Genomic DNA, 70007 nt, shown 5'->3' with positions numbered 1-70007 from the left:
TTGCAGCACTCCAGTCATGAGAAGCATCCCACCATGTTTCTGTGATGGCAACTACATCATAGCTGTCGCGCTGCACAATGGCTTCCAGCTCCTCCTGTTTGGTGCCCATGCTGCGTGCGTTGGTGTAGATGCACCTGAGCTGGGCTATCGATTTCAACTCTGGCACGTTGAGCCTACCCCTAGGTTCAACTCTAGTGAGCCCGGTTTTATCCCCTCCCCCCTCCAAATCTAGTTTAAAGCCCTCTCAATGAGGCCTGCGAGCCTGTCCAGCTGGTCAAAGGAACGCGCCTGTTCCGCTCTGCTTGGCATTTGCGAGGCCACCTATGGAGGAAGCTGTTCCATTTTGGGATCCCTCTATACAAGAAAGAGATTGATAAATAGAAGAGGACCACTAAGATGATCAGAGGGTACACAGGACAAGGCGGTAACATACTGAAAGAGGTTGTGGTTTATAACAATGCGGACTCGTAACTTTACTGCAAAGGAACATAGGAAGGTCAACCAGTGCTGATAATCAAACTGCAGGTTGAACGGTGCCTCAACTGCAAACTGTTGAGGAGGACCTTTCGCAGCTTATACTCCTTTCCGCAATGCATGTAGCTGCTCCTCTCCGTGCTAACAAATGGCACTCCCAGACAGTGACACCAATAAAGATAACTGGATTAAGTGAGAAATACAGTCAAGGTTTCTGACTTACCTTTGTAGTTGGTGTAAAGATGTATAAACTGAGAATGTAATTCAAATGTTTACCTCAGATACGGTTATCTACATCACAAATATCTAAATATAGACAGGCAGATCGCAAATGGTCTACAAGAAGAAAGTTTCTCACAATACTGAATTCATAAGCAATTGTCCAGTGGCACTGAATAAAGAACAACGATAGTTAAAAAAATCAGGTCATTATTTTGTATTTTAGTAGTGATGAGCCCAAGTAGTAAAATATACATTCTGTCCATCCATCAAGCTCCAAGCATATGGCTACAGCTATCAACAGTTTTATTCTCCTTTATTCGGTTGAAATACATATATACATATATGTGCATGTGTGCGAAAACAGGGGAAAACATTTTTCTCCTAAAAATAGAGCAGAGAATGTAATTAGATTTCAGTTCTGCAGGAAATTAATTCATATTTTGCACACAGAAAATAAAATAGGTGAATTGTTGATGAAAACATATTTCAGAAAATGCCGATTGAACTGAAATAGGAAGTAGGCACGGCAGCATTCTAGCTTAAAGGAAAACAGACAAACTAAAAGGAAAATCTTAGCTCTTCCACGCTGAAGCTCATTGTTTTTTCTTATTACCTCATTTTTATCATGTGCTGCTTTTTTTTTTAGTGCGTCTCTTGAAATGTTATTTGCCTGTCTATATTTGACTGTCCCACTTACTAAATAATGGAACCAGTTTCAGAGCAGCTCGCTATTTTTTCTTCATCCCTATAAAGACTTTTCTTCTCATGTCTTCCTTGTTGGCTTATACAGGCTGTGTTGTTTCTCTTTCACATGGAAGCTGCTAAAGCACCGGGGCTCAGAAACCAGACCTACTTCACCTTGCAAGGTTTCTCCCACCTCGCCGCTCTTCAGGTCTTCCTCTTTGAGGGAATTCTTCTGATGTTCCTAGTCATGATGACATCATCATAGTTGCAGCCACTGACCCTACCTTGCACACCCCCATGTACTATTTTCTCAAAAACCTGGCTTTGATTGAAATTTGCTTTATGCTAAACATAGTGCCCAAGATGCTTGTGGATTTGTTGTTGGAGAGAAAGGTCATCTCCTTTTCTGCCTGTGCCCTACAACTTTACTTTGTCATATTCTTCATCACTTCTGAGTGTTTCCTCTTGGGTGCCATGGCATATGACCGATATGTGGCTATATGCCATCCCTTGCACTACGCCATAACAATGAACAGGAGAGCGTGTCTTCACATGGTCATAGCATGTTGGATTGCTGGCATTCCGCTTTCTGTAGGACTCACCGGTTGGCTATTTAGCTACCCCTTTTGTGGCTCGAAGGAGATTGAGCACTTCTTTTGCGATATCGCTCCTGTTCTGGATCTGGTCTGTTCGGACACATACTTATTTGAGCTTCTTGTGTTCGTTGCTACTGTTGTAATTGTTTTCATCCCATTTATCTTGATAGCAGCCTCTTACATCCAGATAATCCATACCATCTTCCAAATGCTGTCTGCCAAAGGAAGACCCAAAGCTTTTTACACCTGTGTTGCTCACTTGGTGGTGGTGACACTGTTCTACTGCACAACTGGCTTGGTACATTTAAAGCCAAGGTCCAGCCTCTTGGCAAACAGAGGAAACTGGTGGCTCTTTCTTACACAGTAGTAACTCCTATGCTGAACCCAATCATCTACAGCATACGAAACAAAGAAGTAAAGCATGCTCTGAGGAAGACATTTGGGAGGAGACAATTCTTCATCAAGGTGCCTCTGCCTAGATAGTCTCACTGATTTTCTGAAAATTGTTCATGCTTGAAAGGTTAGAAATCACAGAATTAATGCATTCCACCTCTGTAAAGGGTGTGGACATTTTAGCTTTTCTTGGAAAATAATGAGAAATGTACATAATCTGTATTATGCATATATTTAATGTAACTGTCCAAAATACTACAGATACTGCAAAAATAAGCTATAAAATCTGTACATTAACTACAAAATGTTTAAGCCTTTTTCCCTTGTTCTACACAAGGGTTAACTTCCAAACATATCTAAAATAAATCACTGTCGTAAGAACACATGACTCCAGCATACATAAACCTAGCTTGTAGCAAAATGGTGGCAAAGTCAGAAAAAACAGTTGTGCATATTTTCAGGAAAAATACACCAACAGATTTCTGTCATTTTTATTGATATAGTTCATCCCACGGTGATCAGTTCCTCCCTCCAGAAAGTAAAGAGCAAGGAAAGAGATTTGGTTGACTGGATGTAAGAATGGGAGTCAGTTCAAGATTATGACATCCAACTGTAGGTATCTATACGTGTCAGCACCTACACATGCCCATCAAAGTAAGTGACAATCTAGGCAACACAATCAGCAGCATTTAAGGAGTGAACAACTGAGAGGAGCTTGATTTGGCTGCTTGAACACAGATACCTACTGCTGCTTGAAATATCCTACATCATCTTATATTGGTTCCAGTGCAAAAAGGTTTGAGTTTCCCATAAAGCTGTGTTATATCAGCCAACCCAAATGTAACAGATAACCCTGGGGACTGCAGGCAGCTAAGGATATTCCGAATCACATCTATATTGCGGCTTAGTCAAGGCACATGTACTGTGGTGTGCCCAAAAGGACTCCAGCTGCCATACCAGAAGAGTGTCAGGAAACTGAATCCAGGGTCCATGGCCTTGTATCCATTATTTTTCTGGAGAGATGAGCGTGCTACACCTCCAGCTGTGTGGGGGTGGTTAGGGATCCCTCCACATGGTGTCATAGAATCACAGAATGATTGAGGTTGGAAGGGACCTCTGGAGGTCATCTTGTCCAACCCCGTTGCTCAGGCAGGCCCACCTACAGCCAGTTGCCCAGGACGATGTCCGGATGGCTTTCAGATATCTCCAGGGTGATCCCACAGGCTGTCAGAAGTGACTATTGCTATTTGAAACTCTTTGCAAATCAGTACCATGAAGAATTACTGAAGAACAGCTCAAAACCATATCACAGAGGTACAACTCCAGACCGATTCATGCAGCATGGGAACACGGGAATGAAAGAAAACAGTATTTTGGGATGCAGCAGTGGAGTGATAAAACATGAAGCACCTCCAGGAAGGCTGGCCTTAAAAAGGACTCCTTGAGAAGGAGGATTTCCCTGAGCTGTCAGGCTGTGCCAAGGGAAAAAGCCACCCACTGCCAGTGGGAAGGCACTGCATGGGGGGCAAAGGACTGCTGCTCAGTGGACACTTGGGCTGGAAATGTGAGTACTGCGTCCTTGTCTCCATGTTGCTCTTTCTAATAAGCGTGACACTCAAACGTGTGAGGGAAAGGAGGGGAGGGAGTGCTAGGAAAAGCCCAAGACTGGGCAGAAGAAGAAAGCTTAGAAGAACAGAAATCATCTTTTGAAGTGGCTACATAGGTAAGTAGGTGTCAGGATGTGCTCAGTGGCCAAAACATTGAGCAGGGACATTTGGGGAGAAGGAGGTTGTAGGTGTGGAACTGTTAGGGGCTTTTGGGGAGAGAATGGGTTGGAGAAGGGAAAATTTACATGGAAAGGGTGGAAATTTGGGATATTTCACACATTTTAAACAGGAAATACAGGTCCTTTCACTTCACCAAATGCTTTTGCATGTTGTGTATCCATTTTCTGTCAGTCTTGAAAAGCAAAAAATGCAAATATCTGTTATATGATATGCCACCTAAGTTGGGGGCTGCCACTCCAACAAGTGGGAGAAGTGTAGAGCAATGGGGAATGCGGGGAGTTTCCCATGGGGAAGAGGCAGGAGAAGCACTGCACCTCCAAAGGAAAGGCATGGGCAAGGGCTGCAGGAGCAGGCAGGTTCTCCCAGGTAACACAGGTGAGCAGAGTGAACATACATATGAAGATACCTCTTGAGACAGAACAACCCTGAGATGAGTGAGGGGACCCCAGAGGATCTCTAGTCCCACCTCATCCTCAAAGCAGGGATAGCTGTTGGGATCAGACTACACTATTCTGGGCTTCACACAGCGGGGTCTTGAAAAGTTCCAAGGACAGAGGCTGCACAGCTTCCCTGCATGACCTGCTCCACTGCTTGACTGTCTTCAAGGTCAAAAAGTTTTCCCTTATATGCCACCTGCACCTTCTGCAGCAGCCCAGCTCTTGAACTCAGACGTCGCTCAAACGTGAGAGGTCCCTTTCTCTGAGCGTGGTCCCGGTACACACCTCAGTAGCCCCATGGGGCAAGGTACAGACCCTCACCACACAGGCGGCACATGCTCCATGAGCTAGGCTAGCTAGTACCTCTATGAAGCCCTTGGGTGACACCCCTAAGATATCAAGGCAAAGAGATGTGAGATGGTGTGTCATTGTTGTTGCTTGTCCCAATGTCCTAGCAGGTCCTGCACACCCAGGTGGCTGAAGCAGGCAGGACCAGGGGACAGAGCTGTGGTTTGTGACAGGCCTGACTTTGGCACCAGCACAAGGTCTGGCTGTTACCCCACTGACTGGATGCTAGCAGCCAAGTCTGTCAATAAAATTCAGCAAGAAGCCTGAAGCAGAGATGTTCGGGAACATCTTGATAAGGGTCGGCAACTTTCGGGGACTGTCATCCCAGGACACAAGAAGAGGAAAGGGCTTAGCCAAAAGATCTCTGTACCACTGATGTGGCGTAACACCAACCCCCAGGAGGTCCACCCCACTTCCTTGCACCCACTGGAAATTGGCTGTGGGATTGAGGAGGGGGAAGACAGGAAGTCATTGCCAGAAACCCATCACAAGGCCAAACAGGCTCTGTCCCAGGGAAGCACATGGGTGACAGCCTCAGCTTCTCCTCCAAAACAAGGTGCCAAATTGCAATGCTGACAGGGTGTCCTCCTTTTCTGCCTGAGCTCCCATGGAGCTGGTGTGAATACACTGATGCAGTTTGAGATGGGTATGAGGTGTGTGATATACTGAGTAGCTCAGGTCCCAGATTCCATGTTCTTTTTTTGGCTTTTGTTTTGTTTTGTTTTAAATATTTAAATGTCCCAATTGCCAGCAGTTTTGCAAACCAGGACCCCAGATTTGTGAGAAACTTGTGTAAAAATACACCCACCTTCATTCTTTTATGTTCCCCGCAGGATACTTGCCTGTTTTGCTAAAATCTTATGCGTAGGCGGTTGTATCCAACAGGTGAATGGCAGCTCCTACTAGGCTAGCCAAAAAATAGCAACCCAGGTGGACTTTTTGTCTGTTCAGCTTTCAGCAAGGGGGGGGGGGGGGACGACTGAGTCTCCAGCCCCGAGAGAAGGCCAAAACTCTTTCAGCAGATGGGACATTGGAACAGGCTGCCCAGGGCGGTGGTGGAGTCACCATCACTGCAGGTGTTCAAAAAACGCGTAGACGTGGCACTTTGGGACGTGGTTTAGTGGGCTTGGCGGTGTTGGGTTGACGGTTGTGCTTGATGATCTTAGAGGTCCTTTCCAACCTTAATGATTCTGTGATCCTGTGACAGCCACGCACCACAGCCCATTCCTTCACCATCACCCAGGCTGGAGGGACAGCAGGGCTGTCAATGTCACTGCGCACGCGATGTGCATGCTGCTGGGATGCGGGTACCGCCACTGCTCCCGCAGCCCTGCGGGACGCCTCCGCTGCGGCATCCCCCCCAGGGCTGGGGTGCGGGCAGAGCCCCCCACGGGAGCGTCCCCAGGGCTGCGGCGGGGAGGACGGATGGGGACGTGTACATAAAGGCGCCTCGCGGCGGTAGCAGAGTGGCGCAGCGGAAGCGTGCTGGGCCCATGACGCAGAGGTCGATGTATCGAAACCTCCCTCTGCTATTTGCGCCTTTCTTGTTTTGCCCGTCCCGCACCTTTTCCCCGGGCGGCGCGTGCGGCCTCCCCGCTCCTGCGCGGAGCCGGCGGGCGAGTTGGGGGCAGTGCGGGGGAAACGGGCGCAGTGCGGCCGGTTAGCTCAGTCGGTTAGAGCGTGGTGCTAATAACGCCAAGGTCGCGGGTTCGATCCCCGTACGGGCCAAGCGCACCCTTTTCTATTTTTTTCTTTTTTCCTCTCCCCCGCCACCCGTCATCCCGGCCTTCCGTTTTATCTCGCCCAGCGCCGCGCAGCGATGGCGCAGGGACCCGTAAGGGCCCTTGCCGCGGTCGCGCCACCTGGGCCGTGCGGAGAGCCAGAGCCAAAAAATAAAAAAAAAATTAAACGAAACCTGGGGGAGGCGCAAGAAAAGAATTTGCGGTTAGCAGAGGATGGTTTCGATCCATCGACCTCTGGGTTATGGGCCCAGCACGCTTCCGCTGCGCCACTCTGCTGCCTTAGAAAGGCTTTTCGTGCTGCCTATATACAGGGACTCGTAGGTGCCCTCCCCGCCTCTGTCCGGGGTGTCCTACCGGGGCCCTGCCTGCACCCCCCAGACCTAGGGGATGATCCCCTGAGACAGCTTCGCCCCTCAGCCTCCCCCCGCTCTCTCCATACCCCTTCTTTCGCAGGTTTTCGTTCGTATCCGCGGACAAACCTCGCTGCACGCTACAGCCAACGGCACCCATTTAAACAGTGAAGAATTGATGAAAAACAGCTTGTGCGCGGAAAGTCAGCGACCGGTCAGCGTGCAACGCTAATAGCGTTACAAATGGGGATGAAGCAGAATGCACAAAACATCATCCCTGTCGCAGCTTGCTGCGCTGGACGCGAGACCAAGGTTGCTGCTCATCCGGGAGCTCAGCGCTTCTCGTGCCGGCCGGGCTCTGGGGAGAGGTTTCCCTTACCCCGTCTTGTCTCTCTCAATCTCTCCCCCCCGCCTTTTTCCTATTTTTGCCCATAATAAACGTTCATCATTAGAGCAAATCTATGCCATCAGCTACAGACGCTGCCAAATCCAGCAGCCCGACGTGGCCAAGGCTGCTGTGGCTCCATGTCCCCACCTTCAGCCAGCAGCGAGGCTGAGCGCGCATCCGCAGGAGGCACATACACCCCAAATTGGTAGGTAGGTAGATAGATGATCACAGAATCACAGAATAGTTTGGGTGGGAAGGGACCTTCAAAGGCCATCTAGCCCAACCCCCTGCAGTGAGCAGGGACATCCCCAGCTCAGAGCCCCGTCCAGCCGGACCTGGGGTGTTCCCAGGGATGGGGCATTGATCACTTCTCTGGGCAACCTGGGCCAGGGTTTCACCACCCACATTGTCAAAAATTTCTTCCTTAGACCTAGTCTGAATCTGCCCTCTTTTAGTTTAAAACAGTTACCCCTTGTCCTGTTGCTACAGGCCCTGCTAAAAACCCCGTCCCCATCTTTCTCCTCAGCCCCTCTCAGCCCCGGCAGCTGCAGGAAGGTCTCCCCGGAGCCTTCTCTGCTCCAGGCTGAGCCCCCCCAGCTCTCCCAGCCTGTCCTCCCAGCAGAGCTGTTCCAGCCCTCGGAGCGTCGCTGGGGCCTCCTCTGGCCCCGCTCCAGCAGGTCCGTGTCTCTCCTGTGCCAAGGGCTCCAGAGCTGGACGCAGCACTGCAGGGGGGTCTCCCCAGAGCGGGGCAGAGGGGCAGAATCCCCTCCCTCGCCCTGCTGGCCACGCAGCTTTGGGGGCAGCCCAGGACACAGGTGGCTTCTGGGCTGTGAGCGCACATTGCCGGCTCCTGTCCAGCTTTTCACCCACCAGGACCCCCAAGTCCTTCTCCATGGGGCTGCTCTCCATCCCTTCATCCCCCAGCCTGTGCTGATCCCAGGGATTGCCCCGATCCAGGTGTAGGACCCTGCACTTGGCCTTGTAAGGTTCACATGGGCCCATGATACACAGCCCCTTCTATATCCTTCTATTTTTCCACATCTGTGGCTCCTCAAACCACCTGGATCTTTTCCCCAGCTTTGATTCCCCCAAACATCCCATAATAAGTCTTGTACAATCCCAAAATGCTCTTCCTCTGCACCCCATGTGTCCCCCACTCCTAGGCAGTCACCCCCCGCTCAGTCCAAGAGGTGATCTGGAGAGCTACCCCCGCTGACCATCGTGATGGGTGCTATCTCCTGGCCCACGGACAGCCCTGGAAGGAGCCAGCTCAGGGGCTCGCTGGCACTGTGGAGGTTCCTGGGGTTCCTCCATCTCTTGCTGTTCCTCTGCTCCTCTTTGTTGACGGAGAAGAGCCTTTAATCACATAACCTAATGTTGTCCCATGACGTGGTTGGGGGTCATGCCTGCATTCCAGCCCCGGGAGATGCTCCTGGGGAGAACTGTCTGCAGCCACCAGCCCTAGGGGATGTGCCCATGGAGGATATCCTGCGAGAGCCACCCCACAGAGGCCCACCGACAGGTCTCCAAAAGTGTGCCTTCCCCAACACACCCTTTCTTTCTGCAACAAAGCTAGCCTCTCCCCTGACTGCAGCAGTTTTGGGAAGGAACTAGGCAGGACAGACCAGTGTTAGCCCCCACCCCTACCAGCCCTGGCCTCTTTTGCTCCTCTTCACGCCCACCATACCAGCCCTGACCCACCCTGCCACCTCCTGTCCCATCCCACACCCTGTCCTGTCCCTTGGGTGCTGGCCCTCGCACCAGCCTCAGGGGACCCACAGCCCCCAGCACTGCCCAGGCTGGCACTGCCTCTGCCCCTGGTACCCCAGGATGCTGAGACTGAGGTGCCGTGGGGGACTGCCCCTGCCCCAAGGTGTCGCACACCAGCTGGGCCCCAGCTGCTGCACATCGCTGCAACCCCACGGGAGCACTTGCAGCTCCAGGAGGAAACAAGAATGGGGTTGTGAAAGGGGTTGGACATGGGCTTTGGTGTCAGGATGCAGCTTGAGGGGGAGAGGGTCAGACGTGAAGTTGGGGGTCAGGCACAAGGATGTGACTGTAAGAGGGACGTGTCAGGGATGCAGTTGGAGCTCAGGTGTGGGATACAGCTCTGGGTCGTCGGCATGGACCACTCCTGAGCTTGGAGGTGATCCTTGAATATCAAGCTCCTTTCTTGGACTTCTCTTCCCTTCAGGGCCTTATCCCATTGGACTGCTTCAAACAGACCCCTAAGGAGGCCAGAGTCCACCCTCCTGAAGTCCAGTGTTGTGATCTTGACTTTCACCCAGCTACCTCCCCTCAGGACCCTGAACTCCACCACCTCATGGTCACTGCAGCAAAGGCTCTCTTTGACCTTCACACCCCTAACAAGCCCTTCCTTGATGGCAAGTATGAAGTCCAGCAGATCACTTCTGCTCATTGGCTCCCCTGTCACTTGGGTCAGGAAGTTGTCATTGATGCTCTCCAGGAACCTCTTGGATTGCTTACGCCCTGCTGTGTTGTCCCACCAGCACATTATCGGGGTGGTTGTAGTCCCCCATGAGGACCAGGGTCTGTGAATGAGAGGGTGCTTCCAGCTGTCCGTAGGCAGCCTCATCCACTTGTTCTTCCTGGTCAGGTGGCCTACAGAAGACAGCCACTACAATGTCATCCATACTGGTCTGCTCTTTAATCCTGACCCATAAGCTCTCAGTTGGCTGCTCACCCATCCCCAGGCAGAGCTCCAAGCACTTGCCTCACAAAAAGGACAACTTCCCCTCCTTGTCATCCCAGCCCATCCTTCCCAAAGAGCCTGCATCCCTCCATCACAACAATCCAGTCACACAAGCTGTCCCACCACATCTCTACGATCCCAACCAGGCTGCGCACAAATCTCCAGTTCCTTGTCTTTATTCCCGCACTGCGTGTGTTAGCATACCGCCATGTCAGAGAGGCAGCCCAGCATGCCGATTGCCCAGGAAGGGTTTGGGGAACTTCTCCATAGCAGTGCCTTGTAGGTACTTCCTCACTTGCATGTAAGCACTCAAGGTGATGACCCCGCTTAAGCCCCATTTTGCTGATTTTGTGTTACCTTCACATCACTCCAGACCCTTTGCTTGTCAGCCCTGTCCACCACTCCCATACCCCCGACCACTGTCCCCCCAGCTCTGTAGTCATGTTTGATACTCTCCAGGTCGCCCTTGGGAGTATCACTGGTGCCCACATGGAAGAACAGCAGGGGATGATAGTTAGAGCGTCAGACAAGCTTTGGCAGTCTCTCCACAACACCGCACATCTGGACCCCCAAGCAAGCAGCAGACTTCTCTAGACAAGTCACGTCGTACCCTGCAGCAGGGAGTCACCCCACTACTATCACTTGCTGCATCCTCCTGGTGGTCTTGCATGGTTCGGGTCAGTTAGCCCAGACGGTTCAGTTGAAAGCACACCCACCTCCTCCTCAGTTTTGAGGACAGTGAACCTGTTCTGTTGTTGCAAGCCTTCAGCTGGAGCAGGAGCCTTCCTCTCAGTGCCAGAAGTCAGTAGCTTCCAGCACATGCCTTCCTGGCAGTTTCCACTTATGATCTGCTACAGACTCTGCCTGTCACCCCGCTGCAGCTGAGGTCCAGGGATCTTGAAGTGTAGGATCTGAGAAGATCCTGTCTCTCTTCCTCATGCTCTCTGATGCTGATTAGCCTGCTGAATTCCACCTATAATTCCTCTACTTATTAACACAGGTCTTCAACAACACATCTCCAGCAGGAAAGACCATCTCTGCCAACCTCAGGGAGAGACCCCAGGCACTCCCAGCAGCCTGGGACTTGCAGGGCTTCATCCACCATCCAAAGCTCTGTCTGGGCTGAAGCCTCTGCCCTGGCAGGGACAGCTGCTCCAACACCCGCTGGAGAACGTGCCCTGTGCTGGTGCCACCATCACACCTGAGAAGATTTAGGCTGGTCTGAACCAAGATGAGGTCCTCTTCTTTACAGCCTTCTGCGTCTGTTAGCTACACTCTCTGCTCAGCGGCAGCTCAGCCGATTTTCCACCCTGTACTCCACCCATCCAGGCCTACCTTCTCACTGTGGCTACAAGGTCACTACAAGAGACCACGCTGGAAATCTTCCTGAATTGAAGTGAAGGAAAACGACTTCAAGCGTTCTCACATCATCCCCCAAGCCAGTTAACGCACCGCAGAGAGCGTCCAGGTTGGGCAGAAGAGCACAGCAGAGAACCCTTTAGACCAAGATGCTCCAACAGGTCAAAAGCCATGCCAGCTCCAGGGGTACCTCACCTGCTGCAGAGTTTTTGAAGGAACAGGATACAAAAACATGCACGGAGCACGTTCATCCAGCTAGGTAGTAGGGAAAGGAGACCAGGACAGTCTTCTCAGGACAACTGGACACCAGGAAAAGAGCGCTGATCTTCAGGTCGAGGAGCGTGCAGTGTCGTGCAGGAGGATGCAGTGGGGGCTTGGAGACAGGTGGGTAGGTATAACATAGGAAGTATCCCAAGCTGCAGAGGGATAAATAGAACAAATGCAGGTACAGAACAGATTAAGAGAGAGAAGGCAGTGAGCGTGCAGGCAAAAACCCACATTTGTTAGGTATTTCTATTCCCTCCCGCATAGAGAGGTTCCAGTTGCATCTCAAGTCTGCTCATCCCTGTTCTAGGGACAAAGAGCACCAATAACGACTCTTCTAAGCCCTTCAGCTGCTCTTTTTCACCAAGAAATTCAACCTACAGCTTCCCAGTTGGTGTGGTAGGGTTTGAGCTTTGGGGGTTTTTTTGGAGGGTGAGAGGAGGGCAGTAGTTGCACTTTCTTACAAGACCAGAGCAGGAAATATCCAGACGTTGCAAATGCAAAGAAAAAGAAGCTTGTAAGCTTCTTTTCTGAATGCCTTTCCTACGGCAGAGCTTCAAGGTGTGTTACTGCAAGCCATGAGCTACTTTATTCCCATTTCTAAATCACACCCTTGAAAAATTCCGATCTCCATAGAAGGGTGTATTGGGTTTAGGTGGCAAGGTTTGGGGGGGTGCAGGGAGGGCTGCAGGGGTGGCCTCAGCTGAGCAATCAGCAAAGGTGGTGGCACCTCTGTAAGAGCATATTTAAGAATGTGCAAAACACTGCCCAGAGTGAGGGGGAAAATATATGCAGGAAACAATTCTGCTAACATCAACAGTGGAGAAGATCAAGCGGCAGGAGGTACTCCCAGTGCTGGAGCAGATTCCCCTGCAGCCCACGGAGGACACCATGATGGAGCAGGTTGTCCCCTCCAACCTGTGGAGAGGACCACACTGTAGCAGATACCCACAGTGGCCCCTGCCAGAGCAAGTGGGTATTCCCTGAAGGAACTGCAGTCCATGGAAAGCCCATGCTGGAGTAATCTCTCTTGGCTGCCACGTGCTGCGAACACACCATCTTCCTTAAGTAACGACAGTCTTAGACCTGGTCAGAGGATTAAAAAAAAAAAAAAAAAAAAGGAAAATAAGCTAATCTGTAGTATTGTTCAAGAGGAACCTATAAGGTAGGATCACCTAAGCATCATTAATGTCCTGCACAAAAGCTGTGCAAGAGAGTGTTGTACTCTCCAGCATTCTTTCCTCTTGATCAGGAAGAGATCTTAGCACCTGTTGAACCAGGTTCATGAGATCTCCTTAAGCCTAGGAAACACCATCTATCCCCCACAAAGAATGGAGACCCTTTCACCTAATTAGGGAAATGGATTTCACCAACAACTCCTGAGCTACCAAGGCTATAGCAGGCACACCCACTGCCTGGGTACACTCCGGAAGGATGAATGGCGACACTTAAGCTCTAACAAATCCACTTACCTGTTTTAGTGTAAAATAAATGCAAGTAGCTAAGTGATGAAGCCATTCTCTCCCGTATCATCTGGCATAATCTCCCCATTTAACCTGGCTCATGAGGCAAAGGGTTCTGTAACACCTTATAAATGAATAATCACATTAGCGTTGTTGGAAGGACTACAAGTTGTTTTGCTACGTGATAGGTAAAGCTGGTTTTCAGATTAAGGTGCTGAAACCCACGTGAGCATGCACATGAAGGGAAGAGGGCAACTACCAGCTAAAGTACAAGAACATACCCTCACCAGACGGTCAGGTTTCCAGTGCAAGCTACCAGCACTGCAGGGCTCAGTGATACCAGCATATGACCCAGCTCAGCACTATTCACCTCGGAATTCAGCCAGCCAGACTTTCTGCAGTTCCAACTAGCGTGAACATACCAAAATGGATTTTAGGGAAGGAGGCAGCAAGCAGCATTAGCTTGTAAGATGAGTCATGACCTCTTGTGGTGGTGCATTTCTTACCACCCCTCCCTGCTCAGAAAGCCTTGGCGCAGAGTTTGGCAGTTAAGAGCTCCTTGACCGTACCAAGCACTCTTGCATAGCTCAGGTAGGGAATGTTACTGACCATTCCAGGAATTCAGCTGTGGGAGTAACTCATCATCCCCAGACAGCCTTAGAACATATCTTATCTAACTGAGATTTGGGTGGATCAGCCCTGGGATTTCAAGAATTCTAGCAACTACCAACAAATGACTTGTGGCAAGGATGGAAATTTACTAAAGCCTAAAGTCAATCATCTCCCAGTCCTATAAAGAGTGGTCCCACGTGAGACCATTTGAGCCCTCCTGGACAGCAGCGGGCTGCGACCAGCACCTCTCTCTGAGCTGGACGCCTCTCAGAGTCCGTGAACCCTCAAGTTCATGGTAACTCAGAGGCTCGGCTGTGCACCCGCTGAGCAACGCAAAGCATTCGATGTGAGTATTCGACTGACTTTGAGGGGGATATTTAAAGGTACCTTTGTACATATCTCTTTCTCTATATCTCTTTATGTGTCTAATCTTAGTAAATTTTAGGTTGATTATGCTGCTAAGTTTTAGATGATTCGATACTGTGATTTATCTCAATAGTTTAATTGCTGATGTTTTGCATTAGATTGTTACACATCAAAAAATATATCACCACAGAGAATCCCCAATAACCTATCCCTTTACTCATAAACTGTTGACCAAGTCTGGGACTAGGAGCAGATTCAGCCGCACCCAGACTCCTCTCCGAGATGGAATTTAGAAAGCAAGGGGGTCCACTCTGAACCCCGTGACTCAATGGGAGGGTCTCCCCTACTTTCTCTCCTCAATATACATATAAGCCCCACTAACCCGATTCAATCCACGAGTAAATCATTCCAATTTAACGGTAATTTGGTTTCTCCTTGTATACTTTTTTCATGTTGAATAAGTAATAGAGTAGACCTTGCCATCAAATTCTGTTAAGTTGCACTTTTTACAAGTTTATATTAAAATCATTTGCTTTGACATCTTCGGCAATGATTCTTTAAGTGGTCTGTATTACTCATTCACGACCTCTCTCTGGAGCAACTTGAGCCTATTCCAGGCTTTTCTAGGCTTCACAACTCTTACTTTGCCTTCACGTAACCCCCAGTAGTCTGTGTTGCCAAAGGAAGTTTTAGAGATAAGAAACAACAGCTCTGTTCCATGTATTACAAATCATGTTTGTCAGGTTAATACACACAACACAAGTTGTTTAACAAGTACAGATTATATACATTGTCAAGCATCAAAAATACATCGGTTTGAAGGCCTTAGGTACTGTTGCCTCCTCCACTGTTCTTCCCAGAAGCTCCTGCTTTCTGCAGCCGGCTCGCACTCGGTTGCCGAGGCATCCTCTGGGCAGACCCTTCCCGGCTGCTCCTTTCTGCAAGAACCTGGGTCCCACTGACAGCAGAACTGGTTTTATTTCTCCCTGAATAAACAAACACATCCATTAATTTTCAAGTCCCAACCCTACACATCGCCCAAACAGCATCTAAGCTGCAAGCTTAAGAAGTCATGCAAAAGGCAAAATTGTGTTAGGTGTCGCAAATGTATCCAGCATCCAATACAGAAAGCAAATTTGTGAATTCAGCTCAACAGGTATCAGGGCCACAAAACCAAATGTTGCAGTAGAAGCATTCTTAATTTTCTTCAGGTTTAATCTACAAAGTAACCAGCCACTTTGTTCTTTAAACGCTTGCTTTCATTTGCCAGCACTGCAAACAGCACTTCAGGAGGAACATGAAGAGCATCTAACACCTCAAGGCTGGGATAAGTGAACCCATGTGCCCGTGCTCACCAGTTTCTGAAGCCCACAGTCACATTATCAGACCACAAACCCTTCTCTCCTTGTCACTTCTGTGTCTTGATGAGCAAGTTTGCATTTCCTATCATTTTCTGGGGGTTCCAGGAGCTCAGACTCCTACACAGCACCTACTCGCAGATTTTCTTACTGCGTTCAGAAGAGTTACCCTTCTGCAGGCACAGCTTGCCGTCTCTAAAATGCAATGCAACAGTAGAGAGAAGCAATGTGTAGAAACATAGAAGTTGAGGGAGGCAATGGGCACGCAGCCCACGCTGCGGGATTCGGCTAGAGGAGAGAGTGACAGATGAAGGTGTGCTGCAAATGACAGGACAGGATAAGCGAGGGAGACTAACTTTTCCTGGCACTGGAGACAACTGCTTCAGATGAGAAGTAGGACTTGCACTAGGGAAAATAACAAAAATAAAAGAAATGTGAGGCAAAAGGGTCACAGCTTTTACTGAAGATAGCAAGCTCCAAAAAGCATAATAAAAAATGAATAGCAGCAAGGAGGAAACAACACGCAGGAGTTCAGTGAGCTCTAGTTACATGCATGCAATTAAAATGAAGAGTGACGTTTTAGCCATTGTTATCAGAGCAACTTCCAGAATACCAACAGTTACTCCACACGTTGGAGTCTCCATGGGCATGGTTTGGAAATCATCACCCTGGACCATCTGTGCTACGGATAGACATATCTCCAGTCTGTGCACTGTTTCACTTACCAAACCGTCCTGTCTTCCTGGAGCAGCTGTCCAAGAACAGGACTCACGTCAATACCACAAGTTAACACCTTGCAGTACCAGAAATGCAACCTGAGAACTTCCAGATAAAGAGTACGTGGCCCCCTCATACCTGTAAAATTTGATGGACTAGGGTGGCAAAAGAAATACATTCACTTATCCCAGCCAAGTCAGGCGCTCTTAAAAAAGTCTATTACTGTAAACCACACTCGTGATCTGCCAGCAGTTATCAGCCCAAGCCAGCCAACCAGCCTTGCAATCCTTCTTTGTAGCTCAAGCACTTTAAGCAGTTTCACTAATGCAAGTGTTGTCCATGAAAACAAACAAATTGCACAAGGGCAATACATGATCTCACAGTATTTGAGAGAAAAATTGGCAGGAACAAAAAGCATCATAGTTCACCATGGTGCTTTTAGCAACCCAGGACATCTCTACAGGTGAATCCCTGCCCCTTTCCTCACATGCATCTGTCTGGTAAGAGTGCAGGTCCTCAACGCATGTACAACTCTAACCATGTGCACACATGAAACGAGTTCCATTAAGTGCTACTGGGAGCAAGGCCCTTGACCTCCTGATCTGGCTGAAACGATTTGGGGAGAAAGAACCACTTTACTGAAGAGAAGCTGCGCTCAGACAAAGCACGTGACCTCCATCCTCTTAGCCTCAAAATCACAGTAAAACAAACCAATTACTTCAACAGCATAAAAAAACCCTACTTTCGGAAGCACCCTATGCAGACCCACGATCCAGTCAAGAATAGCTCATGCAGTGTGCAAGGTCAGGCATGTTTTGTGCACTTCTGCCAGTTAAAACACTATTGGAGGTGAACAGGGTCGATTAACACAAAGCACAAAAGACACTGAACAAACACAAACTCTCTGTAATTCAAGTACTACAGACTAACAGACAGATTCCACTGACATTCTCCTTGGTGACACAAGATGCCCTTACGTTGGTGTGTGTGGCTGTCGTAGAACAACTGCAGCCCAAATAGTTATCCACGCAAGAGTCAAGCCAAAAGAGAGCCTAAATCAAACACCTCCCTCCCCAAAGATGACTCCAGAAGAAGAAATCTCACGTTTATCTCCTTGAGAGTCAGACATAGTTTGAGAAGAATGGTATATGCATGCAAGCAGTGGCACAAGTGTGCCCTACCTACCTCTGACTGCTGGCTCCCCCGGCTTAAAAACAGCAGTGCCCACTGTGATCAGGCTGCTCACTGGACACATTAATGCTGATCATCTCTGACAAAACCCAAGGACAAAAGGCTACAGCCACCTCTAGGGAGAGGACCACCACCAGATGCTGAGGCAGGAGACTGCAGGGTGGCAGAGAATCACAGAATCACAGAATCACTAAGGTTGGAAAGGACCTTTAAGATCATCAAGTCCAACCATTAATCCAGCGCCACCATGTCCCCTAAACCATGTCCTGAAGCGCCACATCCACACGTTTTTTTGAACACTTCCAGAGATGGCGACTCCACCACCTTCCTGGGCAGCCTGTTCCAATGCCTGACCACCCTCTCAGTGAAGAAATTTTTCCTAATATCCAATCTAAACCTCCCCTGGCGCAACTTGAGGCCATTTCCTCTTGTCCTATCACTAGTTACTTGGGAGAAGAGACCAACACCCTCGTCGCCACAACCCCCTTTCAGGTAGTTGTAGAGAGCAATAAGGTCTCCCCTCAGCCTCCTCTTCTCCAGACTAAACACCCCCAGTTCCCTCAGCCGCTCCTCATAAGACTTGTGCTCCAGACCCCTCACCAGCTTCGTTGCCCTTCTGTGGACATGCTCTTGCCCTCTCAGAGGGCAAGAGGAGAAACCTTAAGCAGCAGAGGGAGGAAGCAGCACCTTCTTGTGTCAATCCGGAGACAAGGGAAGACCGATCAGATTTAGGAAAGGAACCCCAACCCCAGATACGCTTTCAGAAGAGGAAATCTAAAGCTCTTTACTGAACCTACTGCTTTCCCCAGGGGACCCTTTCCTTGCCTCTGAGCAGTAACAGGGACCACAGATTTCCCTCCCGCTGGTAAAATAAAAAAATCAATTGCTACTGGTACATTTACTAGTAACGCAGTCAGGGATATCAGGGCTGCGGCAATCTCAAAATACCTCCTGCAGTGCATACTGGCAGTGCCTATGGGCCAGAGCAACCGTGAGGGTAGATTTAAATTCTCCAAAATCCTGCTCCTGCTTGCCTCACAGTTGGCTTTATGCCAGGCACAGTAATCCAGCAGGTCTTTCTAGACAAGCAAAGGCTCAGTTTTAGGTGTGACTAAAAAAACCCATGTAAGAGCAGATGTCCCTCCTCCTTGCAATCACAACGCGTTACTATCAGGATTAAAGAGACGCCTTTTGCCCGATGACCAGGAGTGAGCACAGCGACGGGACTCGCTTCAGATCGCATCACCTCCTCACCACGGAAAAACCTCAGACGCAGCTCGACTTCACTCTCCAGAGCAGTCCCAGTATGCGACTGTGGCTCGTCATACTCCGTCCTCTGCCAAACTGCCAGGTTTGCCCTGCAGAGTCTTGCTCGCATCCCTACATAAATACCGCAAGTAGTCCTCTTCTGCAACAAAAATGGTAGGTTGTCAGGTCCTCAAAGCAGCTGCCATATCCTTGACAGCTAATACTCACGCTAGGCTCTGCCCAGAGCCAAAACATCACCCCTGCTAAAACGGCCTCCTTGAGAAGACAGAGTAAAGCAGACCAGTAAGACTGGCAAAATATGTCTCGACAAACTCAGCTAAATTGTTCTGAAACAGAGGAAGAGGAAAAAAAAAAAATAAGAAGATGGCTTTCAAATGCACTTTCCAAAGTAGTTAACTAAGACCTTAAGTATGCATTGAGCAGAGGGTCATTATTTAAGCACATGTTTTCACTTGCAGATACTTATCATGAGAAGGATTTGGAGAAAGAAGAGGATGCAAAATAAGTAGACCTCCACAGGCCCACAAATCACCTGCATGGAACTTGCACCTTCCTCTCTTCTCCAGCAAGCCTGTTTCTTCCTAACAGGTTAGGTATTCAACTGCATTACTAGATACCACTACAAAAGCATGAGCAAGCTTACATTAACATATTGCAGATAACTGACAAGCCTCCTTTAGGTGCTCAAACATCTCAGTTTAACACATCAGGTAAGAAGCCTCAAAATGAGGTGTCTGAAGGTGGGTTAAAGTACAGAGCAATTCCCTCCTCCCAGAGCAGAGGTCTGCATTAGTCTGATCAATCTAACAGTCCTTTTCCAAGGCAACTCTCCGAAATAATACTTCATTCTCATCTACATGATGGATGGATCCTCCATAGTCTAGTATCTATGCTACCTTGGGAGGCTGCCAACTTAACCACCCATGAAGTGTCTGGTTTGCCAAAGACAAGGTTTTCATTCATCCCTCCTGCTCTTTTGCGAGACGGCTCCCTTCAAGGCTGCTCTTGAGAGAGGGAGCACCTCTCCCATCCACTGACCAACATGAAAGGCACCAGCCTTTTCCCTATAAATTCTCCTGCCTTCCTGGTCGCTCCTCATTTTACTGGTTTTCACCACCACACCTGGGATAGTCTCATTTCCTCCCCTTATCTTGCACATAGATTACAGAAAGAGAAGACGGAGAAGAGGTCCCTCATTTCACCCAGAAAGCTCTATTCAGTCTGAATTTGTAAGATTTTTCTGAGCATTTATTTGGTTGGTTGGGGGTGAAGAATGAATTAGTTGTCACTCACAAACTCACATCTCCTTACTTTGGCACAAAGCCACACGTGACGAGTCTGGCATTTACAGTATTCCTCTAAATCCCTTTTCTTTCTGCCAGTTTTTGCCTCGCAGAGCATGAGAGGGGGAAAAAGAAGAAAAAAAAAAAAAAAAGAGCTAAAAAATCAGCCTGAAAAGACATACTAAAAAAAATTATCCCAGTGCAGTGTTTAGGAAGGAAGCCTCACAGCCTCAGGTAAACCTGCAAACCTTCTGCAGGGAAAGTGTGACAGGAGAGCAACCTACACTGGCCAGAGATCACCGGTCCTCTCTGCTACCTGCTCACGTTGACAGCGCTGCCAGTGCCACCCGAGTCCTGGTTTTAGCCATCCACCAGCATTAACTTGCCCATCCACGTCCATCATACCTAGAGTATACATAAAAACCACCCAGGCTACTGAAGGGGTCCCAATACCTCCAGGGAATACAGCTGCACACAGCGCTTCCTCCTGAACTGTGGCCCCTTCAGAGGCCACCAGCTTCTCCGACGGACACAACCATGTCCTCATAGCTTGACCATTTGGCAAGACTGCAGCAGGCTCCCACCACACGCACGGCACTGCAAAGAACATAGCACACTTAAAAAGAGTATGGAAGAAGCCTGTGCCTCTCAAATAATGCTTTTTCTTTCCCCACTTAAAGTTACTCAGATGGGAGGAAGTCCTTCCCAAAAGGCAATAGGGCAGGTTGCATCACAGCATCCAAAAGAACTTTTTCACCATTCAAAGATGCAATAAAATGACAAATATTTCTCGACTTCTGTTTTCAAAGCACATTACCCGGAGCAAAACCAGATTTTCCTGGGAACAACAAAGCCACCTACTCTTTTGGGACTAGGTCCACAGCAGGTTTTGAGCATTCCAGTCTAGACTTTTTGCAAGTTATTCCTGGGATAAGGAAAAAGAAATAAAAGCTGTTCGCTATTTCTGCTGAAGTAGAAAAGACTATTTCACTACCTATCATCTGTATTTTGGGAGTATCAAAATTTGTTATAACCTCCTGGGAGAGGAAAGGACCTGGAACTTTTAACCAAGGGACCTTCAACCATCCAAGAAAGCATGACACAGCTTGTAGGTTTTTTAATCAGTTGTAAAATAACCGGTAATCCACAAAATACTTAATTGCAATTTCTATACCACAGGATGAACAAGTTCTATAAACTGAAGCTATTCAGTTGCTGATGGACTAAAGAAATGCCTACAATACAGAAAAATTGAAAGAAAAGAGCATTCTGGAATGGAAGCCTGGAGGCAAAGGGAAGGGAAAGCAACAACTCCACACTAGGAATGCTCTGAATGTAAAACTTCTTGCCCCGTGTAATTACCATGTCCACCACACCACAAAACAAGAATAAAGGCCACTAATTCAGAAGGCTTGAACTCTACTGCTTATGGTAGAAAGAGTGAAGAAGAAGTTGAGTTGCAGGACAAAGATCTAGAAGGCAATCTAACCGCTCTTCAATGAATTTAGGAAATGAACTTACTGGAGTGATATTGATGAAGTACTAAAAAAACCCGAGTATGAGTGAAACAACTAAGTAAGAAAACCATGACCAGGACTGTATAGGACTAACATGTCACCTATAGATCACTCCAGAAATTTCCCCCCCCCCAGGGAAGACATACAGACCATGAAGTGTCCGAGTACAACATTTACTGGTTCATGGCACAATTTAAGAATGCGTTGCTTTCAGTTAGATCCCATGGATATACTTAATCTACAATTAAAGCATAATAGCCGGTATAACCAACGGGAAAATTCAATGTATAATGTATAAAAACCAGATTAAATACATTTAAGAGAAATCCCTAGCATCTCGGGGGGAATTCCCTCCACTGTATCCAAGCTCCACACAGCACTATCCTTGTCAGCTACCTATCTCCTTAACACAGAAATCTCTAGTACAAATCCCGCATCAAGATGAACCCCGAGGTAACGCGAGGCCGGGTACGTGGAGGGTGAGTATAAGAGGAACGCAAAGCGGCGAGCGTGGCCGGCCAGCAGCGTCAGAGTGATGCCAGTCACGGTGGGTCCTTGCAGCAACAGTCGTCATCCCAAAAGGCTGACCCACAGCTAAAGACAGGCAACACAGAGAAAGTACAAGAAACAAGAAGTGAGAAAAGGGTGTGAACAGGGAAGGCTACAACACACAAGGACTGAAAGAGCAACACACAGGGAGGACAAAGTCAGCAACAAGCTGCACAGCAGACACAGGGACATTTAGGAAATAATTGAAGAGCAACACTTAGATATGATCACGGTCTCCAAGTACTTACACAGGAAGAAAGCATTTACAAATGCAGGGGTAGAAAAGGACTTAGGAGTCTCAAAAGCGTATTTTTTCCACACGAACAAGAAAAACACACCCCGTGAACCCTTCACCGAGCCCATGGCTGGTGGTGGGCTCAGTGGCTTTTCGAACAGGCACCTAGGAGCAACACAGGGTTTCACGGGGTAGGAAAGCATTCTGACCCGTCTATGCAGAACAGGAGGCTGCAGTGGTGCCTTGCAGCCTTAAAATCCCTAGACCAGGAGAGAGGCCCACAACGGAGACAGGATTTTGAAAAACAAGCTCATTTTAACAACACATTTAGCATGAGAAATTCGCTGGGGCAAAGCTTTGGGAAGTAACTTCATGGAAGACACTTGGGCTGGGGAAATGGGGAGTGTAAAAAAAAAGAGTTGCCGTGCAAGAGCAAGAGGAACATCGAAGAATATTCATTAGTCGGGTGGGGGGGAAGAGTAGAGCATTGACATAAACGTGCCAATAGAGAGGCAAAAAGCTGCAGGGAAACCCCCAGGGGCTTGAGGGCTGGCTGATACAGAAAGCATGGGAATAACATGTAAGAAAACGGCACACTTAGCTACTCAAAGGTAAACTATACACATACCTAGGCCAAATCCACCACCGCTGTCCCAACGGGTACGCACACCTCCTCCTCCCTCCCCCATGCACAGAAAGAAATTGCCTGGATATCCCTTCTCTTCAAAACCAGCTCTTTCCCTCCCAAGTCAACAACTGTTGAGGAACCATTTCGCATGCAGATTGCACAAAGCTGTATCTAGCTAAATATGCCAGATGGATGCCCCAATACTCAAACACAGTAATTTTGAGCCAGCTATCATTAATTCAGTTACCAGCAAAAACAGATCCGTGCAGAACACCATAGTTATTTACCAGGAGAAAACACAAAGTCATTCATATTAGACTCCCTGTTACTTTAGCTGTAAAAAAGCTGATATAACTACCAGGGGCACACCCCTTCCCCCCCAACAATAGTGCTGTTCAGAAATGCTGTAACAGTCTCTTTTTTTTTTTTTTAAACTGCTTTAAAAAACCTCCCTGCACCATGATGGGCTGAGAAGCCTAAGCCGGTATCTCATCGTTACTGATAAAACTCGAGCAGAGCAGTCTCGGCTAATCTTTAGTGAGACCTGGATTACTTCAGCCACTTGTCTGTCTTCTGACAAAGGAGGAAGCACAGGAGAAAGAGCAGAGCTGAAGGACACCGTGCAAAGCAGCCTGGCAAGCTTATATAGGACAATCACTGTTCTTTGTATTAGCGCAAGGAGCTCCGGCATTATCAGCAGATGAAGTCCCAGGTGCACAGAGGAGGCATCTCCCATCTCCAAATGCCTCGTCCTGCATGGAAGCTGCACCATCCTCTTCTTAAACAGAAGCAGCATCTTCCAACAAGAGATGGCAGGGCCAACAGCAGACACAGCTTTGGTTCCCCTTCCTCGCAGCAGCTCCTAAAGGGAAAGGAGGCAAGGCAAGCCAAACGCTCCTGCGGAACAGATCCAGCCCAGAGGACCCCCCCAGTCACCCTGTTAACACTTACCCAACTCCCACACGATGGACTCGGACTGTGCCCAGAATCAGAAAGCTCAGAGACCGAGGAGTGATTCCCCCTCCTCTTCAATTTGAGCTAGCTGGTTGTTTCCTCCATTTAAGGGGAGGAAATTACTCTGCTGAACATACACTGATTTTAATGGGATCTTTATTTCAGCAACACACTTTCCCCCAAGGGCTACAGCTCCTGTCTTGAGCTAGAAGATAGTTCAAATCCTAATTCAGCCTCAGGTGGTCCAGTAAACCAAACACAGGCAAGGCTGGCACTGATGGCCCAGTTCTGCTTTAGGATCTTACCAATATCCATGAACTGGGAAATCTCTCTGGACGCCTGTTTGTTTTCATGACCTTCAACCAGGAGCCCTACGCATCTTCCTCAGACACTCCAGGCACATCGCTCCAAGTGTCTACAACGGCACTGCACAGTCAGACATAAGCTAGCCAAAATTTGCACAAAGCTGCAATTAAAGCTGCAGAAGCTTGTTCACTTGCACTTGATGCCCAGCTTAGGTCAGGCTGGGCACCGAGCTCCTCTTTTGACTGAATCACAGCAAGCGCAGACATCTGCCTTCCATCATCAAGACGGCTACAGAAACGTATCCTCACAAGGAGAGCTGGAGAAAATGTGTTCTCTTCTCGATGTTCGTGACATCTTAGGGGTACTTAGCATACTCACAGAAATGAGGACGCAGGACTAAGGCTGTGAAAAACTGCTGCTGAGCTTAAGTTCTGCCCAAAGAATTTTCTGCTAGTTTTCTAATGCTGATTTTATTCACAAAGGAATTGGCTACCGTCTAACATCAGAGGGTGCTGGGTGACAGCAAAGTCACTCAGGCTGGCAGAAACTAAAAAGAGAAGCTTTCCTTCAAAGTGAGATATGGCTCTAGTATAACACAAGCTTCCAGAAAACAAAAAAAAACCCTGACATAGCTGGGAAGACCAAACCTTCTGGCAAGGCATGCACGTGCTGCCCATCAGAACGTGGTCAGGACTGAGTGTGACGAGAGAGAGGAGGCCACAGTGCCCCTCTGCCACCACTACTGAGCACCAGCTTGCAAAGAGAGGAGACCCAAGTTCAGCATTTAATGTTTTACCACGTCTGCAGTGAAATTGTGGCTTGATGGGCACGAGCCTCCTGCCTCAGTAAGCTGCGTATGATCCGGTGATCTCAGTGCATCAACTAGCTCTGAAGACATATTTTAGCCTTGTGAAATAAAGCAGCAACATGAAATAAAGCAGCAACAGGAGGCACTGAAGGCCAAACTACAGCTAGCACCACCTCTCCCTGAACTTCACTACACTTCACCCTCCATTCCAAGGGCCTCCCAGTGCACTTGAGGATACCAACATGTCAATTTTAAAGGGAAACTACAGAGAGGAAAGTCTGGCTGGAGACACTAGGACTGCAGCCTGACTCAAGCACCATCTTGGACCAGGAGATGTTCTGGTGAAGATGCAGAATGAGCATCCTGGATTGATGCCGGCACAACTGAACTCAGCTCCCAAGAAAGATTAGTTCCTGGAAACCGACAGCCCTCTCTAAGGTGCTTGCAGCACCTCAAGCTGGTAGGAGGCAATGGTTAAAGGTGTATCAACTCTACCTTCAGGTTTCTGGCTTTTTCTCTTGAGAAATTTAATGCTCATTAACAAAGAAGTTGCCATCTGACTGTTTCAAACCTGAGCCGGCCTACTGCTAGCCAGAACTAGCCCGTGGCAGTGACCCAGTGCTAGAAAAAAAAAATAAATCTCATTTGTACAGGAAGTACCACACAAACAACATACATGAGAGAACAAAAGCTATTCCAGATTAACAGACAGAAACAAAAACCTTACCAAAGTTCCTTCATAGTTTGAGTGGCCCATCACACCTGAAGCACCAACAAAGGAGAAGAAGAGAGAGCAAAATTTAACAGCATCTTTTGTTCTGAATCGGTGCTCTTTTGAGATGTTTCCTCTCAACATGGTACTTGAATAGCACACTGCTTCTTAGTCGACATATCCAAGTGCTGTACCTCTCTCATTTTGCTCAAGAAAACGTAGTCAGCTGGGTGTCTTCTTTTTCCCCTGTGTATCTTTAGAGTCACTTCCCAACCATTTGTAAAGCTCTTCTCTTTACTGCAACCAACTTCTCTGCAGGAAATTCTTAATCAAGACCAACTCTTGAGAAAGGGGAACCTCTTCACAGTGCGGAGTCGACATGGAGTCCTGGACATTGTATCCGCGCACTCCAATTCCCATTTGGGCTTCAGCAAACTTCCTCAGTGTCTCTGTTGCAGCCACCCTCAGCTGTTCAGTGAAGTGATTCCCACCCATTTACCATGTGGGAATCCACACCAGGAGCAGCAAGCTCTGCTACTGTAAAGGTGCCTTGGATCGTGGCATAATCGACCTTACCCTAAAACTGGCTGCTTGTAGTTGGTCAAACAAATCTTGCCTTTCAACTTCACTTTCTACAGGACTTACCACCAGAATGAGCAAGCACAGCCATGAGAATAAACAACCCCACCACCAAGGCAGCCTCAGCAGTGAGGCTAGACTAAGCAGGAGTACACTATCATGACAGGGAAACCTTACTTTCCTCCCACCCTGCTCCGGTTACCTACGCCAACAAAGCTTTTCTGTCTTTCCCCATTCTCTGTGTTGCCAGCATAGTCCTTGTAAACAGTTACTTTTCAAGTTTTGCCTCAAAATTCATCACGGGTCAACAGAGACCCATCAGCTACAACAGAGTTTTCACCCTAAAACAGAGAGAGGAAGGAAGAACAGGACACGACAATTTGACCGTACAGTACAATTTGACTTGACCTCAGCCATTTCTAGGCTCCTGCTGGGTGAACAAGCACGCCCATGTTACCGGTGCTGCACGCCCCAACGCTGCCATAAGCCGAGTTTTCAGCATGCAATTTTGTTGTTGACAACCACAGACAACAATCACAAAACCTTGCTGGTTTGGGCCATCGCCGCTTCCTGTATTTTTGAGCACAAGAGAAACGAGAGCCTTTTCACAGTGAATTCAAGCTTAGTGACAGCTGACTTACTTTAGTTACCTCTTTTTAAACCTTTTGGAAGCAATCCACAGAGGTTGCGAGCTACCGGCCAAAAGTCACTTCAGGAAGTTGAAGGAGTAAGTAAAAGTTTTATTAGAACTGGTTTGAGGAAGAAAAAAAAAGATAGAAAGAGATATATATATATGGCACAGCTTCAGTGCTACATTTGTTACTGTTCACTGCGATTAGGGCAATAACGAAAGACAATTACATTCAAAAGCAGTCGCTGTTGTAGCCAACAATCCCACACCGCCTCCCATTTCACGTTCCCACCTCAACAGCGTGCACCGGGCACGGAAACCGCTGGCCGAAGCGGCAGAAGCCACCACGCTGCACGGGGACGGAGCAGAGGATGGCCGCTCCCCTCCTTTTCCAGGGACTCCTAATGTACCACAAACTTTGCTTTTCGAGTTAGATAGAAGAGCAGCAGCACCGTTTAATACTGTATATTAAGGATTTGGGGGCTTTTTGTTAAAGGCTTGGAGGGCAGAGCCGGCAGGCTACAAAGCCCAGCACAAGTGACTGCAGCAACCGCCCCTCCGACAGACCGCACCGGCGCTCCACACCCGGCCCCCCACGCCGCCCCAAAAGAGTAAGAATTAAGCAAAAAGGGCAGCAGACAGGAGGCGCAGCGGCCCGGCCGGGGGGCGGCGGCGGGGCTCCCCCTCCACAGGGAGCAAAGCCCCCGCCGGGCCCGGCGCCGCGGCTCACACCGAGCGGGCCCCCCGGGGCCCGGCCGAGCTCCTCCCCGGGCCCGGCCGCCCGGCCCGCGGCCCCCTCCCCGCGGCGAGGCGAGCGGCGCGGCCGGCGGGAGGCGCGGGGAGGCCGCGGGGCGGCGGGCAGCTCGCGGGGGCGGCCCGGGGAGCGGCGGGCGGCTCCCGAGCCGCGGCGGCCGCAGGGCGGAGGCGAGCGGGACGGGCGCCCGGCCGTCCTCGGGGGGCTCTGCGCGGGGAGACACGGGGATTAGGGCCTGCCGCCGCCAGCCCCGCGCCCGCCGCCCGCCCCGGCCCGCCGCCTACCTCGGGTGTCGGCGGGGAGCGGCGCCGGCGCGGCCGGGGGTCCGCCCTCGGGTCCCGGCGGCAGCCGCTGCCCGGCGCACATGGACTTGAGCACCTGGAAGACGGCGAGCGGCGCCACGTTCATGCGCAGCAGGTCCAGCAGCACCCTGCGGGGACAGCCGTCAGCAACGGAACCGGGGCTCCGGGGGCTCCGGGGGCTCCGGGGGCTCCGGGGGCCGCCCCCGCCGCTCACCGGAACACCTCCGGGTCCAGCCCGCTGCCCGCCGCCTGCGCCAGCTCGAACAACTCCGCCTCCTCCGCGCTCAGCAGCTGCTTCCGCCGCAGCCGCGCCTCCACCATCGCCGCGGCCGCTGCCATCCCCGCCGCCGCCGCCGCCGCCGCCGCCGCCGCCGCCGCCGCCGCCGCCGCCGCCGCCGCCGCCTCCGACATGGCGGCGCCCCGCCCCCGCGCGGCCCGGCCCCGACCCGCGCTGCCTCGCGGTGAGCGCCCCCCGGCTGCAGGCCCCGTCCCGGCGCGGCGGGCTCGGTCGCGGCCCGGCCTCGCTCCTCCCGCCGGGCCCGGCAGGTGGCGGCCGCGCTCCAGCAGCCGGTGGGGCCGGCCCGGCGCTGTGGGGGGCGCTCGGCGCGGCCCCCGGGCCTCTGCCGCCTGCCCGAGGGCTCCTCTGCTGCCCCCCGCGCAGGCTGCCGGCTCCCCGTGAAGCGACGCTCATGGTGGTTTCTGGGCGTCTTCCCCGCGTCGCCCTTCAAATTCACCGGGGGCTGCCTCGCTGCGTGCCTACGGGGAGCTGCGCCGAGCTGAGCGCCCTCGGTGCCGCCACCCGCCCTCGGCTGGCTGGAAGGTGCCTCTCGGGCCTCCCTCACCTCTCCGTGCTGCGGAGCTGCGCTCCTTTCGCAAGGCGTTCTCCGTTGCTGCTGGACACCCGCCCCCGGCCTCCAGACTTGGGGGTATCACCCGCGGGGTTGTGGCTCCCCAGAGCAGCCCTCTCCAGCTTCTTCTACACGAGCTGCGGTGTTTCTTTATTCCTACAGGAACGGACATGCCACGTATATGGTAGGGGAGACACGAGCTTCCTTGTACCCACCTACCCACGGGCAGGCAGCAAACACGGACACCCACACCTCCTCGCTGGATTTCTTCCCGCCTTTTTCCCACTGGGAGGCAGAAACAGCCGGTTGTCCTCATTGCCACGGCCACCTGGGTGACTTCTCCCTCTGTGACCATCCTCTGCCCCCCAAGTGATTCAGATCCCGTACTGCGGGAGCCAACTCTGGATGCTGGTTTTAATCTCCTGTCCCTGGACGGTGGTAGGGAAGGGGGCTAACGAGAGGCAATGGGAACGCTTTGGGCCGCAGGCAGTGCAGCAAATTTGGGTGCGGAGAAGCCACACATGCCGGCTGCCCCGTGGAGCTACACGCAGATAGTCACGTTCACATACCCGACTGTCTGCCTCTGCCAGGCTGCAGCATCTCTAATTGCACTTCAGTTCCCAACCCAGCAGAGAGCATCTGGCATTGCGTGGGGAAGAAAATTGGAAATTTGGGTCTTGAGTTGCACCGTGGCGAGGAGACGTCAAGCTGAGATTGAAATTCCTCTATCTAAATGGAAATGAGCAGCGCCTCTGCCATCAGGGAGGGATCGCTCCCCCCATCCTGGCACATGCAGAGACCACGGACAGACCAGCTGCACTGCTGAATGGATAGCAGAGCTGGGGGAGTGCAATGCAGGGCTGTCCCCCCTCCCGGCACCACCACGAGAGACCCATCTTGTCCCTGCATCAAGCCACAGGAGAGAGATGTTCCCACTCCACACAGCGAGCAACCCGCGCGTGTGTCAAAATCATCACCCGCCACAGGGCGACCCGACCTTGCATCCTGATGGGCGTTCGGCCTCGCTAACAGACAGACATTTACTGCAGCTGCCAAGATGGGAATGAGATGTATGATGATAAAAGAAGGATCTTGCTGCTAATGGCCCTGAGCAGGACCAGCCCAGCAGGGACAATTATCGCGGTGCTGATAACGGGAACAGCTGCTGCCAGCGCGAATTACCATGATGTCTGCGGGGCCGGCAGCGCCAGACCCACAAAGCCTGGGGTCACCCTGAATGATGCACTATCAGAGGGGCCCTCAGCTGAGCAGGGCAGTGCAGGGTCTGCGATGCAGAGGGGACCGGGCAACATCCCTGTGCTTGCTGTTTTGCCTGCTCTGGTGTTTGATGTGCTGTTTCCTTTGGGACTGGCTGGAAGTCAAACGCAAGGGCAAGAGCCCTCACCTTGTGGGCGATGCACTCTCCAGCCCTTCCTGGTCCCACCTGGACCACTTCCCTCAGCCCGTGGCCCCTGGGAGCTCAGCTAGAAGTCACAGCAGAAGAGGGTAAGATGCTTTTTAGCTTAGCCCTTCTCTGGAAAAGAAGAAAACCAGGAGCCACCTTCCCTACAACAAACTGGAGAAGTGTCAGCTTGTACCTCCTCCTTCCCAGCCCCAGTGAGCTCCAGCTGGCAGGTCTCCCTGCATGCTCTAGTCACCAGCATCACAAACAGGGCTGGAGACCTTCCCAGGGCAAGGGATGGGAGACTCTGCCTCTCCTGTGCTTCCTTCACAGGCTGCCATAGGCCATGGCTGTGGGTCACACCTTCCTCACCTTTCTTGGCATAGGCCTGGATGGGCACATTCTGCAACTTCTTCGAGTGACAACACGCTCCTCTGGACTGTATGGTCCCTTCTGCTCTCTGAAGCATTTCTGAGGTCTCTGTTATTCCAGTTTTCCCCTTTTGCTCTCCCAACCCAACAGGTCAGTAGAGGAAGTCACTGGGATCCCATAAACATCCCTGAGAAGACCTCAGTTACTGGAGCTATGATCTGGGGACCACCTGGGACTCTGGCTTTAAATGGCATCTGGCAGGACACTGGGGCTTGCTGCCCACCACGGCCAGCCTCCATTACCTCTGGCAGGACTTTAACACCTAGTCACAGCACAGCCCATGGTTTCCAGAGCAGGACATGAGCCAGGACAGCCCATGATGGTGGTGCCAAGCTGCATCTCAGCCCTTGTAGGACAGTGTCATGATGGGGGCAGAGGAGGCTTGGACAGTCTGTGTATGCAGAAGAAAAAGGGAATTAGGTGCTGCACAGAGCCCGCAGTCTTTACAATAAATTACCAGCTAGAGTTGGGGGTTGCCGCGACATCAGGACACGATCCTAGTGCCTTGCACACATGCAGAAAGCACCACTGCGATGTGCCTGCCCAGGGGCCACAAGACACGAGTGGGAAAGTAGGAAAAATAAATCAGGATGTTGTGAGCACATGAAAGCCACACTACAACGCGTGGAGTGCCCACCCACTTGCATCCAAGCCTGCCCCATGCACAAAGGGCAAACCAAGCAGACTTCCCCTCGAAGAGGGGCAGTGGCATGTGTGAGCAGTGACTCGAGGTGATCTACAGAGAGGCAAAGAAATGCAAGAGCTTTGCTGTAAATCAGGACACGCTGTGCACGGTCAGCGAGAGCGCACTGAGCGCAGGCACTAAAACCAGACGTGCTGTGAATTTGCAGAGAGGTAACCCTTAATGCGTGCAGTAAATCTGGACACGCTGTGCATGCGCAGAGAGGCTGTAATGCTGCATATGGGCAGTAAATCACAGTGCGCTGTACATGCGCAGCAGGGCTACCCCGTACAGGAACAGCGAGAGAGGACACACATGTGTGGAGAGCCCCTCGGTCCCATGCAGGCACAGAGCAGGGCTTGCTGTGCGCCGCCATTTAATGGAGAAAAATTCAGCATGCATACATTTATCCTGGAAATTAAGAGAAAGACTTGTGGCTGTGCAGGTCATCAGGCTGAGCATGATGTGAAGGACAGAGAATGCCTGAGGCAGGACCACCAGATGAGGACACACTTTGAATGCATGAGATGAGGGTCAGCCAGGAGGTGCTGCATGAGATCGGGGAGGAAAGGAACAAGGTCACCTCACTGTGAAGGAAGGATCAGATTTAGGATAACCTGGATATGTCTCAAAAAGACAAATAAATGCAGCAAATGTACCTCACACATGATTAAAACATACCTAGACTTTCACACCCTTCCAAGTGAAAGTTGGTTTTCTTCCTTTTTGAAGGAAACACAGATTCAAGAGAGGAAGGCCAGTGGAAAGAGGTACGTATCACAGGCACATTGTCTCAGTGCAACATAATGATTTTTCTTTGATAATTAACTTAGACAAGGTGATGCAGCACATTTAGGCTGGTTAGATTTAAGGAAGGAGTTTCATTTGCCACCCATTATGAACCAGTTTCCAATGCTGGAAGTCATGGGTATGGATATGGCAGAGGAGGAACCAGATAATCAAGTAAATGATGGGTTGTAATAAAAGGGGTGTGTCTGAGCAAAGAGATGCTTCTAGCACTGTTCCTCCACCCCAGTCTTGGGGTGACCCCACTAATGTTAATAGCAAGCAGTGCGGGGCTGGGAGGTGGAGTCATCATGCCTGGGGTGTGTTTTTGGGAGGGACACAGCCACATCACTAGCAAGGCACTGGGAAGATCTCACCCGGAAGATCTGCCCGAGCATGCTGTTTTGGAGACATGCCTCCAAAACTGTGCAAGGAAAAGGACAAAACTGCTCACAAGTACAAAACTGAAAATTAGGTGGAGGCATGGATGTTTTGGGACAATTTTCAAACAGGGTACCAGGAGCAAGTAACCGTTTTGAGACAATGCTGGGGAAGCGTACCGAAGGGACTGAGCAAGGGTGGTCTCCGAGTTAGGAGGTGAAACTTGCCCCGCGTGTCAAATATGTTGGTCTTTATGAGAAGATTTGAAAGGAGGCGTTCAGCTGGGCCATGTGTGTGCCACATGCATGCGTGCACTACGTATGTGCTACACTGCACGTTTTGCTGGTAGCCTGCAGGGATCAGGAACAAATTTCTCTCCTTTGCTATAAACTCTGGCAGCCGAGTTGTTGGGTTATTTGATCCTTCTGCAGATTGCTGTGGTTGGAGACAGAACACTGGGCACTGTGTTTTCAGTAATATTCAAGTAACTTGGGCATCACTGCTTGGGCTGGGGTTTTAAACTAATCACTAGGCTTGGGCTTAAGGGAACTTCTCCAGGCCGGAGGCGCAGGGAGGGGGCATGAATGGTGGACCATGCATCTGAGGGTTTTACCCAGTCCCCTACGGATCAGTTACTGGTGGTGGTCACCAGCCTATGAGGTGTTCAGGAGCCCTAATGGCTCGTGCTGGAGCAGGTGATGAGGCTGATGTCGGGCTTGAAGCTAACCCAAGTGCTTCATTCCAGCAGGTGGGAGATGTTAGGGACTGTGACAGTTTCAGCAAAAACACCCCAGCTTCCAAGGCGGGCAAGCTCAAATTCTGCCCTGAATCAAGCTTTCACCCCTCTTGGTTGCCTTCCTCCTGCAAGACTACGTCTTTTGGCCAGTGAAGCAAGCGTAAGCGCAGCCCCAAGCTGGCCCGCAACCAGGCAGAGCGGCACAGGGCTTAGGGGCCAGGCCAGCTCAGCCCTGACAGCCATGCAAGAGCATGTTGCCAGCAGTGCTAATCCAATTACAAAACAAACTTACTTCCTGCATTACCAGGGCCTGCAGCATGCTAAAACAGCTTGGCGATTGTGGAGGGCTTAGCAAGGGACTAGAGATCAGGCAGTGAATGACAGAGCTGTTTCACTTGCAGGGAGGAGGGACGGAGAACAGAGGCAGCCGGGAGGACACGGCGGATTGCCGGGACAAGCGGGTTGGGAGTTGCTACAGACAAATGTCCCTGGTCAACCTTCATGCTCCCAACAGGGTTAACCTCAAAGCCACATCAGGTTGCTCAGGTCCTTGTCCTGGGGATTAGCATCCCCATGAACGGGGATCCCCCCGTCACCTCTCTAGCCCTGTCACATGGCTACCCCCCCCGTATTTCTATACAACACTCATTTCAGTCACGAGACAGCAAAAAGTAGCACTAAAATACCGTTGCAAGAGAGATTCAGTCCAAATTTTCAGGGGAGCTCCTGATCAGCTCCCATACAAACAGAGGATGCAATGTACTAGCCAGACCCAGAGTCATGCACTTTCTGTGGGAATCCCAAAATGTGACCTCCCCAGGTCCAAACAGGACCCAGGACTTGCTTGGATCTGCACCATTTGAGATCACGTCCACCCCCTGACCCGATGTCAAGCTGTGGGCTGGCTCTTCGCTATGGCTTTGTGTCCTGCACCCTGCTCCTACATCTTTCTCGTTGGACCTCCTCCACCACGAGGGCCCCCATGGAGCTGGAGGCTCCATTGAGCTGGCAGCACTGCCCTCAGGCTGCAGTGAATTTGCAGCCCTCTTCATCCCTGGTGTCCACTCCCTCCTGGTTATGCTACGAAGAGGGAAGAAAAAAAAAACTAACTGGGCTTAGGGCAGTTCTGCTTCTCCCCCAAAAAAGCCCATCTTGACTCTGGTCTATGCTAACGCTGCTTGGAGCAGGAGGGTGGACTAGAAACTTCCTGAGGTCCCTTCCAACCCAAGTTATCATGTGAGTGTAGCCAGCACGGCAAAGGAAGTATTTTTTTTCCCTTTATTTGGCATTGGGGAGGCCACATCTGGATACTGTGTCCAGTTTCGGACCCCCAGCTACAAGAAGAGAGTCCTGCAGAGGGTCACTAGGTCCGTCAGGGCCGGAGAACATGTTGTACAAGGAGATGCTTGAGGCTTCTTTAGCCTGGAGAAGAGAGGGCTGAGGAGGGATGCAATTGCCATAGGGAGGACTAAGAGTTGCTTAGCTGAAGCACTTAGACACACAGCCCAACTCCAGAGCAGACCTGCTGGCCTGTGACCGTTTCTGGGGAGCTGGTGCGATGCACACAGGTCTCAACCCCCTTAGTGCTCAGCAGGGACGCCCCCGAGATGGAGCCAGGCTGCTTCGGCAGAGTCTCACTGTAAGGCTGCGAGCTCACGGGTACAGCCAGCACTGCCAGGCAGTTTTCTCCCTGCCACATTTTCTCAATAAAAAACACAACACGGTACGTGGGGAGACTCTCCTGTGCCTTCATTCCCTGGCTGCACGGACCCGAGAAGCCTCTGCTTTGCCAGCTGCAGCCAACGGAGAAAGCAAGAGTATCCCCTGAGATGAGCTCTGCGCCGGAGGAGTCAGGGCACAGCAGGGCTGCTAAGGGCCCATGAAACCTTTTAAATGCAGCAAGGGCAACCCAAGAGCATCTCTGCAGATTTCTGCATCTCCAGCCCTTTCTGCAGGCTCTGGTGCGGCACTGCCAGGAGAAAAACCCTCCCGCTGGAGCTGCCTCCGTCCCCGCTGGACAAGATGCCTCCCTGGGATGGAGAGAGGCAGCCGGGGAGCTGCCAGCAGCCAAGCAGGGCTGTAAGGAGACACCCGATGAGCTCAAACTGCTGCCTTTTAAGGAGCGGCAGAGGCTGAGGCATCCTGGAAACAAACCAGCGTTTCTGCAGGCTTCCAACCGCGGCGCGCACTCAGGGACCACGCTGGCCATGCCCGATGGTCCCCGCAGCAGCTCAAAGCCGTGATGGGCAGCCGGGACAGCGACCCCGCCAGCTACAGATCGAGTCTGGAGAACCCCAGAGCCCTGGGTGGTAGAGCAGGGTTCCTGCCGTGGCTGCAGCGCTCACCCACGCAAGGTGCCCACAGTCCCATCGATCACCCTCCGTCCCCCCCCAGCAAACCTGCAGGACCAGCTCCTTCCTGGGAGCAGGCGGTGGGGAGGATGATGCTTTTTCACAAAGCCTTCATCAAGCCACCGCTAACGCATCCCACCAACGCCCCAAGCGCGTTGCTCCACTGATGCAAAAGGTTTTGCTGGCCCAGCAGCGAATTTGCCGCTGCCATCCCCTGAGCACAGCGGGACTCCCGGGGGAGCGGAGGGGAAAGGGGACGTGCTGCAGGGCAGTAGCAGCGAGACTGAGCTTAGTTTGAAGCATGGATAGGGAGAATGTACATATGTGGGTACAGTAGCAAGCAACACCAGGAACAAGGTTAAAAGGCAAGGTATGCGTTAAATGCTACAGAGCACCAGACCCAGCTTCAGCCAAATGAAGAGAAGGAGCAAGCTGGCCCAAAGACAAGGTGTCAGGAAGACGAAGAACAGGACTGGAGCCACCAAATACCCAGAGGAGAACAAGGTATCTGTGAAATTCAGGGATTTTGCCTACGACTTAGAAGGGGTGAAGGAAAACAAGGAGGCAAAAGAGCCCAAAGAACACACCCTTCTACAGGGAATAACAGGCAAGTCCAAAATCAGCTCATCACTGCCCATGAAGGGTCCCAAAGACACCGCAAGGATGTGACCACCGGGGTCCCTTGTCCCCTGTGTCTCAGGTGAGTGAGCTGGCTGGACCGCTCGGGCACACAGGTCTCAAGTGTAGGCAAGAGCGAAAGAAAAATTGATTCGCCTAGTGTTTGTGTAATAAAATCCCCCTCCCCGCCATTTTGCCACACCAATCCCCCACTCAAGGTGGTGGGATGCGGGCGCGCGGTCCCCACGGAGCGAGAGGCGACCATGCACCGCTTTATTAGGCAGTGGTGCTGCATGTGCGGCCAAGACCAGTCACTATTTACATTTGGCAAAGGATGGCAGCCAGTACCGAGCACCCGTGCGGGTGGGGGCCACCGCTGGCCTGGCCCCCTGTGCCTCGCTAGCCCCAGGCAGGCCCCCACTCACCCCCCGCCAGCCTCCTCGCCTGTGGGCGCAGCCATGTTGTCTCCCATGAGCAGAGCCAGGCACCCTCACAGAGGAACCTCAGGCCTGTTAACAGATGATTTATCCCCCTTTTCCCACACATCGCCCCCCCCAGGCCTCTCCAAGGCTCCAGCTCCAGTCCTCGCGTCCCGAGCTCTGCCCGGAGGCAGGCAAGGGCAGTGGGCAGCCGGCGAGCCCCGCTCAGCTCCTCGCCTGGGGGGGGGTCCCCCCGGCGCCGTCCCCATGGGCAAACCGGTGCATGGGAGCCCCCCGAGAGAGCGGGACAGGGGTCCGGCCGCAGCAATCCCCAACAGCGCCGGCTGTGCCCAGCGAGCCGCTCGCAGGCTGCTGGTCCGGAGCCCGTCCTTGGCACTTGGCGCTCAGCCCTGCGGACGGGCCAGTTTCGGGTGCACCCGGCCTCGAGCCTGGCTCGCGGTGGGTGAGGACTATAGGGTACGGATAGCCACCGGGTAAAGCAAGGACATGTGCTCAGCCCCCTTGATGGGCAGCTTGCGGCTGGCGTAGTGATGAATGATCTCCGGCACGCTGTCGAAGGGCGGGCTGTGCTGACCCAGCACGTACTTGTTCTCTTGGGTCCGGGACAGTTTCATGTGCATGAAGCCCTGGCTGCTCCTGCAAGGAGAGATCGAGGCAGGGTTAGGGGGTGCAGCTGGCCCCAGCCCCCCATCAGCACCTGTCCCTACAGCTGAGGGGGATGCTGCTGGCTCCTGTCCCCAGCCATGGCCCTGCCCACGACGTCCTACTCTTGGCCAACTCCAGACGAAGCCCACAGCGCAAGGGAGGGACACGGCTGGCCACGCTGCACCGTTGTCCCCCACACCGAGGGAGCACGGCCACGCAGCGGGGTGCGAGGGGTCCCCCCGGGGACGAGGACGGTGCCCGAGGCTGAGGGGGGTGCAGCAGGGAAGCGAGGGCACCGCCCGGGCAGGAGCAGCGGGAGCTCTCGCTGAAGGGTGACACAGGGGCAGTGGCTTTCGCCCCTCACACGTGGCAAAGCCCCTTTGGCAACCGCCTGGCTCGCACAAGAGGAGTTCAGCTCGCAGACCCCCAGCCTCACCGTGGCGAAGCAGGATTTCCTCCTTTGGCCTGCAGCCCACTGTCCGCCCGCCACACCAACACTGCGGGCTCCATAAAACCGGCTCAGCGTAGCGAGGCCATTTCCCGGCACAGCACGGGCGCCAAGCCACGCGAGGCTGCGCAGGCAGCTCCTGCCACGAGCGCTGATTCCAAGTGACGGGCTAATGGCCCTGTTGCTATTAATTTGCGTCTCCGAGGAGAGCCACAGCCTGTCTGCAGCGTCTGGAATGCACATTACGGCAAAATATTGATGACTTAAAAGCAGACAGGACCTCATCAGCAATGCTGAGCCGCTTCCAGCGCTGCGCAGGCCGGTCCCATCCCCCCGACTGGAGACGGTGCCCGTAATGGACAGCCCGGCTGCATTAGCAGAATGGGTTTGCAATCCATTTAGCGCAGAGAGGCAAGGAGCTGGCTGCCCCGGGGGAGAGCGGGGGAGAGCCGCAGCCCCCCTGCCACGGGCCAAGGAAAAGCGATAGCCGGACGCATCCTGCATCCCAGCGGCAGGGCGCAGGGACGAGCTGCGGGGGCTGCACCGTGCGTGGCACCTCATGCAGGTGCACGGGTTCATCCCGCAGACGCAGGCGCGGTCGCACTGCTAACACACGCAGCTGCCCGCGGGTGCTGCCCTCGGCGCCGCACGCTGCCCGCAGACAGACCCAGCCCTCGCCTAGCACCGGCCGCGGAGGATGAGCAGGACCCTGGTGCAGGATCAGTGCTGGTCCGAGAGCCGGAGCACCGCCACGTGGGTCCACAGAGAGGTGATGCCGGTTGTGTTTTGCCCAAATCGCTCCAGGGGTCTGTGTCACAACCTCAGGGACACGACAGAGATCGGACTCCCGGCGTGATGCGTGGCGGGGCACGCTGCAAACCCAACAGCCTCGCAGCCACGGCACAAGGACAACGTGTAGGTGCTGCTCCTGCCAAGCACCTCATAGGCATGAGGAAGGGCCAAAACCTTTGCAGCGGAGCCTCAGCCCCTCGCACGGAGGCATGAGCCAGGAAGGACTCGTTCCCGGAGCATTTGAGGCAACGATGCTACGACAGGCAATGATGCTACGTGGGCGTACGTGGGGACTGCCTAGCCTGGACCAGCCAGGACTGTCATGGCAGGGTTAAATCCTTCCAGCTACCTGACAGGCTATGGGTACAGCCATTTCTGCTGCTCTCTCTTGTGCATATTTTCCTTTAAAGAAGCACAAAAGGGCTTTAGGTCAGCCCCCGGAGCTCTCTGTCAGACCATCTCCTCAGCTTTGCCTCCTTCTTCAAGGAAAAAAGAGAAAAAAAAAAGTTCGAGAAAAAAGAGAAAGAGATGCAGGCAGACAGCTTACAGCTATATAAAAAGCGTCCCAGGGGATTTTCCCTGAAAAGGCTCTACAGAGAAAGGCAACGGAGTAAAAATGACGTTCTCGAGGCTGTAGGCTCTCTGAAAGAGAGGCACAGTGGACAGGCAATGCCCAAGCAGCTCCGGGATGGGCTGCAGTCTCCTCGGGGGATGTGGCACGCTGCTGCAAGGCCATGTCCCAGCTGCACATGCTGTTGAGAAGAGGATCTGGCCGTTTTTGCCACGAGGTGAAGGACAGGCAGTAAGAAGTAAGGAAAAAAACCCAAAGAAATGGGTGACTGGCTTGTAGAGAGGTGATGCAAAGGGACACCCGTGCTGGTGAGGGAGGAAGCCCCATCCACAACCCCAGCGCTACCTCCCAGGCTCTCCAACACACACGCTGGCTAGTGCCAGCCACGAGGTGATGGCTGAGGGGACCTCTCGCAGACTTGAATACGGCTCATCGACCAGCAGAAGATGTTGTTTCAAAATTGCTCACAAGCCAGGGCAAGGAAAAAATATTGAGAAAATTAAAATCATCAGTAAATACTCTGACAAAAAAGGGAAATTAGAGTGATTTTCCAGAAAGGCTTGTTGTCTGATCTAAAAGCTACAAGTGCAGAAGGAAGAAAGAATATTTTCGGCTCAAGATCTGCCCTGGCTTGGTGTTGAAGGCAGCAAAAATGCATAAAAAAAATAGAGAGAGATGGAGCGATCTAATTCACAATTGTGTCCCTGGGAAATAAACAGTGGAGGTTGAAACCACCAGGGAGCAATGCAGGTACAGAGGCCACTGGGGAAACTTAAAGTATATTGAGAAAAGCGTAGGGATACGTCGCCTGTTGTTGGGCAGAGACGACAGAAGTGCTCAATAAATACTTTTTTCACATCTGCCAGGAATGGAGCTAATATACTCATCCAGCAGGAGGGCAAGAAGGTATTTGCTAATCCATCATCCTCTTCAGGACAGTAACAGCTTCCTTTTCATGGAATCAGGCCTTCCCAAGAGTCCTGAAAGAGCTGGAAGAGGAGCTATGGGCAGCTTCTCCCTGGCAGGACATGTGTGGCAATGCTTCACACAGTTTTGGCACTAAGGGAATCTGGAAAACCTGGGGAAGGTGCAAAGATTCCCCCCTCAAAAACCCAAGCAGAAACCAAGCCATGCTGCGGGGGTGAGGTTTCCCTGCTGGGAAACAAAAGCAGTGTTTTTGAAACAAAAATGCCCTCTCTGCAGCACGGCTGAGCAAGGACTTCAACGGTTACGTGGGCTGGGGAGGCAGGGGTGGGTACCCGTCTTTCCATCGACAATGGGATCACACAGACGTTATTTTCCCATGAAACTAAGCTACCAAAAAAAAAAAAAAAAAAAAAAAGAGGTAACAAGAAGCCAAAGATGGAAGCTGTAACCAGACGCATGCGAGTGAGCAGCGAGGCACATCATTATCCGTCTGAGGGATTACTAGTACTGCCAAGGGAAGAGCGGCGTGCCTCCAGATCCACGAGCCTTCCCGAGAGACGCTTCTGCCAGACACCAAACCTGAAGCCCGCGCGGACTTCATATTCCAACCATTTCTGACCACCCCGTGGTCACCGCGAGCCTTACCCCATCGGCAATGGGCACAGGTTCGCGCGGGGCACCCGCTCACGAGGGGTCACCCCCAGCACTGGGTCACCTTTTCGGTGGGCCCGGCCACGCCCCCAGCCCCACTCACTTCAAGGAGAGGGAGAAGTCGTTCTTGCTGGTCTCGCTGTTGCGCACCAAGTAGCTGGCCTCCTTGCACAGCCGCAGCAGCGTCTCCGCGTCCGTCCGGCTGATGGCCCCGTGGTACCAGCTGAGGGCGGGAGAGGGAGCGGCTGTGCCAGGCAGAGAGCGGACACCCCGGGAAGGACTCTGCCCCGGGGCGGCAGCAATGCCAGCCCCCCCGGCACCTCCCCGGGGGCAGCAGCCACGTTCGGGGAGAGGGACGTGGGTGGCACCGCCGGGGGTGGGGGACAAGGGGCAGGGCTTCCAGCGGGCAGCTCGGTGGGGTGCAGAGGGCACGTGGGGACACCACGACTGGGAGACGGGCAGCAGGGACAAGCGGGCAGAAGTGCAGGGACAGGGAAGAGAGGAAGAAGCAGGTCTGCCCTGGGGCTCCTTGCGGCGCGGCCACAGGGATCCCGGAGCAGGCGGAGGGGTGGGGCGGCCGCTCGGGGCCGGCAGGACTCACCACTGGCTCTCCAGGGGTAGGGCAGGGTCAATCCTCTCCCCGACGAAGGGGCCAGGCTCAGCGATCAGCGTCTTGGTGCTCTTGAGGCTGCTGGAGCCATGCCTGAGGGCAGCCCTGGCCTTCTCCTCCCTGCAGGGCGAGGTGCGGCCGTACCCCAGCCCCTCCGATGGGCCTGCAAGACAGACATACATCACAGCCGGCGGCAGGGACAGGAGGACAGGCTGGGCTCACAGCTTTCCCCTCGCAGAGGGAGCCCACGGGAAGAGCTGGAGCCACGTCAGGTCAGGCTGGGTCCCCTCGCGCTGCCCCGTCCCCCCGCCCTGAGCGAGGGCAGGGCAGCTCTGGGGCTGCTGCTCCCTGCAGTGCCCCAGGACAGGCAAGGCTGGGTCCCCACCACGCCAGGACCGGGGTCCTCACAGCGCCCGAGCCCCCGGAAATATTTTCCGGGGAGGTTTCAAAAGCTCAGAGAGGTTTTGCTAACGCAACCAGAGATTCAGCGGTTGCGGCACAGCATTAAGTGAGAAGCAGTTAGGAGACGCGCGCCAATCTTGGGGGTGGGGGAATTAAATTTAAAAAAAAAAAAAAAAAAAAAGAGGAGGGGGTAGGTGGAGTTAAGGGAGCAGTCAGTTTGGAAACGATGGACGCATTTCTGCTGGCACAAGTAAACCTCCTGAGGTGAAACAAATAATCCCCTGAGGTGGGAAGGGGACATTTTGACTTGCGAGGGGCCTCCCCGACGCAGCCGCGGGCCGGCACCAGCCCAGCCACGGGCCCCCGCGCACCGACAAAGCGCAGCGGCCCGGCGTGTGCCGTGCGGCGGGGGATTAACCAAGTCATGCCCCGGGGACCCAGCCTCCCGCCGACTGTTATTTCCGTGCAGGATGATTTCAGCATTAACAATATTGTTTCTCCCTCCTCCAGAGAGTTCATTATTGCTGCCCTGCCATGCAAGCCCCCTCGCAGAAATTACTTATCGATCGGCCAGAGCTGCCTTGACGTGAGGCTGCCGGTGGCTGATGCCGCGGAGGCACAGTCGCCCCGGAGGTGGCCGAGCCAGGCACGGCGGCTCCCAGGACCAGTGGGATGTCCCGGTCTGGGCAGCTCCCCCCCTCCCCATGCTCCCCGGCTGCAGGACGGGGAGGCAAAAGCTGGGCGATGCTGAGGCCACGGGCTGTGGGGCAGAGGCAAAAAATACCTAGAGAGGGATGTTTTTCTCACCAGCAAGGCATCCTCTATTTGAGGGCTATTTGAGGGACACCTTGTCCGGGCCCTACGCAGGCGAGCAGGTCTCCAGCCCCCCCAGCACCGAGAAGAGAGGAAGGCAGCCAAAAAGAAACCCAGCCAAAATCCTCTGCAGCTTAGCACGGCTTAAACCCCGCTGAGAAGGAGCTCGGTGCCCGGCATTAAGGCTTGACAAGCCCTGCCTCTGCAGCGGTCTGGTTTTTCGTAACATCCAGGCTTCAATTTCAACTCATCACCTTAAAAAATTGGGGCAATCATTAAAAAGCCAGACAATCAAAACGCCGAAGTGTTTGCTGGCGGCACAAAGTCATCGTGTTAGAGGCTCAGAAGAAACGCATTGCACCTGTCAGAGAGAGGCAGAGGCATGTGCATGATTAAACAGGATATTAAAAACAAGCCCCTGGGAGTAAGAAGACATCCTTCAAGAAGTTCAAGTCACCCCCAATCAGGGGAAGTAGAAAATGAGACAAAACTCTGGCAAGATAAACTTAACACAACAAAGCAAGTCGGGGGGAAAAAAAAAAAAAAATACAGACTGTGTCACTAAAACCAGGAAAAATGACAAACTGATGTGTTCATCAGGAGCAGGATGCATGTCAGAGCAACTGCAGGGATAATAAATGACAGGGGAAGAGAAGAGCCTGCATAGCAAAGAAATTAATTTTTCTTGACACCTGCATTCACTCTAGGAAGAGGATCAGGAAGTTTCCCCAGGCCAAGGCCTTTCTTTTTCGGGACAGATCGCAGCCTGCAGCATCCTCGCGGGTTTGGGACAGTACCCTGGCGTGGTCCCGGCAGAGCAGCCGCATCGCTCTGGAGGGCCCCTACAAGCGGCAGCGAAATCAGCTGTCACGTGCAACCTCGTGCTCAAACCCACCTGGGAGGCAGCCACAGCCATGCTGCTTTCTCTTTACGAAGCTCTGCAGGGACCTGGGTAACTGCAGATAAGGAAATCAGACATCTGCACCTGGCACGTCGCAGCGTCTACCAGGAGCCGCATTAGTGACGCGCGGGCAGACACGGCACGCCGCGGCGCAGCCGCTGCTTTGCGGAGAAGTCACGTCTCGCAGATCCGTCCCGGTTCTCCCCAAGGGCGGCAGGTCAACCCTGAAAGCCTGGGTGGCTTTCAACAACCCCCCCCCCACACACACACACCTAATGCTCTTGGCAAAACCCTAATCCACCACGGCATAAGAGCAAGGTCCTTAAAATATAAATAATGGGTTAAAAGAGAAGCAGCAATAGTTGGCTTTCATAAGCGAGACTGCCGGCAGAGTCCAAGGGGGATTTACACGGGGGCTCTGCTGCTTGGCACACACAAAAAAGCCTTCACAACAAGGCAAACCTGAGATGACAAAGTGTACCTGGGAGATTTAGCTGTTCGGGATAGCAAAAACGAGAGCAAAGAATCCAGAGGGACCTCCTGCCACCGAGCAGCAAGGTAATAAAACAGCGGAGGAAATGGAGCGGTGCTAAATGACAAAGTGAGGCGCACAGGGAAAAAACCACCTCAGCTCCAGCGGTGGGATCTGAATTAGCTGCTACCACACCTGTAAGGGACGTGGGTATTAAGAGTCACAAGAAAACATCAGCTGAATGCTCAGAGCAGTTGTCGAGAAGATCGTAAAAGCAGCCATCAAACGTTGGCAATTTGGAGGCAAAGAGGAGAGAACAAAAGAGAAGGTAATAACTCTGCCACCAAATAATCCCCGCAGCTCGACTGCTGCGTGCGAAGAGCTAGAGAAGATGCAGAAGAGGTGAGGACAAACGTCTGGCGTCCGGCACAGGACAACTGAGCGGGCCAGGAGGAGCTGGGGGAAGGCAGAGAAGGAGGGTGGATGTCTGGCAGCGCCCGCAGGCAGCGGGCAGAGCCCTGCCAGGTCCAGGCAAGCTCCGAGGCATTGCAGGATCTCGGTGCTGGCGGGGCAGTGAGGCAGGGTCACGACGAGCACCGGCTGCAGCCCCCGCAGACACCCCGCTGTCACGCAAGACCCACCGTTGGCGTCTTCGTAGCCGGGCTGGCCGTGTGGCGGAGGGACGGAGGCACCGGCCTCACCGTCCGGGGGGCTTTCACCACTGTCGAGCTGTCCCACCGGCGGTGGCCATGGCAGGTCTTTAATGACCTTGATTTCAACTGGATGGGGGGCGGGGGGGGGGGGGGGGGGGCGGGAAGAGAGAGAAAGAGAAAGAGAGAAAGACAGGGCTTAGAAAAAAATGTCAGCAACACCAGGCCCATGGAGAAGGAGAGCAGTTGTGAGAGGAAAGACCTGAGGACTAAATTCCTTGGAGCCCTACGCCAGCTTGGCCACCTCGTCCCCTCCCCAGCACCGAGCAGGAACAGGCCTGACATGGGGCACATTCCTGATGGAGAGACCCTGCTCCTCCATCAGCTTGCCCCCCAACCCTCTCTGGGGTGGTGGGGAGCCTGCGATCACGCCCATCCCACATGCACGTCCGTCCAGGGGACCTTGGCCGAGCGTCCCATTGCCGTCTGTCCTGCCTGTGCATCCGTCTTGCCCCGGGTGCTTCCCAGCCACCCCACGGGGTCCACGTTCCCCTGCCAGGCACCAGCGGGTTGCTGCCTTGTGCCAGTACCAGCCGCCCATCAGCAGGGGTCTCGCAGGCCCCCCAGAGAGGGAATGGGCCAGCAAAGAGATTCCGGCACCACAGCAGAGGAGAAACGCCCTGCGAGCCGCAGCAGGACCGGCTCTGGCTCCGAAAGAAAAGAGGCAGCAGGTCCTAACGTGGCCCAGGGCACGGCAACCTGACTCCCTCGGGACTCAGAGCAAGCCTGAAGCGCCCTGGGGAGTGCCCACATGCATCCAGACCTGTGAACATGCCACCTCCACCCAGGGACATCGAGCAAGGTGGCTCATCCGCCCAGATCCGGAGCACCGACACCTCAGCACGAACCCAGCCCGGCAGCGCACCACGTTTCATGACGGAGCCCAACAAGCTGAATCCTCGGCACAGCGTGCCGTGGGCACCGGCCCCGTGCCCAGCCAAGTCCCAGCAGCACGAGCACAACCCCACGGCACGAGTAGACGCCATGGTGTCGAGCCCAGCACACACATCTCCAGCTCGCAGAGCCCAAACCCAAAAGGTGAACCACCCCCAAGCCCACATCTCCACGCCTCTCTCCGCCAGCATCCCCGCACAGCGCCAACAACCGCCGGCTCGAGCGCCGTGTGCGCGCCGGCTGCAGCGCAGACGCACAATGCTGCAATTAAAATGCATCCTCGATAAGAGCGTGGCAATTAGCCAGCACTGGCAGAGGAGCCAGCACTAATGCACAGCATGGATTTCCTCATTAACAAACACAAACACAATCGATCCCACAGCACAGATAAATAGGTCAGGGGGCTGGACAATCGCCTGGCCAAGGGCTCCTGGGGGAGCACCCAGCTCTCCTCCTGCCCCACAGAAGGAGGGATCTGCTTGAGCCCAAGGTCAAACCCCTCCCCTGCAATTCGAGACTGGGGGTGTTAACTCGCACCAGAGGCCGTGATCAGTCAGAGCGGGGAAGAGGCAAGGAGAGATGGGCACTGGACAGGCTGCCAAGGCAGCTCCATCCACCACTCCACCCAGCCTGTCTCCCGGCTGAAGAGAAACAGCCTCTGCAAGTGCATGAGCGCTCCCCAAGCCACAGAAATGCAGAGGCCAACGCTGCTGACCCACAAAAGACAAAAGAACCCCAAGGAGACAGCTTCAGCCCTGCAAAACATAACGCAGCATCTCCTGCTTTACAGCTGCTATTCATCCTTTATGGCTGCTCCCATCGTTCACCTGCAAAGGCTTTGGAGATCCGCTCCTTCTTCCACTCCCAGGGCTGGTCGTACTCCTCCGGCGGCCGCTCGTCGTCCTCGGGCAGCCGGGATTCCCTGGGCCTGGGGCAAGCTGGGCGGTCGCCATCCACGTCCAGCCCTCCAAGCACAGGCTCGTAAGGAGTGTCGTAGAGGTGCAGCGGCCGGGCGGGAGCCTCCCGTAAGCCCTTCTGGCGGATCTCTAGCAGGAGAGGAGGGAAAAGACCATGAGCTTTTTGCCCAACACAGCCCAGCCATGGTTCCCAAAGCCCTGATAGATGAAAGGGCTCAATTTCACCCGAGAACGACGTGGGGTAGGGAGCATCAGCAATAGAGGAGACCTCCCAAACCTTCAGCAAGCACCTGCCAGAAGCGGGGGAGCTACTGGGCAGCTGGGTCCTGAGCAGCCCACAGCACCAAGATGCCTTCTCGACCCAGCATACAACATCCCCACTCCCAGGCAGCCCTGCAAAGCAGGGTCCATGGGGACAGAGCATCCCAGGGCCTGATTCCCTGCAAGCAGCGAGGCCGAGTTTCTTTCCTGGACGCCCAGTGTGGCTAGTTTAATAAAATACCCTTCCCTCGAGCAAAACAAAAATCCCTCCCACAGACACGAGCAGCCTCTTCGCTGCTTGCCCATTTTTCCAAGAAATGCAATGGTCTAGTCCAAAAAGCTGCATGAGCTTTCCAGAAACCACTTGCTCCAGGAAAACCACGGGACTGCAAAGCAGAGCCAGAGCCTGGAGCATGCAACTAGGCATGGCGACCCTGCGCGCGCCGCAGCAGTAAGAGCGATGCCTTCGGGAGCGCGCGCGCTCTCACCTCGCCTGCCTTCCAGCCATAAACAAGCCCACTGGGGACCCCGCTGCTGCGGCAGACAACGGCACGCCCTGGCCCAATCCTAACCGAATTACATAGCTCCCACATCCATCTCAGTTTTATGCCAGACGCATCAAATGTCAGGTCTCTCCTGCCTCAGCCTGGCAAGCAGGCACCGCGGTTCCGGGGGACAAGCACCCGCAGGGAGAAATACCGAGGTGCCTTCATTGCTCAGGTAGCCTTTGTGAGTGCTCTGGCTACAGCAAGCCCATCGCACAGGGCTAGAGCTGTGAAAATTTGCCTGCAAAGTGGCTGTGCACCACCACAGTGATTGCCTGAGTTTGCCTTGTCAGGGGGGACCCGGTGCTGTCATGGGCTGCAAGGAACAGAGTACAGTGGCCACCAAATTCACACAGCAGGGACCAGAGGCGCAAAGAGCAGCCATTGCACGGAGCCTTCCGCCTTACCAGCCATCATCTTCTGGGCTTCATACGGCTCCATGTATCCATCCTCCGTCACCTTCTCCAGCCCTGCCTGGCTACCAGCCACCTGCGCCGCATCAAAGGGGTCTGCATAGTCCTCCAGGACAGCCAGCTGGAAGAGGGGAAGGGTAGGAGAAGGGTTAAGGTACTCCCTGCCTTTTTTAGGGGGGTCAGGGACCAGCTGAAGCCCCTTGAAACATCACCATGAGCTCTGCTAGCAGCAGACAGAGCAGCAGCCGGGACCCCAAGCCCTCGTCACGGCAGCCCCGCAGAGCAGGTGCTGGCAGCCGGCAGCTTTCCAGGCACCAGCACTCGGCTGTGGAAACACTCCAGCCTTTGTCCCGAAAGCTGGGATGGAGCCAAGCAGAGCAGAAGGCGGCTCGGCCTCCTCCCTCACCATCGGCTCTGCACTGCCAGCGCCCAGGCAGGCTTCCCGGCAAGGCACCCACCGCGGCACGGGGCGGCCAGCGGTGCCGTCCCACCCCCGTGGCACACAGATGCTCTCCCTGCATGCAGCCGCGTTTCCTCGCCCGAGGTGGAGAAGGGGCGCAGATCCCAGTGCAGGGGTGTCAGCTGGCACTGGCACGACTGGGAACTCACTGGTTATTTTCCAGGGCTCTTCCAGGCTCGTTTGAAGACGTTCCTTAACAAAAGGGCTAAGAACAGCTTACGGCTTCCTCTCCGCTCCCTCCCAGGCCCCCACAGCATCCCCACGCACGTCCCGGGTAACACAAGACAGGGCTCCTCCACGCGATCAGGCGTCACCAGGAAGCAGGACCAGGACCTCTCAAGTGCCATGTCACAGGGATGGCACAAAAAGCCCAAGGTCTGCCCTTACCAGCGAAAAGGAGACAATTCTGCAGTAGGATATGGGGCATGTCCCAGAGCTTGATCCACCCCAGCTCTGGAGCCACACGCCTGCTCCGGCACCTCAGCAGCTTCCCAGCCAGAGCACCCCATCACACGCCGCTGCAGTCCCCAGCGAGGCTGGAGCTGTACATCCCACCTCCAGCCCCAAAACAAGGTCCCATAATGGGGCCAGGCAATATTTCCAGCAGGGTCCGAGTGCACCCAAGCACCTTGGCCAGGGTCTCCTCGCCCACTGGGCTGGACCATCCGTCAAGATGGGTTTTGCCACCAGAACACCAGCTATGCAGAGCTCCCACAGCAAGGACCAAACGGGCTGAGCATGGTGTGGCGGCTGCCTAATCCCACCGGCGCCAGGCTCTGTCCTCACTGCCACGCTGTCCCTGTTCCTGGCCAGCCCTGGACTCCAGAGCCGCTCACACATTCCTCTCCGGCTCCCATAATTGGCTTAAAACAAAACACTTCTTCCTCCTTCCTGTGCAAAACGCCCGACAATAGCCTCGAGCAGCAAAACCCAGCAGGAAAAGGGAACAGGAACTGGAGCTGTAAACATCTCTGCACGGCCCCGAGCCTTTGCGTCCCTCTGAGCTGCGGGAGGAACGCAGCTCCCCGCACCCCAGCTCACCTCCTCCTCCGTAAACATCCCAGCTCCGGGCTCCCCGGGTGGCCGATGCAGAGGGGAGCCAGGACAGCTCTCCAAGCCCAGCACCTCCGAACCGGGGCACGAGCAAGCAGCAGAGCATCATCCCCGGAGCAAACCCCGCCAGCCACAAGGGCTTGCACAAGGCGGGTTCAAGCATGGGAGCAAGCAGAGGCTCTCGCCCCTCGGCAAGGCAGCAGCAGGACAGATGGCTGCTCCGGGTACCGGCCTCCGCCGGATGATGGGGGAAGAGCAAAACCTCCCGAGCAGGGCCCGGTGCCAGCGAGCCAGGACGGGGCTGCAGGAGCCGCCAGCCCCCGGCTTTGCAGAGGGGGACAGGAACTCCGCTCTCGCCTCCATCATCCGAGGGAGACGCGGCATCGCTCAGCCCCTGCTGGGCTCCGGGGATGCCAAGGGGTGCTGCAGCCCTTCGCTTGCCACCGCTGGGGCAAAACCCCCAGGGAAATCTAAGTTGCCGGTGACTTCTGCAGCTGCTCGGTCGCTGGGACCCAACCTGACGCCCACGGGGTGGGGGGATGAGCGAGAGCAACCGCAAATGCACTGCGGGAACCCCCTCTGTTTTCTCAGCACCCTTTTCCTCTCCAAGGCAAAGAGGGGTTCCGCCCGCAGCTGGCGGGTGCTTCCTGCCCATGGCCTGCGAGATCCCGAGGGCAGATCAGCGCCCACCACTCCGAACAGCCGGGAGATCCCCCCGGCTGCACCCACGCCTCAGAAAGCTGCGGAGAGGCTTTCGCTCTGCCGCGACGACATCTGAAGAGCCCGGCGCCGAACGCTAGCTCGTTCGCACAGGTGCTAGCGCCAATGGAGGCACGAGCACGCAGGCGGGCGTCCCGACACGCGCGAACGCACAGGCTCGATGCGCGCGCGCCTGCGGACGGGCAGCGCCATGCCTGACGCTCACCCTTTGCAAAGGGCTCTCATGGCTCCAAACGCGCTGCAGGGCCGTGAAACGCAGTTTGTTGACCCTCCTGGGCTCAGAAAGGGGTTGCCTGCTCGTTCCTCCCTCCCCGAGACCAACCTGCCCACATTCAAACCTGCCACGAACCCCATTTCCAAGATGCGTTTTGCTAGGCAGACACAGACCCGGCTTGCTGCTGGCGCCGGTCCGGGACCCTGCCTCTCTCGCCCCAGAAACACAGAGCAGCTTCAGACAAGACAGGGCACCAGCACAGCCACTCTGCAGCCGGGAGCCTCGTCTGCACGCAGCGGTCGCGCTTCCCAACCGGAGGAAAGGCCGCTCCGTATTTCCTCAGCGCTTGGGTCTGGCTTCCCCGGAAAGGACGCACGAGCTCCGGCAAGCTCACAGAGTGGACCCCACTCGGATGCCTCCACCTGCAGGTCTAGAAAGCAGAGGATGGTGGAGAGTCCTAACACATCTCTGCTTAGACCCTAGAACTGGGTGTTTTGCTTGCAGGGGGTGCAGGGGCACTCAGCAGCAATTAGACGGGCTCTGTGCAGGCAAGACGTGGTTTGTTGGGCTTAGCTCGGACCCAAAGCAAATGGCTCAGGTCAGGGGCTTGAGCCTGAGTTGCCCAGGTTCAGCGGCGTTTTGCCACCAGGAGTGCCTTTACTCCTCCAGTATCTCAAGGCAGCCTCTTTGTAGGAGCGAAGTCTCCTCACCAGAGGGTGCTGAGAACATAAACTCCTGTGGTTTTCAAATGGTCAGTGGAGAGCCATGGAAAAGCTGGGAAGGCAACTCCTCACTGTCTCCGCGAGTGCCGCAGCCTCGGGACGTGCAATCGAGCACACGAGAATGGCACCCCGAGCCCCGCGGCTGGAGGCTCCCAGCCGGTGCTGGGAACGGGGCAGGGCTCTTAGAGGGCGAACAGCGGGGGTCACACAATTACCGATGGCATCCTAATGCCCGTGCACATGGGGCCGAATTAAGGTTGCCCAGAAAACTGCATCTCTGACATTTCCTAATCCGAGTGCTGGACTTTACAAGCCACGCAGGGCTCTCTCTGCAGCAGCCGCGGAGCACAAATCCACTCCCCCAGCGCAGGAGGGGACGCAGCCGCTGGCCTGGCAGCTCCCAGGGGTGCCCCAGACACAAGCCCCCCCCCCAGTTCGGTCAAGGGCCAGGCGTTTTCATGCCTTTGCTCACCTCCCGCGTCGCGGAGGGAGCTGCTCACCGCCCGGCTGATCCCAGCGTGCCGCTCAGCTGCCCACGTACCGAGGCATCGCCTGCTCGTGCACAGCACAAGCTTTGCTAGATTTGAAATAATTCGGGTGCAAAGTAAAAGCTTGACAAGCAAAGCCAAGGTTCCAGGGCAGCTCTTGGTGGAGACCAGTCCTTCAGAGAGCAGCCAGGCACTGCTGGCCCTTGGACACACGTCCTTTTTGTGCACAAAAAGGTTGTGCACAAAAACACGAAGTGTTTTTCATGTGTTTATCTGCCGTCCCACTGCACACCCAGATCCCTGCTGCAGTACTGAGGCTGATCTTGCTCTATTATTTATGCCAACTGTAAGAAAAAAAGAAAACCAAAAGAAAATTAAGGCGAAGGACCAGATCATCACTGGGTTCTCTCAGTAAAACAGCTTTTACACTGCCCACCAGGGAAGGCAACAGACGGCAGCTCTCCAAGAGCGTTCACAGTTCAGATACTGAGATCCCAGAGCAGAGCTGGGGCTCTTCACCCCATCTTGCCTACAAACGTCCTACCTGCCACCACCTTTTGCCACAACAACGTCTGGACCACTCTACAGAGAGGTCCCCAGAGGACACCTGGGGTCATCCTTCACTTCATAAACAAGTTTCTTGCCCTGCAGATAAAGCATGCTTGGGGTCCCCCCCAGGAGGAGATTGCTGGGTTTCACGCTGGAGCCACTCTGAGTTATAACCAAACTCAGTTTGTTCTCTCTGTCAGGTGCAAAATTTCCCCAGTTTTACACACCGTGCAGCGTGGCTTTCGGTGGACGCCAAAGCCAAACTCGAAAGCAAACGGAGCACCGGCCTGCCAAAGAAGGGTCCGGTCCGCAGCCCAGCGGGGACGGCGGGGCCAGGCGGGGGAGCCCAAGGCTGTACCCGCGGCACGGGAGGAGGGAGCGCGGGGCGGACAGCACGGCATCGCGCAGGATGACTCAGTTCGGGGAGGCTCTTGCAGGAAAGACACACGCCCAAGAGCTTCCTGGCCGGCCGTTCCCACACCCCGCGGCACTGACCCTGCGCTCCCAGCAAAAATGCCGGCAACCGGTCCCGGCAGGCAGGAGACGGAGATGTCCCCAGGCAGCTCCCCAACGCCATCCCCAGGCACACTGTGTCCTGGGTGCAGGCGTCCCCAGGCAGGGACGTCCCTCACCGCATCTCTCCCTACTGCGTCCTGGTGGCATTGCTCCTCACACCTAATCCAAACACAGCAGAGAAGACGTCTCCAGGGTATCTGCCTCGCTCAGGCGAGCCGTACAGGGCCAGTCCGCTCTCCACTGCTGTAGCGAAAGGACTGCCCAGACCAAGCAGATGGAGAAGGACCTGTGCATGTCCCCGCCATGTCCAGCAAGTCTTTGTCATAGATCAGGAGCCACTGCAGAGCTCACTCTAAGCACGTCCCCACAAGACGTTGCGGATCCTGTGCAAGGCAGAAAGATGTGACGACTCATGCTAGGACGGCAAAGCATCGTGTGGCCCAGGCAGGAAGGATGCCATTGCCAAGATGTTCCTGCCCCGTCTTCAATTCTCCGGAACAGGCAGGAGAGCTACAGCAAGCACAGGGCTCCCAGGGAACGTGGTCAGTCCCCCAATCTCAATGCAGCGCCCGTACCGCAAACCACACGGCCTCGGCCAAACCACACAGCCAGGAACTGGTGGCTGCTCCTTCCATGTCCATCCTCGTCCTCCCCGCTTGGAAGGCTGCACATTTTAGTAGAATGTTTTTCACTGCCAGTTATTAGCAAAAAGCCTCTCTGCTCCAGCAGCCTTGCCTGTACCTAGAATTGTACTTCTCCCTTCATCTTCAGCATCAGCACAACTCAAGGCCCACACCCGTGGGCTTTCCGGAGTCCCAGTCCCTGCAGCAGGTAGGGAACAGTGCCCACCACCTCTTCCTAAGCGTGGGAGCACTGAGCCCCCCGCCACAACCATCATCTCGCTGGAAGAGCTCAGCAGAGGCTCCAGCCCGGCCCCAGTGTGCCTTCCCTGTTCCAGGACACCTTGACGTTGTCACCAAGAGCAAAAGCCACAAGCACCAGCAACCCCCAGAGCAGGCGTCTCCATCCTCATGGACCGCCTCCGGAAAGAACCACCACGACCTTGCAGCAAGTGGGGAACGCACCCACTGCTTGGCCCAACCGTCAAGGCCAGCAGATGAGAGCTGCAAAGGGTGCTCAAGCCCAACAGAGATGCTCCATGTGCTGGACGCTCCCCGGCTCCTCCGGGGAAGCTGTTTTAATGGACGGTTGGCATGCACTATCAAATATTCCCACCTTATCTCCAGCTTCAACCAGCCTCCTGAGCTCTGCCTGTGTCCATCATGTACCGGAGGCCTGAAGAATTAGAAACCTCCCCCCCATAGAGGCACACAGAGGATCAGGAGATAATCTAATCACCGCCTATCTTGGATAAGATGAAGGGTCTTCTTTGGCCTAGTGCTGTTAACAGGGTTTCCCCAAATGCATCCCAGCTTTTGGCTTTTCTCTAAACTTCCTGGCTTCTCCCCAGCCCTCGGATGCTCGCGCAGCCCTGGCCATACCCGTCGGCAGTCCCCACTTCCCACAGCTCCTGCTCAGCCCTCTGCACATCAGAGTCTTGAGTCCTTCTGTGACCACCACCCGTTCCTGGTCCCTCTGATCCCACACCATGCGTTCCAGAGGAAAAACTATCCAGCCTGCCTCAGCAAACCACATCACCACCTCCAGTCCCCTCTGCCAGTGCCCTCCTCCTCCTCTGCCGCCTGCAGCTGCCAGTTTACAGGATCCTGGCTCAAAAGGGGGTTCCTGCTGGGCCCCTCCAGAAACGTCCCGAAAGCGATTAGTCAGGACAAGCAACTTTCCAAGACCCACCAGCAACAAGTTTTTCTATCTGCTTAAAATCCTCCCGAACAGATTTTGCCCAGCGCTCCTTTCAACGTGCCGCCCGGCGATGGCAGTACCAGGGACAGGATCATTGCATCCACCATTCCCTCCACCAGCCAGATCTGCAATCCCGTCGAGTTCGCTCGACAAGCCCCGTCTTGCAGGCAGCAGCGCTGGCGGGCACTAATTACCCCTCCTGCCTTCGTTTGCGCAGTCCCCACATCAACCTCTCTGCCAAGAGGCCCAGCACCGACGGCCGCAGCCCCGGCCGGTTTATTCCTCTACCGGGTCCTTGTGCCGCTCGGAGCCCGACTCCCCACGGGGAGCTTCTCCCCAGCTCCTGCCTCTCGCCGGGGACGTTTCTCCCCTCCTTTCCCGCACCGGCAGCGCCAGGCTCCGCTCTCGCCCCTGGAGAAGCCGGCTGGGAGGCGGCAGACAAAGAGGCGCTGAGGCTCCCTGACAAAGCAGCACAGCGGCTCAGGGGGGCCCGTCCGCCACCGCTGGCACGGGCAGGCCCCGGCGGGCGGGCAGGGCGAGATCCGCGCCGCTGGGCGCAGAGGAGGCCCAGGGCCGCCGGCCCCAGCGTCGGGGCCACCGGAGACGGTCTTGTGCCGCGTGGGGCCTTCCCGGGCTGGAAGGTCGTCACCTCTGTCGACCACCAAGCGCCTGGCTGCAAGGAAAGGGCAAGAGGGAGCGGGGAGGGCGGCCGGCAGGCCCCGCGCTCTCGCACCTCGGCGAGCGCCGCTTCCCGCTGCGCACCGTAACCGCCTCCCGCGGGAGCTGGAGGAGAAGCCGGGGCCGCCCCCGCGGCCGTGAGCGGCATGTTGGCGCCGCCGGGGCGCGGGGGGACGCGGAAGCCCCCCGCGGAGCCCGGCCGTGGCTCCTGCCGCGGCAAAGCCCTCGAGCTCCGCCCGCCCCGGCTCCCCGCAGCGGGCGCCGAGGGGCCGGCGGGGCGACCCCGGGGAGGGCGGGCGGTGCCCGTGCCGGGACACTCACCTCCTGCGGCGGCTCGTCGGGCTGCTCGGGGCCGGCCGGGGGCGAGCTGGGGGCGGCGGGCGCAAGCGGCGGCGGCGGGGGGCTGGCGGGCGCCTTCTCGACCGCCTCCACCTTGATGAGCCGGTGCTTGGGCGAGACGTACCGGGGCCCGTCGGGGGCGGCGGGCGGCGGCGCCCCGCTGTAGGGGTCCTCGAAGTCGCGCTCCTTCTGCAGCCGGTAGGCCGCCACGATGTCGGGCTGGGCGGCGGCCAGCGGCTCGGCGGCGCCCCCCGGCGGCGGGGGCGGCTGCGGCGGCGGCCCGGCCCGGTAGTCGGGCTTGGGCGGCGCGGGGGGAGCGGGCTTGGCGCTGCGGAAGCCCAGGTGCTCGCGGAGCCAGCGGGCCATGGTGCCCACGCACTGCGGGGCCCCGCCGGCCCCCGCCCCGGCTCCCGCCCCGCCGCCGCGCTCCGAGCCGGCCGCCGCTCCGCTCAGCAGCATCGGCGCTGGCGGACTGAGCGCGGCGGCGGAGCCCGGGCCGGGGGGGCAGCGGGGGAGGCGGCCGGGGGAGGCGGCCAGTGCCACCTGCCGGAGCCGCCGCGCCGGCTGCTCCGAGCGCGGCTCCCCCCCGCTCCGCCCGCCCCGCTTCCCCGGGCCCGCTCCCCCCGGCACGGCGCGGCGCGGCGCGGCCTCCCCGCCGCTCGGCCCGGACCGGCCCGCCCCCGCTCCCCCGGGGCCCGCCCCGCTCCCCCACCGCCCGGCCCGCCTTCCGCCGCGCCCGGCCCGGCCTTCCCCGGCGCTCCCGGCCGACCCCCCCCGCCGCGCTCCGGGCCGTCGCCGGCTCTCAGACGCCTCCCTGCCGGCCCCGCGTCCCGCCCCGGCCCCGCGGGGAGAACCGGCGACCCAAGGGCGCCCGCCGCCCCGGCCCTCTTGCCGCGGAGCCTGGAGACCGCGGCCTCATCCGGCCCTGGGGCCGGAGGAAAGGTGCCTGCGGCGGCAGTCGGAGAGGGGCCACCGGGGAGGCTTTAATTAAGGGTCCCTCGGTGGCAAATCCGCTACCCGGGAGGCGACCATGAAACCGGACCCGTGCGGGGCCCGCGGAGCAGATCGCTCCAGGAAGAGGCACCGAAACACCAGCCGGGCACCATGGACACGCACCCGAAACGCCCCGGGACCGGGGTGAGCAGGGTCGAGCCAGGCGGAGGTGCTCGGGAAGAAGGCTGACCCGAGGCCGGGTGTGCAGGGACATCGGGGCGAGCACGCAGGGCTGAGCCCCAGGACACGGGCTGGGGGACACCCCTCGGGTGCAAGCCCCCGCAGGGGTGGACTTGCCGGTAAGGGGCCGGTGGTGACAGGCGTGCAGAGCAGGAGGGTGGCACTGGGAGCAGTGTGCTGGAGCATGGCAGCCGAGGCCAAGGCTCTGACTGTTACCCCTGCACACACAGCCATCACCAGCCACCACCACCCCTGCTCACCCACCACCCAGGACCAAGCGTTTCCTCGTGCCCTCCTAACCCCCGGCAGCCACAGTGCACAGCCCTGTCTCCAGACCTATGCCCCCGAGTCCTCCACGCTCCTTCCCAAGCGCGCACCGTTCACGCAAATCCGCTCCCCGTCCTGCTCGCGGGCTGAATCCCCCGAAGGCCACGGTCAACTGTGCCTGAAAGGGCGGGGGGCCAGAAGCAGGTTGCTCAAAAAGCAGGACCACCGCAGAGGGGAGAGAGATGCCACAGTGCGCTCCTGCCCGTCCTCGCGCCGTGAGCCGGGCTGCTGCCCCACTATGGGAACAGACGTTGGGATGTGGCTGTCGGGGTGCCTGCTGCTGGGAGGAGAGGGTGCCTGGAGAGAGAAATTTCTTGTGGTGACCCCCCGTTCCTTCCAGCCCCTGCGCGGGAGGAGGGCTGGGATGGGGCTGCCAAGGAGCTGAGCCTCCTGTGCCAGCCTGGCACGTGCCGAACACGTGGCCAGTGAGCCCCCCCGAGTCCCAGATTTGCTGATTTATTGAGTACACGCACGCTGCACGCTCCTGCCCAAGAAACCCGGCCAGATCCCCCGGGTCCAACCGGGCATCAAGGGAGCTGTCTCCCTAGGGAGAAGACAGCCGTGGCACCCAGAAACCGAGACTGGAAATTTCAGAGCGTAGGGAATGCAAGACACAAAAGGTATCAGGAGGAAAAAAAGTGTCTGCCAGGAATAGAGCAAATACAAGGCAGTGTTTGAGGTCTAGCAGCAGACCTCAATCCCGGCAGATGGGGATGATGAGACTGTTATTAAAATGCAGAAAAGACAGAGGTTCTCAATAAATCTGTCTGTCTGGCGTTTGGAAGGAAGCAGGATGCAGGGCTGATGGCACATGAGATTGAGAGTACTTCCACCCTGTCAGTAACCAAGGAGGATGTTCAGCAACATCTGTTGGAGATGGCTCTTATTAAATCCTCAGGCCTGGAAAACACACGCTCAGCGTCTCCTGAGAGGTCACCGAGCAGGGACCTAGCTTGTGGTGCTGGGGTCTTTCTTTAAATACTGCCATGCCAGAGGAATTGCAGAGGTCCTTCCTTCCCATCCTGTCCTGTCACATCCCTCCCATCGCTCCCTCCTTGGAGAGGCAGCTGCACCAGAGCCGTGCTGGGGATTGAAGAGGGTCTGTTGTCGGAGCCAACCTAGGACCCCAGCACCTCCTCACCGTTTGCTGGGCCTGCTTCTCTTCCACATTCCTCTGTGGCCTTTTGGCAGGTGGGCACCGGGCCCAATGTAGCCCTGTTCTTTCTCTGATCGGTGGCCCATGGAGCATCCCCTTCCCTCCTGAGCCTTCAGCAGAGCCTTGGAGGGGTGTCAAGAAGATCCCTGGACCCACCTGAGCCCTCAGATTTGAGCTTCCCCTGGGTGTTGGCCTCCCCTGGGCCAAACCACCCAGAGAGCAGCAGCGTGAGGAGAAGATAGCTGAGGTGGGAGCCCCCTCGGGAGACTTCTTTGTGCCTGGGGACCTTTGAAGGGGAGTCCAGAAGGAGACCAAATGAGCTCCTTACACCCCGCGTGGCTCAGCGCAGGCGCGAGCTGCTCATATTTTTTCTGCAGTCGTGACGAGATGCTAGCGACATCCCTCCATTCACAGCAGTCCGTTTCAGGTTTGGAGCAGCAGCGACAGATTTCTGCATTCGCACCGCCAAAGCCAAGCTCCATCTGCGTCTCACGCTGCAGCTGGTGTTGCTCCCATCCCCAACTGTTTACATCCCTCGCAGCTGATGCACGTTGGGACCCGGGTTTGATGCCTGCGCCATAGAGACTGGCCCCGATGCCACAACCATGGCCGCGATGCCACCCCGCCTGCAAGTCGCCGCGGGCCGGCGGATCGCCGTGACAGATGGCTGTCACACAGCATCGCTCGCGTCGGGACCGGCGGGGGATGCGGGGCGGGACTGGCAGACGGGAGAGGATCAGGGAGCACACGCTGCGCCACTTGCATGCCAGACTCCACATTTCGGCTGCTCTCGCACGCAGCCGTGGCAGGAAGCCCCCCCCAGCGGGATGCACAGCCCCGGGGGCTGCCTGCTGCTCACGCCGCCCGCGGCCCACGGACCCCCGAGAAGGAGGGAAGGATGGCGGTGGAGCCGCTGTGCACACAAGTCCGCAGTGGGGAGGAGGACAACCCATGGCTGCACAGGAGCCATTTCTGGCTCGCTCTTACGGACCGCGGGAGTGAGGGAGACAGGAGGCCGTCTGCCGAGGCCTGCAAGGACCTGGAGCTGGACCTTTGCACCGGGAGTTCTGCTCCCACCCTCTCCTCCGTCTCTGGAGGGCCCAGGGGCTGTGTCAGCTCTGGGCTGGAATTCACAGCACGGCCCTTCCTCTCACCGAAGGCAGCCATAGACACTCCCCAGGCAGGTCGGAGCACGCACCAGGAAGAAAAAGCCAGGCAACATCTTCCGGGCTCCTGCCAGCCCTGCGGAGAGCTGTGTGCGTCCTCAGCCCTCATCCGTCCTCCTGGGTGGGAGGAGCTGCGTCAGCTACCCTGAGCGCTCCTCGTGCTCGCCCGCAGCTGAGGACGGGAGCCCTGTTCGGCAGCTGGGCCGAGAACAGGACGGGGGACCTTCCCTGGGGCTAGGAGGGCTCAGGCCACATCATCCGGGTAAACCTTCCCCTCCAGTTTAAACCCTGGGTGGTGCGGACACCGCCCAGCGTCCCCCAGGCAGCAGCTTTTGGTGACTCAGAGGAGGAGATCTCTGCTCCTGCACGCTCTTGAGGAGGTGCTGGAAGATGATTCACACACAGGCAATGTGGGGGCTGAATTCAGCGTTTGACGCTCGCCAACGTGTCACTGGAGTCAGGCGCTGGGGTCGGCTGCTACCCCTGGCTTTGCGTGCAGCCCCTTGAATCTCCAGGCGCTTCTTCCGCAGCTTCGAATAAAAGCCAGCGCCGGGAGCTTAGAAATGTCTGTGGTGAATCCAGCCCCTTGCCTCCTCGGGAGCACCCCACACAAGCCCCGCTGCGCCGCGCAGGGGGTCTGCTGGGTGACACCCCGACCTCCCCCGAGGTCTGGGTGCAGCAGGAGACACGAGGACTGGAAGGTGGCCGAAGAGCCACGGACTGATAAATGACACATCTGTTCTCTGCAAATGAACAAAAACTGGCATAAGGCGTAGGAAACTGGCATCGTTAAGGGACAGATGGGTCAATATGACATGCTGGGAAAGAGTCAACACAGCTCTCTTAAAGTGAATTTCCTTTTTCCAAAGCTAGCGGCTTTCTTGGAAAGTGCCAGCAGGCACCTGAGGGTGATCCAGCTGAGAGAGGTCATCTGCATTTCCACAAGTAGATCCTTTGATGGGATGAGGTCAGTAGAGGAGTGACAAAATCTGCTAATAATATTGAATTACTCTGGGTACTGTGGAGGAATGCTAAGAATTGCAGGAGGACTTTCAGAGGCTGAGCAACTTGGCAATGAAACGAGACGAAAGCCAGTGTCAGGGAAGTGACACACGTGGGGAAACCAAACCAGCCTCATGTCTAAAGTGGTGGGCTCTGAGGCCAGGGGCTCTGACGGTCTGTGAAAACATCGCCTCAGCACTCAGCAGAGGTCAAAACTGCGAAAACCTCTCCATCAAAACTGGCAGGAAGGGTTAGGAAAAGGTAGAGACAACATCAGAGGTGCCACTATTCCCTGGTCAGTCCCGGCCTGTGTGCGGTCCTGGTCCCCCCATCCCGAGGCTACAGCGGAGCTGGAAAACGCGCAGAGAAGGGCAACAGGATGAGCAAAGGTTTCCGCACATGGGGTGCGTGACGGACCGGGGCTCTTCGGCACGGAAAAGAGACAACTGGGGTCCCAGGGCAGAGATCGGCGCAGCTGGAGGAGGGTGGGGAGAGACTGGAAGATCAGGGATAAACACGGGGAGGTGACTCGGTGCCCAGCAGCCCTCCCTGCCATGGGCCGCTGCAGATGCTACGTGGTTTATGAACAAGACCGGACAAATCCACAGAAAGAAATCCATCAAGCGCCGCTAAATACAAAGGCTGGCGCAAGGAGCCTTGCAAATATTTAGAGGCAGGGATCACGTCCAGGGGAAATGCTGCTACACATTTGCACCAGGAGACCACCAAAGACTGGGCAGTGGGTGGGATGGGCCGCCCTCGCCGCGGCCGCTGCCCATGTGCAGGGGGACGCTGCTCCCAGACATACCACGCAGGCAACATGCTTTTGTTTGGCAAAGCCATTCCCAGGCTGGAAGCATCCCTCTTCCAGCAGCCCCTTGTCCGCACGCCAAGCACATCCCCCACCAGTTGCTGCATAGCACTTAGGAACCTGCGAGCTTCGTTCATCCCTTCCAGACGTCCCAGCTCCCATCCGGCTGGAAGGAAAAGGCAGGGAGCAGCCGTGCCCCCCCACCCCAGCTTGCTGCCCCGCGCCCCTGGGGCAGGCAGGGAGCAGGCTGGCATGCTCCTGGAAGGAGGAACATGGAGAACATGGGCCCACACCAAGTCCCATGTGACACATTGCTCCTCCCAAACGTCACAAACTGGGACATTTCTGCATTGACACGTGCACACGTGACGCAGACCCGGGCTTTGTAAGCGCGTCCAGGCAGGCGGGATATGCCCAAACTGTGTGCGTTTACCAAACGGAGCAAATTCTCGCAGGCCCTTGAACCTCCAGGCTCCCCAACCTTTCTGTCAAAAGAAACCATTACGCAGTTGGAAATATAATTGAAAGCAAGCTAATTGACCAAAAGAAGAGACAACAACCCGCTGACAGACACCTGCCAGCTCAGAGCCAGATAGATCGGTCGTTGCCTCAGCCACGCCGAGCGGCTTTTTCCGCCTCTGCTCCCGGTGCCGACAGCCCTCCGCACGTCCGCGACCCTGAGCGCCGTCACCGCTCTCTGGTGTGATCCATTATTTCGTTAACACTTGACGAGGTGTGGAGAGCCGTGGGGAGCTTCATTTCCACAAATCCAGGCGCCGCACCCTGGAAGCAGGCCAGCGAGAGAGCCGGGTGGCAGATACGAGAGAAAAATGACTTCAGGACTAACACCCAGAGGGTGAGGAACGCTTCTTTCACCCGTATGGGTTTGAGGGAAATTTCCAAACGGCCACTACGTAAAGTCTTTGGTGTAATTTTTTTTTTTTTTTCCCCCCCCATAAAATCTTTTCGTGTAGGCTCAAGCCCTGGCGAGCTGAAGTGCCGCACTCGGTGCCCATGGGACAGGGGAGCCAAGCAACAGGAGATCTCTGCAGCTGCCTTCAGTATTCACCCAGCAAAACCAGGCTCGCGGCAGGGAAACCTCATGACAGACGCCGGCTTGCTGGCAACAGCTATATTATGTCATGCAAATCGCATGGCCTCATCCAGCCACCCGCTTTCACACTCTGCCCAGCCAGGCTGACGCTTTCGGGGCTCCAGCCGTAGCACAAATACAACCCCTTCATTGCCGGCCCTCCGGCGGGGCGGGCAGGGAGGAACACCTGCATCCGCGGGGTATAATTTGCCGCTACCAGGGGGGTTGACCCTCCAAGGGCACAGCAGTGTCCAGGTGGGATAAGGTGCCTGAATTCCTCCTCTGAAGGAACAAAGGAAGCGGGACCAGCTGGGAGAGAGCGGATCTGAACTCGATAGCAAGTGGTGAAGTGGAATTGATTGGAGCCGCCTGCTCCCATCGATCTCAGGCAGAGCAAACTAAGGAGCCGGAGCATTTGCAGCTCAATCCGAGCGACGTGCCGGCTGGAGGCCTGTGCTCTGGGGCTGGCAGGGGACCTGCGTGCCCCGGGAAAGTGCTAATGGTGGCTTTGATTAATCCAGCTGCAATGGCCACGTTCACACAGCTGAGTCCTTCTCCAGACAGACTCTCACTGGCGTTACATGGCCTAGAGGGTGTGAACCACTCCTGGCATCTCCCTTACATCTCTTAATAGGGCTGTCATCAACCATCGGGAAGATGGCCACAGTGGACAAGAGTAAAACAGGGGCCATTTCCACCCCCCCCCGCAGAGGGGAGCAATCGCTTTTGCCACCAACCCAGCCCCGTGTCTCTGAAAGGGCTGGGAAGCAGAAAACGAAGGCGAATTCAGAGGGGAGGCGAGGGCCCGGCAGGCTGCCTGGCAGTGCATGGCTGCCTGTTTTCTGCCCGCTCAGCATCACAAAGAGGGGTTAAGAGGTGGCTGTGTGCAGGCTATAAATCCCTGCTGCGGGAGGAGGCTCCGGCTCGTGGCGCAGACAAAGGCAGAGCGAGAGCCCGGGCTGGCAGCTGGGATGAGGCAGGGCACACACGAACACGTGGCAGCGTTTACAGAGGGCTGCGGGGTGGCTGACTCTCCCCTGGGATGCTTTTGTCGCATCCCATCTTCATCTGGATGCTGGACCCACAAGGAGAGGGCTCAGGAGCCTGCTCCAGGCTTTGTGCTCCCTGGAGGTCAGACAGGACAGCTTTGGTGAATCCCTGCCCCGAACATTTTGGGGACCATTTTCCTTCATCTCTGAACGCTGGAGCCAGGCAAGGGGATCCCAAAACATAAGCAAGCAGAAAAATCAGTCTGTTGTAGGCTGTTTGCTTGCCCTACCTAGTGCTGGCACACTGGAAAAAGTCCTTTGAAGCTTGGGCTTTAAAAGAACTGGGACCGTCTCATGCACTGTTGTGGGCTCATAAAGCCTCTCAAGAGCATCACTGCTGAACATTCATGTTGAGAAATGCTTGAGTCCTTCTCCTTCAGTCCTTGGTGCACATGTCTCATGAGCTAGAAGAGGATGGGGAGATGGACGGTGGGGACAGAGCCACGTTGGGTTGCTTGCAACTGCCTCCCACCTCAGGTGTGCTGTCCTTTGCCCTCACATCCCACCTAAACCCTCACCTCCAAAACTACCCCCGCCCCAAGACACTTCCCTGGCCCGCTCTTGCTCCAGCATCCTGCACCGGCCCAGCAGTGCCTGTGGGTATGGGAACATGGGATAAATGGGCTAGCTGGTGTAACTCAGTGGAGTCGCTCTGATTTCCTTAGGAAGGAAGGTGAGCTTTCAGCAGCAGAGCAAATTGCAAGCTGAATTTACGGCCTCTGAATACCCAGCGAGGGCAGCGCTGGCCTGCGCCAGTGCACCCTTTTCTATCGCCGGTGAACCGCAGCGCGCCTGCTTGCAGCGCTGGCACCCGTCCCGGCTCCCCGGGCACCGGCGCAGCTCCTGGCACTCTTTTAGGGATCTAGACCAAGACAGGAGGCGGGGGGGATCACTCTGCCTCCCATCTGCCTCCTTGAGACAGGAAAAGGAGGCCAGGGGCTGCCCCGGCGAGGGAGCAGCTGGAGCGGCCACTCACGGGGCAGAGCAGCCCAGGCAGCCATGCGGTGATGAATTGCTCTTGTCCCTGTGCCAGCCAGAAGATTTATGTTTGTGCCACGGAGTGGCAACGTCTGGGCCCAGCAGCGCTCTCCGCCTGGCTGCACCGGCGTTTCGACATTGCAGGCACCTTTGAAATCCCGTTGAGCGCAACCCACAGGCATCAGAGGGCTTGGAGGAAACCCACCGAGGGACAGAGCAGGGTGCGAAGAGCAAGAGGAGCCTGCCCGGAGCAGCCTTCCTGCCCAGGTGCTGAGCAGAGCCCGAAGGGATCAGGCCGTCTCGCAGACAGACGGTCCCCTAACGCCCCCACGCACTCATATCCCTTTTCCTCCATGCTGTGTGAACACGTCCTGGCAGGTCTGAACCCTCCAGGCCAGACCACCACCATCCCGTGGACAAAACCACGCAGAAAAGGGCTGTTGGGGACCTGACAACTGACACAACGTCCTTAGGAGTGGTCATATCCGAATCCTGTTGGGGAAGGCAGCCCACGGGTAGGAAGCTGTGCTGGGATGGGGCCACCGCCGCCGGTGATGGGTGGCAGCAGCTTCATGCCTCCTCTTCCGCAGCCGCCAGGCCCCAGCCACTTATCTCCGTGTCCACTCACCGCCTCCCTGCTCGCTTCCATGTTTGGCTGACTCCTCCTTATCGCTGCAGCGTTATCTCAGTCATGCCTGGTCCAGTGGTTGAGATCATTGTTATTCTGCTGGCTTCCCCCTTCCAGAAACGTCTGCCGAGCATCCAAAGGACGAGCCCCGCTGCCTCCTCCCCTGCCCACCGAGGAGCCTGCGCCGTGCACGCCGCGTGAGCAGCGCCCGCGCAAACGCGCGCCCTGCACCACGTCAGGCCAAGAATCGGGATCGAGACCATGGTGGAGGCCAACCTCAGGGGTCCCGCTCTGCCTGCCCACGCAAATGCCTGAGGAGGAATCCCTCCATCACTGCGTGCGCCGCTGTAGGTTCTCCGTCCCCACCAGGCGTGGGCAGCACGTCCCGCCGGAGGTGCTCCACATCTGCACGCCGTCCCTCCTTCTCCCTTGGGTGCTGCTTCCCCACCACCGCTGTGCTGACCCAACACCGCAGTTGTCCAGGGCCGTGTGTGAGAGCAGGGCAGCACGGAGCTGGGCTTCTCCTTACACTGGTGACGCAGCCCAGCTCAGCGGCCCTGCGACACCACCAGCTCAGCGTGGAGGAAGGCAGAAGAGGCCAGGCACAGGGCAGCACACGGTCCTCTCCCCTCCACAAGCTCGTGTCTCGAGATTCAGAGGCTGTGATGACCCCACCTCTACGTCTCCGCTGCCCCCCTGTCCTGCAGATGTCTGGGTGGTCAGATCTCTCCCCACAGTGCAGCCGTGATGGTGTTAAACTCCCTGCACGTGGGAGGAGACACACCTACCAGTGAGGCTGCGCCCACTTTAGGTCCAGCGGGAGGACACAGATGGTGACAGGGCTGGCCACAGATGAGCAAGAGCAGTGTCCCTGCCAGCCCTATGAGAGGGACAGACTGGGATCCTTGGAGGGTGGACAGTGGAGGGAGAAGGGCAGCACTGGGGCAGGAGGGCAGTACCAAGAACCACCCGGACACCCAAGGTCATTCAGCGATACCACCAAAGAGCCCCTCTCCTCCACCACCTCCTGGTCGGCCAGGTTTGATGCTGTGGAGAGCATCTCCCATCGCAAAGGTTCCCGCTATTGCCGAGGGGCCAGCATGCACAGCCAGCGCCCGGGGCAAGTCGACAGCGAAGAGGCTGAGGGAAGAAAGGGGTGGGCATCGACAGAGGGGGAGGCACAAGGCTGTTCTGTCTTCCTCTGCCACCCTGAGCTCTTTTGGGTTGGATACGAGCAGGATGAGGAGCTCAGGCTGGCGGGAGTAATTACTCCACAGAGTACGCAAGGTGCACGGGGCCTCCCTCTGGCTTGTCCCAAGCCTCAGGAAGCCTCTTTCAGATTTAGCTTCCACCAGCCACGGCAGATACAGAAGGAGGGACGTGGTGCAGGGACATACCCCTGCCCACCACGGTTGCAGAAGACCTCTGCCTCTTCCAACACCCCCCCACCCGCAAGCAAAACACGCGGAGGCGCGTATAGACGATGCCAAGCGATGAGCTCGTTGCGCACGCAGAGGCGGAGGCTTCTGTGACCGGCTCTCCCCCGTGACGCAGTGCAGAGGTGTGAGTCATCTGGGCCACCCCAGTGCCTTGAAGTGCCACGGTCGCTCTAAAAACACTTTGCACAAAGAAATCCTTTTGATCCCGGGTGTTCTGAAGTCTTTGCCTATCTGCAAAATTAAAAGAGCCTTCAATGCTCGGAGCACCGTGAAAATCAGCATCAGCGGTGACGGCGAACAGCCGTTAACTATTAACGCGTGTTTCACCAGGAAGAAGGAAGCGCAGACTGGTACCCGCCACCGTTTTGGGCCACAAAAACGGTTCCATCGTTAGTCCCTGGCCCTCCGCCCGGGTCGGTGGGCACCAGCCCGGTGCGCCGAGTCGCTAACGCGGCTGCGGGAAAGAGAAACTTCCCAAAAGAAAAAAAAAAAAAAAAAAAGGGAAAATTCCCTGAGAAACACCCACGGGGGGCGAGAGGTGGGATTACAACGGGGGTTAGGGGCGCAGTGGGGGTTCGGGGAAGGGTGAGGGGAAGGGTCGGGGTAAGAGTTGGGTGGGGGTCAGGGTCGGGGTCAGGAGCTGGGCCAAGGCCCCAGAGGGAGGGTCAGGGGTGGGGGTGGGGGTAGGGAGGGTCAGGATGAGACGCGGGGTTGGATTCGGGGTTGGGGCCAGGCAAGGAGTGAGATGGGGGTGGAGGGGGGTGAGGATCGGGGCCTGGGGCCGGGGTCCCGGCGGGGCCCGCGGAGCCCCTCACCACCGCCGCCGGTCCCGCGCAGGCGCACGCGGCCCGGCCCCGCGGCGGGAGGCGGGGAACGGGACACCCGCCACTCACCCCGCGTCGCCGTGGAGACACCGCGCGGCGGGGGCAGAGCGCGAACCTCCCCGCCCCCGCGCCGCGAGCCGCGCGCCGTCAGCGCTAAGGGCGGCTGCGCCGCGGCGGTGGCGCAGAGCCCCGGTAGCGCGCCGTGATCGTATAGTGGTTAGTACTCTGCGTTGTGGCCGCAGCAACCTCGGTTCGAATCCGAGTCACGGCATCGCCCCGGCGGTACCACGGCACACGGGCTCCGATACGGTTTTGGGGCCCCTGTCTCTGCAGCTTTTTTTTTTCACGTCGCGCCAATATTTGACTTTTATTTTTTTTCCGGTCTCATGGCGGCGCGCGATGCTGCGGGGCCGGGCCGGGCCGGGCCCGCGCAGCCCAGGAGCTCTTCAAGGGCGGCGGGGGGGATAAGTAACGGGGCAACGGGAAATTAAACTGAACTGAACTGGAGAGGAGAGGAGAGCGAAAGGAAAAAGGAAAAAGGAAAAGAATAATATAATGAAATGAAATGATGAAATGAAATGCAATGAATAAAAAAAATGAAACGAATACAAAAAATGAAACTAAGTGAAACGAAATTAAACGAAACAAAACGCCAATACGGCGCGGGAGAAAAAGCGGAGCCCGTGTGCCGTGGTACCGCCGGGGCGATGCCGTGACTCGGATTCGAACCGAGGTTGCTGCGGCCACAACGCAGAGTACTAACCACTATACGATCACGGCGCGCTACCGGGGCTCTGCGCGATCGCCCCGGCGCGGCGCCCCTTAGCGCTGACGGCGCACGGCTCGCGGCGCGGGGGCGGGGCTTGCCCACTCCTCCCTGCGCCGCACGGGCGGGCGGTGCCCGGGCTCCGCGCGTCCCACCCGCGCCTGCACGCGCTAGCCCGCGGGTGTCGCGCGGCGGACTGGGGGAGCCTCGCACGCGCGGGGAGGGCTTTACGCCGAGCGCGCCACGCCGGCCCCAAATTCGGGCAGCGTTAGCAAGCACGAGTGGGCAAAACCCGCAGGGAGACGGCGCTGCTCGTGCGCGCTGGGGAGCTGGCACGGGGGGCCACCCGCACGCGGGCGCCGCGTGGCGCGTGGACACCCCCAGCGCCCCGCGGCGTCATTACTCGGCGGTCTCTGACGCGACTCCCGCCGCTCCCCGCAGGTTCACCGCCGCTCCCCCCCCCCCCGAGCCGCACGCAGGGCGATGCGGGCCGGCAGCGCGCCCGTGGGGACGCGGCTCCCACTGTCCCGCGGGGGGGGAAAAGGATGGGCTCCCAGCACGCGTGTCTGCGGGCGCGGGTGACGTGACCTGGCGCGGCCGCGTCCCTGGAGGCCGCGTCGTGTGCGCGGACAGCGTTTCCCGCAGCGCGGGCTTCTGTTTTTCGCGTCCCTCCGCTCGGATCGTTTCGCGCGTGGGGGATGCACCCCCGGCCGCCTTGCGGGGGCGGCACGCATGGCCCGTGCCCCGCATGGCCGCCCCGCCGGGCGCCCCCCTCGCCCCCGTGGGCCTGCGCCCCGGGAGGGGCCGTGGCAACCGGCCCCGCAGCGCCCAGCCCAGCTCTTTGGACCGAGCTGTTAATCGGTAACCGGGGCGCGGGCCGGGAGCGGCGGGGCTGGCGGGTGAGTGCGGGGCGCGGCGGGCGCCGGGGTGGGGGGCGGCCGTGGGCACCGAGAGGGCACAGGGCCGTGGGGGGCGTGAGGGCGTGGGAGGTGTGAGGGCGTGGGAGGTGTGAGGGCGTGTGGGCGTCAGGGCGTGGGGTGCGGGGACGCGGCGAGGAGGGCGGAGGGGCGTGTACCCACGCTGCACCACGAGGCCGTGGGGGTCCACGGGGCGGCGGGGGGGGGGAGGGGGGGGGGGCGGGCCGCGGAGGGACGTCAGGACCCGGGGCGCGATGGGGCGAGGGGCACGTGGGGGGCGCCCACCTGCTCCCCCACTGATTGGCTGCCTGTCCACGTGACCCCACCCCCGAAGGGGAGGGCAGCCAATGAGGTCCACCAAAGCAAAAGGTAGCTGAGCCACGTGAGCGCAGCGCCGGGGGCGGGGGGGGGGGTCTCGGCGGTGGCATCAGCCCGGGGGTCCTGGCGGGCAGCGGAGCCCCGGAGCGGCGGGGAGAGCCGGGGCCCTGGGGGGTCCCGGGGGGTCCCTGAGCCCAGGGGGGGTCCCAGGGCGTCCCTGAAACGGTGGTGGGCCTGGGGAGGGGCCGCCCTGATCCCTGCCAGGGTGCTGGTGGGGGTCCCTGAGCCGCAGCGGGCACCGGGGGTGCTGGAGGCCCTGGGCGAGGCCCGGGCTGCCGCGTTCCTACCGTGGCCCCGGGTCCTGCCCCGCTGCCGAGGAGCCACGAGCGCGGGGACACGCCGGGGGCCAGCGCGCCCCAGCGCTCCCCCGCGGTGGCTCCAGCTGCCGCGAGGTCCCACAGCGAGGGGGACGCTCTCCGAAACGCCTCACCCCCGCTCGCCGCATCCGGGGCTGGATCGCTCCCTTCAGTGGACCCTAATCGCCGGGCGGCGGGAAGCAGGCGGTGACCCGGCTACCTCCACCTCCTCCGTGCAGACCCCCGCCACCCCCCACAAAGCCAGCACAGCTCCCACCCCCGCTGTCCCCAGCCAGAAGCGCTCCGGGGTCCATCGCTGCCTTCTCCGCGCCTTCTCCGCTCTTCCATCATCCTTCTCCAGGTAGAGGAACCGGGAGGGTGTCCAAATGGGATGCTCCAAGGGTTCCTGCCCTGGCATAACACTGGTTCTTCTGGCTTTGCTGGACCAGTTCTCCCAGTACGATCTTCCTTTAGGACCAGTCCCCATGCAAACTACCACTTATTCCTGCCCATCGCTCCTGCACTGGGCTAATTACCAACGTGGAAGGACCTTCTTTCCGATCTTACCCGGTTGCACCAAGAGCTCTCGATGAAGGATGCAGCCGGATTTATTTTTTGTGAAATCCCACTTGCAAAGGGGCTCACGGAGGCCGGTGGCCACTGCCACACCTTGCAGGAGGAGCACCAGCTCTCCCTGCTGCACCTCATTATCTCCTGTAATTCCCTGGAAGCACGGAAGAGCAAAGGCCCTCCCAGAGTCACAGGAGAACGAGGAAGTCAGCACATCAGCCCCACGGCTTGAGGA

At 56.1% G+C, this 70007-nt stretch overlaps 2 protein-coding genes and 1 pseudogene across 3 annotated transcripts; 1 reads left to right on the top strand and 2 right to left on the bottom strand.

Moving 5' to 3' along the window:
• The first annotated feature begins 1220 nt into the window (after positions 1–1220).
• On the top strand, positions 1221–2459 carry LOC309409213 (olfactory receptor 10A7-like; annotated as a pseudogene). The gene has a single exon. The product of its transcript is annotated as an olfactory receptor 10A7-like (transcript).
• Positions 2460–14901: 12442 nt separating this feature from the next.
• LOC309409212 (mitotic-spindle organizing protein 2B-like) lies at positions 14902–28402 on the bottom strand (the record flags this gene model as incomplete). Its single annotated transcript, XM_082005329.1, has 3 exons — positions 14902–15184; positions 27974–28119; positions 28206–28402. 3 exons carry the CDS (start codon positions 28400–28402, stop codon positions 15024–15026), a joined length of 504 nt encoding a protein of 167 aa, XP_081861455.1. The 3' UTR covers positions 14902–15023.
• Positions 28403–36645: 8243 nt separating this feature from the next.
• On the bottom strand, positions 36646–55658 carry LOC309409189 (SH2 domain-containing adapter protein F-like; the record flags this gene model as incomplete). The annotated part of the gene is made up of 7 exons (XM_082005302.1): positions 36646–37303; positions 40805–40924; positions 41303–41474; positions 44541–44678; positions 46331–46549; positions 47634–47760; positions 55182–55658. 7 exons carry the CDS (start codon positions 55656–55658, stop codon positions 37117–37119), a joined length of 1440 nt encoding a protein of 479 aa, XP_081861428.1. The 3' UTR covers positions 36646–37116.
• Between the last annotated feature and the right edge of the window lie 14349 nt (positions 55659–70007).

The sequence above is a fragment of the Phaethon aethereus genome (assembly GCF_964289735.1).
Source record: "Phaethon aethereus genome assembly, chromosome: 12".
NCBI lineage: Eukaryota > Metazoa > Chordata > Aves > Phaethontiformes > Phaethontidae > Phaethon > Phaethon aethereus.
The sequence above is the reverse complement of the archived record's forward strand: the minus strand, read 5'-3'. Positions and strand labels throughout refer to the sequence as shown.